Genomic DNA, 61193 nt, shown 5'->3' on the forward strand with positions numbered 1-61193 from the left:
TTTAGAGGACTAAACTCTTTATAAGGAGGGGAGACTGTAACAACTCTCATACTGTTTACTGATTAGGGACTGATTGATTACCGATAATCACCGATTACTGCTAAACGGAACTGATGATGACTGATAACTGACTGATAATTGAACTGATTAAAGTACTGAACTGACTGACTGAAATTGGAAACTGAATTGACTGAGTATATGTTAGTTAATTGCATTCTATCTGTTTGATTGTCTGATTATCTGTTCATGTTTATATGTTTAAACTGCTAATTGAAGGCCTTATCGGCGGCCGAATTAGAAACCGATTGATGTTCCGTGACCCTCATAATTTATGTGATTTTATAGTATATTTATCTGAAAACTGATTAGGTATGATTAAATTAGATTAAAATAAGCTAATTAAAGAGTTTGATTTATTTACCATATTGCCACCCTTAGTGGCACATTACCTAGTGATGCTAGAGTCTTGCATACTTGACTCAAAACATTTCCATCAGCCATTTCTCTTGAGCCTAGCCGACCATGGGAGGGAGAGAGTGAGAGAACTTGTCTTCCATCTTGGGTTTGCTTGCTAATTGAAGAATTGTTGAAGTGTTGATTGCTACTTTGAACTCCTAGACCTTGAACACAAGACTAAGGTAGGACATTCATCTTCTTGTTGTTGTCTTAGAATCCATTCTTGCACAATTCATGCTTTAATTGTAGAGTTAAGCCATGTTTTGGTGCATACATGTTGGATTGAAGCTCATCTCTTGCATGCATGTTAGTATTGTTGCATTTTGAGGTTGATTACATGGACATTAGTACATGCATGCTCATATTGTTGTTATAGACCATGCTTTCATCTGGTTTTGGAAAGAAATGAGCTCATTTGAGCAAGCTTTGGAGCTTCAATTTGGTTTAAAACTCATTCATGCATGTTTGAATGTTGTTCTTGAAAATGGGTTTGAATGTGGTTTTAATTGACTCACCTTTGGGGCTTGAATTCATAAATTGAGCTTTGAAACTTGTTATACATTGAATTTAGTGATGTTTTCCAGAATTTGGGCCCAAGAGGTCGAGTTTGGAGTGGTAGAATGCTTGGTTTGAGCTTGGGAGGCAGATCTGGAAATTCCAGATTTGGCTTCCTCGCTCGAGCGAAGGATTCCCCGCTCGAGCGAGCACCTTTGTCCAGGGCTCCGCTCGAGCGACCATCGAGCGACCATCGCGCGTAAAATCTCAGCATCCAGTACTTTTACTGTTTTGCAGACCGCTCGAGCGAAGGATTCCTCGCTCGAGCGAAGCCTTTGATTTTGGACTTACGCTCGAGCGGAGAAAGTCTCGCTCGAGCGAAGCCCCTATTTTCAGCAAAGTTTGCGAAATGTTTTCTAAGTGTATTTTTGCATCCTCATCCCATCCTAGGCATTCTTAGGCCTAGTTTAAGACATTTAGATGAGGATATCGTTGTAGAACACACCAAGGCAAATTAGGGATTAAGTTATGATATTTCCCCAACTGTGTAGCTTAGTGTGTTCAACCTGTGAACTGTGTAGGGTTGGCAACTGGGGAGACACGCTCTAGCATACTGTAGCCCAGAACTCTGTGAGTAACGATTGTGTAAAGATATGTTCACAAATGATTATTTCCTGAACAACTGAACTGTACTGTTTTCTGAACTGATTACTGTTAACTGAATGAATGTATGTCCTTTATTTCTGAACTGTACTGTGGCATCCTTAGCACCTACTGTTTACTGTTACTGTTACTGTTACAGAGATCTCTGTCGGTTCCCTCGTGGAACCACTACTGTTTACTGACTGATGGCCATCATTACTGTTCGGTCTTTCAAGACCTACTGTTACTGTTATGCTAATGGATGTACCACATATGACTGTTTACTGTACTGAACGACTGAAATACTGATTGAATTGAACTGTTTTCATTACTGTAAGGACATTCATTCTAAACCCCCTTTACGCTTTATGTTATTCACTGGGCTTTAGCTCACTGCTTATATATATATGTAGGTGTACAGGCACCAGACCGCAGCTAGAGGCGTCAGGGTTACTCCAGTTTTGTCAAGCCAGCCTTTGTGCCTCACTGTGAGGTTCCGAGTTGCCATGCTATGGCTTGGGGGTGTTTTGTTTGTTTTTCCCCCTTCTGTACTGTTTTACTGTTCTGTATAGACCGAGTGTTACTGTACTGTTATCTAGGGTCGAGTCCCTAGTCTGAATGATTGTAAATATTGTGTATACTGTTCTGTACTGTTTATGTATAAATGCATGAAAAACCTTTTTGGCATACAGACTGTCACAGCTCATTGGACATTGTTTAATTACTGTATTGGCTTCCGCCAGGCCCTGAACTCTGTTTTACTGTATTACTGTATCTGCAGGCCTTCGGTAATCTCGGATTACTGGCCGGTTACGGTGCTAAACCCATAGGGCCGGGTTTGGGTCGTGACAAATAGCTGTGGACATTAAGGGGCACACCATAATTAATTTATTCTTCCCACAAAAATCAACTATATTCAGTAACAATGACATTCATTCTTCTAAATTTTGCAGCAGAACGTACATAGAATACCGATTTTGTTTACAATGCCATCAACTTTATAGGCACATATCATGCAATGTTTTTTGGGAAAAAATATGTACAGCAAACCAAGGACTTTATTGATGAAACCAAGAAAACAAAAGTTATGTACATGTTTGTATATATGAATGGCTGCAACCCAAAAGACCTTTCCCAAAATCAATACGTTTGGTTTGGCAATGGTCCTATCAAGGTTTCTTGTGTACATTCTTCTTCAGCTCTGCGTACAAATGTGTATAATATTTCCTGTGTCATTCTGTGTCTGATTGATTATTCCAAGCCGATGAAGATCAATCAATTATGTTCCCCTCTTCGCAACATAGGCAAATTGGTTCTTCCATTGAGGTCCGTCATACTTTTTGCCTTATACTCTTTGTTCTCAAATTCATGATGGTACTTACAGAAAATATATTTCTGCAAGTACCATACTTGGTCAGGAAGAGTGTTATTTGTCGTACTCACAAAGCAGGTAACATTGTATGTCCCAATCAAGACCAATTTGTTGAACCATGACAGAACAATGCATGAAACATATGAACGGGGGAATGGAAAAAATAATCGAGTTATTGGTATACCATTAGCAAGAAAACACATCCAGTTGCACTGTGATGACCTTTAGACTTGCGAACACCGTTGTGAAGGAATTGTAGTGTCAACTTTGCCCAATTACAATCTCGCATACCATTCACGTCCTTCACGGCATGAATGAACGATGGATTCAAGGCGGTCATTGTGGTAGGACACAACATGGCCCCCAAGACGTATAGCGCAAATTTCCTCCGAAACTCGTCCTCCGCACCATCAGTCTTGGTTAGATAAAGTCTCAACTTGTTCAAAGGAATGACTCCGTTAACAACTCTAACCTCATCGTGGATATTGGGATATGCTTCTAATGACCCAGCCAATTACACATCATTGCCTTCACACCGTATTCCCAACAAAACATTAACTGCCTTACAGGTGAGCCTGAGTTAACGACCATGAACATTCAATAAACTACTGTCAGGATCGAAGTTCTGTACCAACCATGCGTACAAGTCGTGATCTATACGTGTACACTTCATCCCCAGGAGGCCAGCAAACCCAATGTCAATGACTGCCTGCTTTTGTGCTTCGTTGAACCGGTTAACTAGCTCAACAATTGACTTCAATGATATGCGGAGTTGGCTTTTACCCTGCACATTTTTTACCCTTAAATTAATACAAAAATACAACCAACAATGTCAGCAAAGCAGGACCTAGCCAAATGCATTTACGAAAACATGAAGTATGTAATGACCTTTTCAGACATCGGTGCACATGGCACTACTTTGGCGTGTTCCTCGGCACTCGCCTTAGCCAATTCCGCAAACGTCTTTTTCTCTTCAGAGGGGAGTGTCTTCCACCTTTCCTTAATCTCCTTTCTACTCTTTAACCACGAAAGTGACAGACGTACAAGACAAGTAACAACTATGAGTCCAAAATAACTGTAACTAGAACTTTATACGAAACGCAATCCACGTGCATTGTTGGTAATTAAATAAGATTGCAAATACAAATAACAGTTGCAGGAAAAAGTCAGAGACAAAACGGAGCTCGACTTTTACAACGAATTGAAATTTACAAAAACAATAGGAAGGTGACATTATTACATGCTACAATCCTACAAACGTGAAACAATCACAAGCCCACTACGACCATTGAATACAACGTGTGGATAGCAACCCAGCCATGTGTTTCCATCATAGCATATTATAGAGAATACAGATTTCGACACTCACCATTTTTCGTCGAGTGTTGTCTAGCCCTTGCATTTCCTTGAATTGTTGTCGGCTGCATGCAAGCATCGTAAAGCTTATCATCATTGAATCTTAAATATGAATACATATATATATGCAAGTATTTATGTCAAGCTGGCCCCGAAATCCGTATAAGACACCTTTCATACATCCGGGACTGAATCGACACCAATTTAAACATTTTCAGACATGCGGAACGAAACCAATTTCAAACATCACAAGCTGAACTTCGCCAAGGCACGTAGTTTCACTACAAAAAATGTAATTCCAGATTGTCAAAATGAACAACCAGTACCTGTAACAAATGAATGGTGCAACTGGCCGCTTTCGACAAGACCCAGCGATAATGTCATACATTTGGATATGTTGTTCGGCAATTGTCTTCAATATTTTCCTTCCCCTTTATGAAAGAGCCAATTAGATTGAAGGAAAAATTACAGGGGTGGTGAACACATTTTGTCTGTTGTCTAATTTGAATCGATGTACTTTAAACTCCCTCAATTCTGACACTCTATTTTAAATTTCTTGGACAATTTTTGTCAAATTGCTAATGCCGTTTGTGATTTTTATAACAAATATTGTAATGTCAATTGATTGAGATTATGTAAGTTCAGTAAAGTTATAAGTTGACTACAACAAAAAGTACAGTTGCCACGTATATGCATATTTTCTGATAGAAAACGGGGAAGAGTTGTAATCAAATGGACGTAATTGAAACAAAAGTTCACATGCAGATGATGCAAAGCGAGGCCATTCAAAATTTGTGCAAAACAAATAACACAAACACAAAAGTAGATGGGCTGCTGTTAGAATTGATCTCAAAAAAACATTAAGCGTATTCCTTGGTGATGGATTTTGTTTGTTTACAAACATATGTACGAAACCAACTGGTAGCAAGTCTTGAAGGAGAAAACTAACATTGTTGGTGCGACCAATATCCATCAGATGCAATGATGACAATTCCTACAAAGTATTCCAATCAATATTTACAAGAACACAAACAAACGGCTGCAACATGTGGCTGTTAACCTGAAAATTTTGCGTAAACACAGACAACAAAACGCAGAATTTCCCAACACATATACAGATTTTGAAATGGACAAAAGAAAGGACACACATCAAAATTTTGCATTTAGTTTACACAGCTTACAATTGAAATAATTATGTGTACAAGCAATAAATGCATAATTTCCTAAAAATTGAAAAGGAAGGACTACATTTTGTTTTTCATTTAGGGCTGAAGGACTACATGCACATACTTTTATGAAGGCCCGACTACAAAGGACAAAGAAGCAACTGAATTATTTCATGACGGGATTAAACAATCTGGACAGGATTTTGCTGTCACTGAAATTGGTGCTCATCCCAGGCACAAAAACCAGATGAAACCCCATCAAGTTGGGGGCTTCAATTTCCTACTGAGCAACTTGGTTGCAGAGAATCGAGATGGCTACATCCTAGCCCACGCTCTATTACCTTTGGGTGCTTAGACAGTGGGCAGATCAGAGAAGAATACTTTTCCGGGCATACAAGCAAGTTTCTTCAATTGTATGTGACAATGAAACAAGCAAGATTGCCGCTACCTGCCAACAAATATTACTAACGTACCCATCCATTCTCATTCTGGGCGAAGGTCATACTCCCACAAATGAAAGTACGCATTTCATGAACTCGCTCAATAAAGTCGAGACAGCCCGCAACTCATGAATGACAGCTACCTTTCTCTTGAAATGTAACTGCTATTCAACAGAAAGATGATAATTTCAAGAGAAAGGTAACCATCATTCAAGAGTTGCGTGCAATGACAGGCAAGGCTGTCTATTTCTACGAATAAGATTTTCTTCATGAATTGCCTGGGCTTGTTGACTTTTCTGCATTTCTTCACCTCAGCCCTACAACAGTTCATGAAGTTGAAGAACTGAACAACTTACTTAAGAAGTTGAACATCAGCTGGGATGGGAGCACACTCTATGTGCACGCACAGTTGACATCTCTCCTAAAGAGTTCACCTACAGACACGTCAACCATAGAAACAGAGGGCATTGACGATGCCTGGATGGACCACATCTTAGAAAAGTTGGATATTAGAGAAGGACTGAAGGCAAACTTCTTCCTTAATATGTTAGGCTTGTCCGAATCAGGTGTAGAGAAGGTATTGGTTTTCAGCCATCGTCTCCAACCACTTAAGGTGTTGGTAAGGCTAGCCATGAAAGTGAAGGGTTCGACTCTGGAAAAAGAATTGGGTGTGGGGAACGAATAGCTCTCCACAAAATTTGAAAATCGTCATCCTCATTTCAACTCTTTCAATTGGCTTTCCTATGTTTTAAGTTCAATACCGTCAACTACGCATGAACTTCAGCACTGAATCAAACAGCTGTTTCCTGTGTTACATGGACTCGGGTACAGGTGCCAGGTGCAGGTATGTATGTACAGGTCCAACTCATTAAATCTTACATTCAACGGTACGCGGTCTGGGGAAAAAATATCATATTTTTAATCTAATATGTGACATAAAATGGTACTATATGTAACTTACAGTGTCAAAATGACATTTATAGTAATTTGACAATAATTTGCACATATAATAATTGTGTTATATACAATTATATAAGAAGTGTCCGTTGAAAAGTATCCGACACATATCCTATACCCTTGTCCGACTCTCAGGTGTCCGACACGGGTATTTGATCTATTTTGAAGACTCCGTGTAACACAGATTGTTTCTAAACATAAGTTCCGGCAATATAAAATCACTGAGTAGTACAAAATTGAAAGCAAAATTCAACCGAGTGTGCTAGCCGTTGCGGAATCAAGATTAGTCATTGTTTGTTTATCAAGTTTCTTATTTTTGCTTTTTTCGGTACTCCAAAAAAAAATTTGTTTTTTGCGTGCCAACATTACACAAATTTTTTGTTAAGTCTTCTTTGGTTATATATAACCTAACCTAACAAGTTCGCCATGTAAATGCAGAACACCTTTTATGTTTGTTACTAACTACTATGATACCTATGTTCAACTTGCAGCATTGATAGCAGAGGGAAGACTTCCTATTCGAAAGGAAGAAAATACAAAAATGGAGTACAGAACAATTCCTATTGGGTCCATTTCGGGTAGCAGAGGAAAGAGTTCCTATTCGAATAGCACAAAATACGAAAATGAAGTACAGAACAGTTCCTATTGGGTCGATTTCGGGTTGGGTGTGAAGGTATATGTGAATGAAAAAAGACAAACAAGGAGACAGAGAATGTACCAGCACGAAATAAAGGAAATACCAACCGGAGCAGACAAACCGATGGTGGTGCTCGATTAACCCTTGCGGTTGTGCTCCAGCGACAAAAATTAACTTCAAACAAGAATTTATGCATCCACTTCCATGGCTAGCCTTCTCAAGAACTTAAACGATTGATGTTCGCCAAACTCAAGTAAATAAGCTTTGTTCTTACAATATGATTTTTGCCCTAAAATATTTTTCTTTGTAAAACCCTACAGCTACGGGGAAATGGAACAACGGAGAGACAGGGAGAGAGAAAGACAAACAAAGAGAGAGGGTCCGAGATGGAAGAGAGACGGACGGGCCGAGGGAACTTACACCTTTTCTGAACACTTCGCATTTTTTAAAATTTTATACTTTTCTGACTACTTACACCTTTTTATGAAAAGTTACATCATTTATAAATTAATTTTGTTCATAAAAGTTACACCTTGGAACTTAAACTTTTTGTAAAAACCAAACTTCATTTATAAATTAATTTTGTTCATAAAAGTTACACCTTGGAACTTAAACTTTTTGTAAAAACCAAACTTCATTTATAAATTAATTTTGTTCATAAAAGTTACACCTTGGAACTTACACTTTTTTTAAAAACAAAACTTACACATTTTCTGATGTCCCTTAAAGATTTTGTGGAAAAACATACTCCTTCTGTGAAAACTTGAATTACACGTTTTATGAAGTGACTTACACCTTTTGTGAAAAAATATACACCTTTTCAGAAAATTTACACTTTTTGTGAAATAAATTTTTTCATACAATTTACACATTTTTAAAACATTCACCTTTTTTGAAAACTTATATGTTGTAGTAAAATTACTTACACCATTCCTCAAAAGTTATACCTTTTGTAAATATTTTTATTCAAAAAACTTTACACATTTTGTTCGAACTTACACATTTTCTAAAAAGAATCTTACACCTTTTGCCAATTTACTTACATCTTTTGTGGAAAAACATACACCATTTCTCAAAAATTACACCTTCTGTGAAATACTTTCTTTCCAAAAATATACATCTTTTGTTCAAACATACACATTTTCTTAAATCTTATACCTTTTTCTGAAAATGGTTACACCTTCTCTGAAACGTTACTTCTTTTGTAAAATAAACTTTGCATAAAAGTTACACATTTTGTGAATCGAAGACTTAGACTATTTTTGAAATCATTTACACCTTCTGTGAAAAACATAAATCTTTTTTGAAAAGTTACACCTTTTGTGAAATAAATTTTTTCATACAATTATACCTTTTGCTAAAAACATACACCCTTTCGTGCAAATACTTACACATTTTTCTGAAAAGTTGCTTCATTTGTAAGTTAATATTTTCCATAAAATTTACACTTTTTATGAAAAATTTGGTTTCATAAAATTTATACCTTTTGTGAATCCTTACACTAAGTTTAAACCTTTCAGTGGATGTACTTACACCATTTCTGAAAAGTTTTGTAAATCTTTTCCCCAAAAGGTATACACTTTTAGAAAAAATGTCAGTTTTTAACAAAAAGTGTAAACTTTATGAAAACATATTTTCATAAAAAAGTGTAAAGTTTCAAAAACCGTGTAACTATTTTCACAAAAGATTTAAGTTATGTCACAAAATGTGTAACTTTTGATTTTGGAAAAGGTGTAAGTCATATAAAAGGTATTTCACAATAGGAGTAACCTCTCAGAATGGGTGTAAGTTTTTAAGAAACGGTGGAAATTTTAAAAAAAGATGTAACTGTTTTCATAAAGGATGTAAGTTATGTCCCACAAAGTGTAACTTTTGTTTTCAAAAAAGGTGTAAGTTCTAATAAGAGGTGTAAATTTTATTCAAAAAATTATTTCACAAATGGAGTAACTTTTTAGATAACGGGTAAGTATTTCCAACAAAATGTGTAAACTTTAAGAAAAGGTGTAAGTTTTTTTTAACAAAATGTGTATATTTTATGAAATATAGTTTTCCATAAAAGGTGTAAATTTTTTTTCACAAAAGATGTATGCTATTTGACAAAAGGTGTATGTTCTGTTTTCAGAATGGTGCAACTTCAAATAAAATGTGTAAATTTTTGTATTGAAATTATTTTACAAAAGAGGTAACTTTTTCGAAAAGGTGTAAGTATTTGAACGAAAATGTGTAAATTTCCAAAATAAATTATTTCACAAAAAACTGTAACGTTCCAGAATTACTGTAAGTGTTTTCACAAAAGATGAAATTAACTTCAAAAAAGGGGTAAGTTCCGATTTTCGCAGAACGAGTAAGTTGCTACAACGCAATCAAACTGTATTTGTGTTGTTCATGGTTCAATATCGATATAGACAGACAGAGACGAAGGGAGGAAGAGAGACGGACCGATATCGACATACAGAGACCGAGATAGGCATGGTTGGACAGAGAGAGACGAACCCAGATTGACACAGACAAACCAAGATCGATACAGACAGAGATCGGTAGACAAAGAGAGCCCAGATAGATATGCTTCGACAGAGAGAGACGGACCCAGATCGACACAGACAAACGAAGATCGATACAGACAGAGATCGGCAGACAGAGAGAGCCCAGATAGACATGTTTCGACAGAGAGAGACGGACCTAGGTCGACACAGACAAACCAAGATCGATACAGACAGAGATCGGTAGACAGAAAGAGAGAGACCGACATCGACAGAGAAGAGCCAGAGATGCACAAAGAGAGACCAAGATAGATAGAGACAGAAAAATCCTTTGATTTGCAACAGCGGCGGTGGCATTGTCAGTCGGCGGTGGGCAACGGTGGGTCGCGACGGTTGGCTGGTCGGTGGTGATAAAATTTTCAACGTATAAGTCATCGATAAAATTTAGAGCTTCTTTGGGAACTTATATCTTTTGTAAAAACGAAATATTCAGCTTCATTGTATCACAAAGTTTACACCTATTCCTAAATTTTACACATTTTCTAAAAATTTACATCTTGTCGTGGAAATATTTACAACTTTTTTGAAAAATTACACATTTTGTGGAAAAACCTTTTTCATAAAATTTACACTTATTATTTGAAGTTATACCTTTAGTGAAAAACAAAACTTTCATCTTTTCTAAGGTCATTTATACCTTCTTCGGAAAAACATACACCATATTTGAAAAGGTTATACCTTTTGTCAAATAATTTCTTTTAACAAACTTTATGAAAGCATATTTTCCATAAAACGTGTAAATTTTTAAAAAAGGTCTAATTGTCTTCACCAAAGATGTAACTCCTATTTAAAAGGTGTAAATTTTTAAAAAAATTTTGTTTCACAAAAGGAGTACCTTTTCAGAAGAGGTGTAAGTTTTAAAAATAAGGTGTGAACATGATGAAAACATATTTTCCATAGAAAGTGTAAATTTTTGAAAAAGGTTTAAGTGTTGCTGGCAGAAAAGGTGTAATATCCCATAAAAGTGTAAATTTTATGGAAAAAGTTATTCACAAAAGCAGTAAACATTCAGAAAAGGTATAAGTATTCCCAGAAAAAAGGTGTAACCATTCAGAAAAGGTTTTTTTTTTTAACAAAAGGTATAAATTTTATGCAAATATTCTTTCCATGAAAGGTGTATATTTTCAAAAACTTGTATGTGTTTTTCACAAAAGATCGAAGTTATGTCACAAATGGTGTAACTTCCCATTAAAGGTGTAAATTTTATGGAAAATATAATTCGGATTTCCATAAGAAAAGATGTAAGTTGTGTCACAAAAGGTGCAAGCTCTAATGAAAGGTGTATATTTTCTCAAAAAAATTGTCTCACAAACATAGTAACTTCTCATAAAAGGTGTAAACTTTCAGAAAACATTTAAGTTTTTAACAAAAGGTGTAAACTTTCAGAAAATATTTAAGTTTTTAACAAAAGGTGTAAACTTTATGAAAACATATTTTCCATAGGTATAAATTTTTTCACACAAGATGTAAATTATTCGACAAAAAGTGTAAGTTCGGTTCTCAGAAAAGGTGTAAATTCTTTTAATAACATTCTTTACAAAAGTAGTAACTTCTCAAAAAAGGTGTAAGTATTTCAACGAAAACGTGTCAATTTTACAAAATAAATTATTACACAAATGTGTAACCTTCCACAAATAGTGTAGGTGTTTTCACAAGAGATGTAAGTAACTTCGCATAACGTGTAAGTTCTGTTTTTTCACAAAACATGTAAGTTCCTAAAATCCAATCAAACTGTATTTGTCTTGTTCAAATAATGGCAATGTGAGAGAGAAGGGCGTTTCGGTGGACTTGGTCTTTCTCTCAGTAGAAGTCCGTTTCAGAGAAGACGAGTTTGGAAAGGCTTGGAATAACGACTCCAAGACCAAATCCAACTAAGTATGTCAATGTGAAATAGAACCGTTTTTAATATAGAGCAAGGGACAGAGAGAGAGAGAGAGAGAGAGAGAGATGGACTGAGATCGACAGACATAGAGACCTAGATGGACAGTGATCGACAGAGACAGCCAGACCGAGATCGACAAACAGGGACCGAAATCGACAGAGAAGAGACCCACATGGACACAGACAGACCAAGATCGCTGGAGACAGACTGAGATAGACAGGGATCGACAGAGAGAGACCAACATCGACGGAGAATAAGCCGACATCGACAGAGAGAGACCGAGATCGATAGCAAGAGAGAAAAAAACCTTTCATTTGCGGCAGCGGTGGCTGTGGAGGTGGCGATGTCAGACGGCAGTGAGCATCGGAGGCCACCGACGCTTGGGTGGTCAGCGGGGGTTAGGATTGGTGGTGACTATTCTGTGTGCGTGTCAGAGAGAACAGAGAAGGTGTTGGTGGGAAACAGAGAAGAGGAGAGAAGAGGAGGGCCGATGGTAATAAAATTTCAAACCTTTAGCGACTAAACTCTTATTTGTCGATAAAATTTACACTAAATTAAATGTTACACTTTTTCTGAAACATTATACCTTTTCTGAAATTTTTTTTAAACCCTTGCACCATTTTCTGAAGGTTTACTCCTTTTACTGAAAGTTTATATTTTCACATTATTTAATTAATTTACCTGTAAGGGACCCGTTTAGAAGGTCACCAATGTGTAAACTTTTAAGAAAATGTCGTATAACTCAATACATAAAAGGTGTAAATGCAAAATAGAAAGATCGTAAATACCTTGCATACTATATGCAAGGCACACTTAAAAAAAAGTCATTTTCTTATTATATAGTGCAAATTCAACACCAACCTCAACCAGATAAGTTTGTACATTCTTAATGATGGGCCAATAAAAAATCACAAATAAATTAAGTGGACAAGTCTTGTCTTTTATTAACCCAACATTGCTGTGCTCGCAATTGCAAATCAATATTGTTTATTGGAGGGTGATACTACCGGGAAGTATTTGTGGTGCATTTATAGATTTCTAGCAATTTTTTAAAATATTATTTCTAATTAGTTTCTTAACTATGAACAAAAATAAGAGAAATTTAAATTATTTGTAATATTTATTTGGGTTAATTTTATTTGGGTGTTAATTGTTAGACTTGATAATTATTAACTTCCTAAATATTGTTAAACTAATAAAGTGATATCAACTTTTTATATTTATATAAGCACCACGTAACAACGTCTCCAAGACAAAAAAAAAAAATCAAAAATAAAAAACAAATTAATATATTGGGGTTGTCTAGCATCCTCTATATTAATATTTTTTTTTCATCATTTTTAAGTGACATCATTTTTATATTTTTTATATATTTTCAAAAAAATAAAAAATACACTTATTTAAATTATTCCAAACAATTCCTTACATTATTATATTTTTTATAAAAAATAAAAAATACATTTATTTAAATTATTCCAAACAATCCCCTACATTATTATATATTTTTTTGGTTCACTATAATTTTTCTTTGATAGATAAATTTATGTTAAATATTGATTTTATTATGTTAAATATTGATTTTATTTTAGGCAAGGAATAAATTTGCATATTTTAAAAGCAAACAGCTTGCCTCCAATCTAAGATCGGATTGGACGGTATTGTTTGTTTTATAGAGGCTTATTACGAGTCTCGTTTTGATAATTTAAGTTATTTAATACGTAGAAATTGTCGAGTACTATATTCTTGTAAAAAATAATGTTAATTGGATATCGATAGCTATCTCATCGGATCAATTTTTTATCAACCGTTAATTTGTTTACCGTCATTTTTTTTAATACAAAACTGATTTGATCACATAACTATCGATATCCGATCAATATAATTTTTTACAGACATATAATGCTCAGTGAGATATACATATTGAATGATTTAAATTATTAAAAAAAAAAAAAAAAATTGTGAGGAACCTCCACATATTAAACAATGCCGTTCAATCCAACCTCAGACCGGAGTGAAACAGCTCCCATTTTAAAAAGAGTAGTTTGTAAATTGTAATAAACAAATAGTGTGATGTGAGCTTATTAGCGTCGTTAACGAAGCAAACCTTTATAACCTGTCGTTGTCACAGCAATAATAGAATAGAATAGAATAGAATAGCCACTCTACTCTACCCCTTGTTGTTTTTGTGATCTTCTCCTTCACTCATTTCCTTTTACTGTTAGGTTTAGGTGTCTCCAATGGAAGTAGATGGTGATCGGGTTCTGGTGCGACGACCCTCAGAGAATTACTCGTGGGAACCAAGAAGCTCATCAATTGAATTTGAAACAGAAGAGACTTCGAATTCGAAGGCTCTAAAGGTTGAGTTCAGTGGTCCAGCTAAGTACTGGACCGATGCAATTCCAATCGGCAATGGCCGACTCGGTGCTATGGTTTGGGGCGGTGTTGCTTCTGAGACCCTCAATCTCAACGGTAACAACCCACCTCCTCCTCTGATTTTCCTCTCCTATTTGTTTGGTTGCCAAGAAAATAAAATGACGTAATAAAATAATTTTTTAATTTTATCAATTTAAATTTACTGATAAGAAAAAATGTTAATTATTAAACTCAGTGTAAGATACATTACTGTAGTCGAGTTTAATGGCTATGCTGGTTTGGTTTCATAAAGTTGAAATTTTTTTATTTTTCGTATTTTTTTTTATATTTTCAATAATTTTTTTTAATATTTTAAATAATTTTTAAAATTTTAAATATACCTAATATAAATATACTTAAAAAAATATAATATTTGTGATTTTTTTTTAAATTTACTAAAATACAAAAAATTTAATATATTTTCATAATTTTGTATATTTATTATTTTTTTAAATATATTTTTTATAAATATTTAACTTTTTAAATATATTTAAATTTAAGTAACGTCCATATAAAAAAGTAAAAAAAAAAATTAGTTAAAATTTTAAAAATATTCGCTTAAAAAAACACGGGAAAAAAACTAAGGCTTCGTTTGGTAAGCCTCTCAAATTATAATTCCACCCATTGATTTAAGTGTGGCATTTGTTTTGAGTTTTCAAATCATAATTCTACACACATTTCTCAAAACTCAATTCAAAACATAATGGGTATGTTTGGTTTGAGTTTTAGAGATGAGTTTTAGAAAAAAAATTTCAAAAAATTTGCAAAATCACTTTCTCTCTCTTACCCATCAATCAATCACTTTTTCTCTCTCATCTCTCATTCTCAATCACTTTTTCTCTCACACACATCTACTCAATTACAACAAAATATCAAATCATCCCAAATTCCCAAACTCCAAAACTACTTTCAAAATATATAATCAAACAAACTAAAAAAATTTCTAAAATAACTCTCCCAAATTTTTTTCAAAAACAACTCTCTCAAAAACAAATCAAATAAGCATTCAAAACTCATAACCAAACACATAATTCAAAACTCTTTTAAAACTCAATTTAAATCAATATTTAATTTTTTAAATATTTTAAAAATATTTTAATTTTGTTAAGATTTTAAATATTTTAATATTTAAATATGTTACGATTTTTTTAATTTTTTGAATATTTTTAAATATTTTAATTTTTAAATATTACGATTTTAATTTTTAAAATTTTAAAATATTTTATAAAAATAAATTCAAACTCTATTTTATAAAAATATTTTTGAATATTTTAATTTTTTTGTTATGTATTTGGTTACGATTTGAGTGTAGAGTTGTGAAAGTAGTATGGAGTTTCGAGTTATGTGTTTGGTTATGAGTTTTAAAAATAATTTCTTAATTGAGTTTTGTTTTATGTGTTTGGTTACGATTTGAGTGTAGTTGAGCTGTTTTTAAATTTAAAATATTAAAATTTTAAATTATTTAAATTTTTTGAATATTTAAATTATTTAAATTTTTACGATTTAAATTATTTAAATATTTATTTTAATTTTTTACTTATTAAATTTTTTAGATTATTTAAATTATTTAAATATTTATGATTTAAATTTTTTGAATATTTATTTTGAAAAAAAATTATCTCCTTTATAGTATTTTCAATTAAAAAATTGATTAATATTATTTTCTGTTAGTAATAGATTTTTTTAATTGAATTTTAAAAAGAGTTTGGTTATGAGTGTTGATCAGAATTTTCAATAGTGTGAAAGTAGTGTGTTTTGTTATGAGTTATAACAATTTGAATTAAGTTTTGAAAACTCTTTTCAAAACTCATAACGAAACAATTTTTCTTACTTCACATGTCAAATCAAACTTTCAAAACTCAATTCCACACTCAGTTCAAAACTCAATTCAACACTCTATTTAAAAATCATAACCAAACAAATTTTCTACACTCAAATCATAATTTCAATACACATAAATTCAAAATACAACTCATATTCTTAAATCATAGTTAAAAAGTCTTACCAAACGAAACCTAAATTTTTTAAAAATTGAAACAAAACACAGGTATTTTTTAGGATTTTACTTAACAAAAATAAACTGATTTTAGATGAAAAATAAATCAAAATTAGGATTTAAATTAGCAAAATGAAAATTTTAATTTGTTATAAATTCAAATACTGAGAGTTTTTTTTTTTTTTGAAAAAATATTTTTAAATTGAAGTTGTTTATTTTCTGCGTTTTCTTGGAATTGAAGTGATGTATCGTTTCTAGACAAAAAGGTTTGGTTCTTTTTCTTTACTGCATTTTCTTGGAAACAAATGGATGGTTAAAGCACAGTTGAGTTGTCACTAAAATTGTTTAAAATGGTTATTTGACTTGAGTTGTCTGTTTTATGGTCTCTTATTGGTCTCAGTTGAGTATTTTATACATGCATTTTATTAGTTCATATAGTTTAATTTGGATACAACTCTGTTTGATGACTAAAAGAGAAACAGAGGAACTGAAAAGAGAATGTATTTTTGAATCTTCTCCGTGTTTGCTATTATGAATTCTGAAAAACATATAACCAATTTTTTGGGGCGGAATGAAATTGAAAAAAATAAGAAAATACTTGCCTCTACATTTCTCGTTATTTCTCATCATTTATCACCTAATTTATTTTTGAGCAAGTTTCTCAACAACCAAATAGAGATTTAATCATATACATTATTATAAATTGAAGCAATTGAAATTTCTCTCTCTCTGATTATGAGAGTAATGCTTAAGCTAGATAATTTGAATTGTTTTGGTAGAGGACACTCTTTGGACTGGGATTCCTGGGAACTACACAGACCCAGATGTTCCTGAGGCACTATCTAAGGTCAGAAAGCTTGTTGACAATGGCCAATATGCTGAAGCTACTATTGAAGGGGAAAATTTGTTAGGCAGTCTTTGTGAAGTATGTTGCTTCATTACCTTTATTGCAGCTGTTTTCTTAGTTTCATTACTAATTGCTTGATAAATGTTCCCTACTAAATATGTAACATTATAAATTTGTAGAATTTTAACACTGATTCCAACCCTGTTGACTATTAGATGATTAGCTTATTTGGTAAAGTCTCTTGGTGGTGGTATCAAAAACTGGGGTTGAGCCCCACCTTCGTCCCGAATAAGAAGGGTTATGGGCATGGGGAGGGCTCCCCCCTTCATGTAGCCATCACCATTGGATCAAAACAAAATGTCAAGAAGCTTTTATATTTCTAAAAGATGTCCGTGCGGACCAGTTTCCGCAATAGAATAAGATGGAATTTCGTGGACGAACCCTGGTGCACCGATGGGTGAAGGCCTGCACAAGGAACAAATAGTTAGGCTGCCCGACCGGGGGTTGGTCGGAAACCCCTCCGATGGTCGAGTCAGTACTGGAGTTCGGTAGAGACAAGATAGAGAAGACCAGTGTGTTTCTAGTGTTAAGAGATCGCTCATTTCAAGGAGAGTAAGGTTACCTTTTATAAGGATCGTATGATTTATTCATCAAGCTCCATCGTTCTCTGCCTGGTCCTTAGCCGTGATGGTAGCACATCCCTTAATAGAGGGGAGCAAGTTCTGTCATTCGCGGGCACCACGTGCTTTTTACTTTACATGGTATTGATTGATCTGTTAGCACTCGTGTGTCGTAGAGTGGAAGCCTTGGAGCCCAAGTTATGGACTTACCCACTTCGGAGTGGGGAGTGGTGCTAGGGCCAGGCCCATGGTCTTCCCCTCTTCGGAGTGGGGAGTCGGCTAAGACTGATTCCTTAGCTCGGCCCATCATAGGGTGGAGAGAGAGAGCCCACTTCGCAGTTGGGACTTTCGTCCAGTCCAACGAGGCTTCATAAAAATAGGCATGAGTACGGAGTGGGGACCTTCGTCCAGTCTAACGAGGTTCCATACAAATAGGCTTGAGTACGGAGTGTGGACCTTCGTCCAACCCAATGAGGTTCCATACAAATAGGCTTGAGTATGGAGTGGGGACCTTCGTCTATTCCAACGAGGTTTCATATAAATAGGTTTGAGTAATTGTGCCCCTTCATTTGCCCTCTGGCTAGCACTAAAAATTATTGAGTGGAAGCCATTATTTGTATCTCGGTCCAATTTGCTCAAACTTTACATTGGCCTTCAAATTTATTTATTTTATTTATATATATATATATATATATTTTTGCTTTTAAAATAGTCATCTCGGCCCAGTCATAGATTTTGATTAGGCATGTTGTCCTGGCGACCACCTTTTGACTTGGAATTGCCAAGTTTGCTAATTTAAATACTTGGATTTGCATAGATTAGCTGGGTGGGCCCCGAAATCCACCAAGTTTATTATGGCTTTATTTGTATGGCCCGTGTTCATGGCCTTTAACTTATAAACAATTTGAATGAGTGCTTGCTAGGCCATGATTCTTGACTTTTGAACATTATTATTATTATTTATATATATATATTTTAAAAAAATTGATCATTACTTCGGTCCCTGAGTAGCCTGGTTGTGATAAAGTTATACCGTAAATAATAATGTAGAAAATTTAATGTATAAAGAGAAATAGAGAATTGTATTATTGATTGATATATATTGATATTTTCTGTCTATTACAAATGGTTCCTTATATAGATGTAGGTGTAGTGGATGGTGTGTAGTGGATGGTGATAGTGGTGTAGTGGGTTAGGTTTAGTGGAGTAGGTGAGGTGGTAGTGGTGTAGTGGGTTAGGTTTAGTGGAGTAGGTGAGGTGGTAGTGGTGGTAGGTGATGGTAAATTCTAACAGCCCCCCGCAAACTCAAGGAGGATAGAAACTAACCAACTTGAGTTTGAAGAGAGGAACAAAACAAGAAAATACATAAAAATAAAAGAGGATAAGAGACACTATATGGTCGTGTCAGACCATTGGTGAAGACACTGGATGGTGGTGTCATAACGTTGTAGAGGACACTGTATGGGGGTGTCATAACGGTGTAGAGGACACTGGATGGCGGTGTAGAAGACAGTTTATGGGGTCATGTCGGACCGTTGTAGCAGACAATGTTGTGACAGTTGTTGTGACAGTTTACGGAGTCTTGCTGGACCCTTGTAGAAACTAACCGGAATCAATGTCGGGACAGTTTACAGAGTCTTGTCGGACCCATAAAGGAGCTAACCGGAATCAATGTCGGGACAGTTTACAGAGTCTTGTCGGACCCTTATAAAGTCGCACCCTCAAAAGGTGTGCCCAATCTTTCAAAAGGCGTGCCATCAAAAGGCGTGCCCAATCCATAAAAAGGCGTGCCATCAAAAGGCGTGCCCATGTTTTCAAAAGGCGTGCCATCAAAAGGCGTGCCCAATCCATAAAAAGGCGTGCCATCAAAAGGTGCGCCAGACACGCGGCGATGCACGTGATCGACAGAACGCGTGTCGGCCTCTTTGTCATGGCCTTTATAAACCGAAGCGGAGGCTGAGGCTTGGAAGCAGAGACAAAAACCTGCTAGAAAAACTCTGAAAAACTCTTCGTTTTCTGAGAGAGATTTCTGAGAGAGATACTCTGTAACACTCTGTTTTCTGAGAGAGATTTCTGAGAGAGATACTCTGTAACACTCTGTTGTCTGAGAGAGATTTCTGAGAGAGATACTCTGTAACACTCTGTTTTCTGAGAGAGATTTCTGAGAGAGACACTCTGTAACACTCTGTTGTCCAGAAAATGGCTTCGTCTTCCCGTGGTCTGCTCACTCTCTTTCCAGACCTTAACGAGTCAACAAGAGAGATAACTGGTGCGGGGGCCAGTGAACCTCAACCAAGCGCCCCAGGGTTTGCTCCGTTGAACTTTCCTATGCGGTCTGTGGAGCAAAAAATGGCAGTGCAAACTGACATTGAAGCCAATCAGTATACTTTGAAGTCATGTGTGGAAACCATGACTGCGGTGACAAACTTGTCGAACCGGCTGCAGAGTAGGGCAAATGAGGTGCAACAGTTAAACTCCCAGCTGGCTCTGCTCCAACGCATGTATAAGGATGCGCGAGCAGAGATAAGCGTGCTAAGGGCAGAAAACAAGGAGCTGAAGCGGAAGGCTACCGTGATGTTCCGATTTGGAGGTCCACCATATGCTGTAGTGGAGGAGCAGGGTGGAGTGAACGTGCTTGGTGGAGTGGGTAGTATGGAGGCAGCGCCGGTAAGGGACACCCAAGAGAAAAGCAAGAAGAAGAGACCTGCAGCAGAGTAGAGAAGAAAAATCCCACTGTGGGTGCGGGTGTGTTGTGGTGGTTTGTTTGTTTGTTTGTTTGTTTGTTTTTTTTTTTTTTTTTGTGTGTGTAAAATTGTGATCGGGGTTGATCCCTGAGATGAATAAAATATGATTTGGTGTGCAAAGCTATATGGTATGAAGGGAATTGGAAAAAGATTAAAAAGAATGTGAAAGAAAAATAAAGAAAAAATAATAAAAATATATTTGAAATCAAAAAATGAAAGATGGAGGAAATAAGGAAAGTGGTTTGGAGAAAATAAATAAAAATAAAAATAATGGAGTTGGAAATCAAACGGAGGAGAGATGAAGTTTTTTTTTTTTTTTTAAATATAATATAATAAAAAGAGATATATATATATATATATATATAATAAAGAAAGTGGGGAACAAGAGTGTAAAGAAAAGAAAAAATATAGGTTGCATCGTGGGTCACATGGGTGAGTAAAAGAAAACAATAAAGAAATGAGTGGGTGCCCCCCATGTGCAAGGATAGTGCTGGCACTTCAATAGGTGGTACAGCCTGCTGAGCATCAGCTTTGACAGGAGCTGCCTTTGGACCTTTTCTCTAATAAATGCGTCAAACTGTTGCTGTTGGTGTTATCAAGAATGTGGAGAAGAGGAGGCTTGTCTGATGGCCTCTTGGGCTGTGTAATCATATCGAGGTTGGTGGACCTCTCAATCATGTTGTCACCCTCAAAACCAGAGATGGGGACAAAAGGAATTTTGTCAGGGTTGTAACCAACCTTCTTCAGATAGGAAGAGACTTCCTGCACAATTTCATCATACCTTGCTTTTGAGTACTTAGGAGTGGTAGCATCCATTTTGTTACAGCAGCAAATCATCTGCCTCACTCCAAGAGTAAAAGGAAGGAGAGCATGTTCACGGAAGAACTTGGGCTCCTTCTCAATCTCCTTGCCAGATCGACGATCAATCTCAGCAAACTTGACAGCAATGTGGGAGGTGTGGCAATCAAGAACTGGAGCATACCCATTACCAATCTGACCCGGGTGATTCATAATAATAACCTGGGAGGTGAAATTTGCAGCTTCCTTAGCTGGATCATCCTTTGAGTTGGATGCAACAAAACCACGCTTGAGATCCTTCACTGCAACATTGTAGATGAAGACGATCGAGACGGTGGTGTATGGGAGGACAATAGTGAGAGGAGAGGCAGTGGTGGTGGACTCGAAGAAATTTCAAGGTATGTGTAGAAAATTCTAGCAGATTAGGTTGAGGTCCGGCGGGCGGCCAAGGCGAGGTTGCCGCCCGCCGGTGAAGCGAAAAATACTAAGTGCTTAACCTTGCTCTGATACCATGTAGAAAATTTAATGTATAAAGAGAAATAGAGAATTGTATTATTGATTGATATATATTGATATTTTCTGTCTATTACAAATGGTTCCTTATATAGATGTAGGTGTAGTGGATGGTGTGTAGTGGATGGTGATAGTGGTGTAGTGGGTTAGGTTTAGTGGAGTAGGTGAGGTGGTAGTGGTGTAGTGGGTTAGGTTTAGTGGAGTAGGTGAGGTGGTAGTGGTGGTAGGTGATGGTAAATTCTAACAAATAATAAACAATTCTTTTTTCTTTTTTTTTGTGAAAGTGTTGGAGTTTGGCTAGCTAGACATCGTCATTTTGTAAAGTCGAGCTCCTCTTTTTGTAATGGATGCTTTATAGTAATGCCATGCTTTGTTGCACTTTTGAATGTCTTGAACTTCAATTTCTAATTTTTGCTTGCATGTGTTATGCTTGCCCCCGACTAAGCAGGGGCTCTCTAGAGAAGGAGGCCGCCTGTTCGGTCTGATTAGGCTCTGTGCCGTAGAAAAATTGGAAGAAATAACTTTTGATGCCCCCAATCCGAGCAGAGACGCCGTAGGGAGGGAGGCCATTTGTTTGGTAAAACTAGGCTTTGTGCCTTAGAAAAATTTGAGGAAAGAATTTTCCATGCCCTCCGGCCAAGCAGAGGCTTCATGGCCGAGCGGACCGTCTATTCAGGCAAAATAGGCATTGTGCCTTAGAAAAATTAGAAGAAAGAACTTTCCATGCCCCTAGCCGAGCAAAGGCTCTGAGACTATATAGGGCGTCTAATCAGGCAGATTAGGCTTTGTGCCTTAGAAATGTCTAGTTGGATTCGGCCGAGTATTTCGTTGCTCGACCTTTACTTGATTCGGTCAAGCTTAACTCATTGTAGAGTGTAACTCGGCTTTGCGTTGAGCATGAGTTGTTATCATGGACCGTGCTTTCAAGTAACGATACTTGGCACAAATTCCACCAAGTTATACCACATGGCGCCCTACTTTGACCGAAGGGCCGAGTTTGCAGGCTAGGGCGTAGGTTAAGACTTGTAACCCGTTCTTGCTCAATTGTCGCGCGAAAATATGTACGACACATAGGAAAGCGTTGAAAATATGTACGACACAGATGTTCTTTAGGGCATCAGTGTGAGGATGCTGGATCCCGTGCTGATCGATGTGGAGATGACGTTGTTCATTAGCCTTGTGGCTTGGTCCTCTGGTGGAAGGGCTGGGGGTTGTCCCTGTTTTGCCCTTGTCTTTTCCACATCGATCCATTGCTGGAGGTGGCCGACAGTGACCAAGTCTTCGAGATGCCTCTTAAGGTCTCTGCAGTTTTGCGTCTTATGCCCTTTCTCACGATGGTAGGTGCACTGCCACTCCTGGTTGCGCCGAGTAGGGTCCCCCATCATCTTAGGAGGCCAAACGAAGTAGGGTTCTCCCTTTATTTTTTCCAAGAGCCTGTAGATCGGCTCCGTGAACACAGTGGTTATGGCTTTGTAGAATCTACTCCTTTCTTCTTCGGTTGCATGGTCGGTTGCTTATTTTGGTTATACCTCCTTCTTTGGTCCTCCCTCCTAGGCTGTTCGGCCTTATGTTGCCAAGAGGCCTTAACTCCCTCATCCGCAACTGACACTTGTATAGAGGCTGTGTCATCTTCCACACGGGCTCGCTCCTCTATTCGAGCCCTCAGCTCTTTCAAGTCAGAGGCGGGTCGTTTCGTCAATGATTGCCTGAGCTTATGTAAAGGGGGAAGGCCTTGTTTGAAGTATAGAGCTGCCAACAGCTCACTACAAACATTTTCTTCCAAATCACCATATGCCTCCCAATATCACCGAGCGTATTCGCGCAAAGACTCCTTTTTATCCTTCCGAGTATTGAACAAGGTATCCAATCCCTTCGAGATTCGGCTATTAGAAACAAACTGTGCGAGGAAGGCTTCGGAGAGCTGAGCCCAATCATAGATTGATTGAAGAGAAAGCTTGTCATACCATCGGAGGCCGTGCTCACTGTAAGAATTTATGTATTATTGATTGATATATAGATGTGTTGTGTTTATTACAATTACAAGGATTCTTATTATATAGGAGTGTGTTTGGGAGTAGGTGAAGTGGAGGTGGTAGTGGTGTAGTGGGTTAGGTTTAGTGGAGGTGGAGGTGGTAGTGGTGTAGTGGGTTAGGTTTAGTGGAGTAGGTGAGGTGGTAGTGGTGGTAGGTTTATGGTAAATGCTAACAGCCCCCCGCAAACTCAAGGATGATAGAAACTAACCAACTTGAGTTTGAAGAGAGGAACAAAACAAGAAAATACATAAAAATAAAAAAGGATAAGAGACACTGTATGGTCGTGTCAGACCATTGGTGAAGACACTGTATGGGGGTGTCATAACCATGTAGAGGACACTGTATGGGGGTGTCATAACCATGTAGAGGACACTGTATGGTGGTGTCATAACGGTGTAGAGGACACTGGATGGCGGTGTCAGACCGATGTAGAAGACAGTTTATGGGGTCATGTCGGACCGTTGTAGAAGACAGTTTATGGGGTCATGTCGGACCGTTGTAGCAGACAATGTTGTGACAGTTGTTGTGACAGTTTACGGAGTCTTGCTGGACCCTTGTAGAAACTAACCAGAATCAATGTCGGGACAGTTTACAGAGTCTTGTCGGACCCTTGTAGAAACTAACCGGAATCTATGTCGGGACAGTTTACAGAGTCTTGTCGGACCCATAAAGGAGCTAACCGGAATCAATGTCGGGACAGTTTACAGAGTCTTGTCGGACCCCTTAAAAAGTCGCACCCTCAAAAAGTGCGTCCAATCTTTCAAAAGGCGTGCCATAAAAAGGCGTGCCCAATCCATAAAAAGGCGTGCCAGATATGATGGCGAGGCACGTGAGTGCCTTGGCTGGCGCGCCCGTTTGTCGTCTGGCGTCAAGTGGCGCGCGATACGCGTGGCTGCCTCGGCTATTTAACCAAGACGGAGGCTGAGGCTTTGGCAGAGACAAAAATCCTGCGAAAATCCTTTGAAAAACTCTTTCGTTTCTGAGAGACTCTGTAACACTCTGTTGTCTCTGTTTTCTGAGAGAGATTTCTGAGAGAGATACTCTGTAACACTCTGTTTTCTGAGAGAGATTTCTAAGATAGACACTCTGTAACACTCTGTTGTCCAGAAAATGGCTTCGTCTTCCCGTGGTCTGCTCACTCTCTTTCCAGACCTTAACGAGTCAACAAGAGAGATAACTGGTGCGGGGGCCAGTGAACCTCAACCAAGCGCCCCAGGGTTTGCTCCGTTGAACTTTCCTATGCGGTCTGTGGAGCAAAAAATGGCAGTACAAACTGACATTGAAGCCAATCAGTATACTTTGAAGTCCTGTGTGGAGACGATGACGGCAGTCACAAACTTGTCGCACCGGCTGCAGAGTAGGACAAATGAGGTGCAGCATTTAAACGGCCAACTGGCTCTGCTCCAGCGCATGTATAAGGATGCGCGAGCAGAGATAAGTGTGCTGAAGGCGGAAAACAAGGAGCTGAAGCGGAAGGCTACCGTGATGTTCCGATTTGGAGGTCCACTATATGCTGTAGTGGAGGAGCAGGGTGGAGTGAACGTGCTCGGTGGAGTGGGAAACACGGAGGCAACACCGTCAAGGACCGCCCAGGACGGAGGCAAAAAGAAGAGACCCGCGGAATAGGCGAAGAAGTGAGGTTGGTGGGTGGCCGCCTGCAGAAAAGAAAACAAATCGTTGGGTGTTTGTTTGTTGTTGTTGTTGTTGTTGTTTTTTTTTTTTTTTTTGTGTAAAATTGTGATCGGGGTTGATCCCTGAGATGAATAAAATATGGTTTGGTGTGCAAAGCTATATGGTATGAATGGAATTGGAAAAAAGATTAAAAATAATGTGAAAAAATAAAGAAAGAAATAATAAAAATATATTGTTTGTTGTTGTTGTTGTTGTTGTTTTTTTTTTTTTTTTTTTTTTTTTTAAATATAATATAATATAATAAAAAGAGATATATATATATATATATATATAAAATAAAGAAAGTGGGGAACAAGTGTGTATCAAGAGCACCAATCGGTGTCCCCCATGTTTTCCTCCTCCAACCGAGACCCAGAGAGAGGGAGATTGAGTGGGTGCATGATGATGATGTTGGGTCCATGGAGAGAGAGAGAGAGATTGCCCTCCTTGAGTTTGATCTGGCCAGATCCAGATCCAGATCCAGAACAGGGGGAACAAGGGGAAAGTGATGAAAGTGGGTGCAAAGCCAACCATGAAGAAGTGGAGCCTTGGGAATGGGATGAGGTTGACTGCAAGTTGTCGGAGATCAGAGTTGAGCTGACCAGGAAACCGAAGGCAACAAGTGACACCACTCATGGTGGTTCTGTTCTTAGATCCCTGAGCAGAAGCTAGAGCCGCAGAGCAAAGAAGTAAGAGGAAGACGAGTGATCTGAATTTGCACATTTCGCCGGCAAATTTCGCCGGAAAATACTCAACAGCTCTGAAACTTGAGGCGATCTCCGGTGAATTTTCAGGTTCAGTGAGATGAGAAGAAGCTTTGAAGAAGCAGTCCTTTCCAGATGGCAGACCCACGAAGCAGCAGCAGCACCTCCAATACCCACAGCCACAGATGCAGATGCAGTGCAAGAATCCGATTTCCTTAAGGTAACCTTGCAAGAAGACAAAAAATGTGCATCATCAAAGAGGTGCAAATCCGATGATTACTCTAGACATGGACATGAAGATGAGAATCTGATTCTTCATTTTCAATGGGCTTTGAAGATGACGATGAAGAAGCTTTGGCACTTTTCCCAGCTGTAGAGAGAGAGAAGATTTGGACAATGATGGGAAGGTATGTGTAGAAAATAAGCGGAATAGATTGAGGTCCGGCGGGCGGCTAAGGTGAGGTTGCCGCCCGCCGGGGAAACGAAAATATTAGGTTCTAAACCTGCTCTGATACCATGTAAGAATTTATGTATTATTGATTGATATATAGATGTGTTGTGTTTATTACAATTACAAGGATTCCTATTATATAGGAGTGTGTTTGGGAGTAGGTGGAGAGTAGGTGAAGTGGAGGTGGTAGTGGTGTAGTGGGTTAGGTTTAGTGGAGGTGGAGGTGGTAGTGGTGTAGTGGGTTAGGTTTAGTGGAGTAGGTGAGGTGGTAGTGGTGGTAGGTTTATGGTAAATGCTAACACTCACCAAGGCTAGAGGCAAAAACCTTGCACATGAACGCATCGTTCTGATTCCAAAGTGACATCATTTGGCGGTAATGGTTGATATGAGTCAGGGGGTCTGACTTCCCATCATAGAGGATGAATTTCGGTGGACTGTACTTATGAGGAGCTTCCACTGCTTCAATCTTAGGACAAAGGGGGGAAGAGACTAGTCGGTCCAGAGCACAATGCTCTATCTGATGAACGGACCGATCTAGATGCTCCTTTTCCCTTTCTAATCGCTGTTCTGCTACTTTGTTCGACCGTCGGTCATCCCCTTGGATGTCGTTCAACCATGTCCTCAAGTCACATGGTCGCTCGTCACGACAGCGCGGAGAAGGAGAGATTGTTGAATAATGACTGATGGTGCGAGAGTCTTCTCGGGGATTCTCTGTCCTACTACTGGCTCCCTCACTGCGTACCGGAATCGGCCGGCTACGCTCACCACGAGCAAGAACGTAGTTAGATCGTTTACGTCGTGGGGGTGGCGGAGGAGTGTGCCTCCGTTGCTGCAACGATCCCCTTCCGGACTTCCTTAGCTCACCCTGAGGTACTATCTGCTTCCTCAGTTGAGCACGTAGCTCCTCAATCTCCAGACTCATCGAGTCGATGACACGATCATGGTGGTCCTTCTCAACAAACAGCCGTTGAGATGACTGATAGGCGGCGACAGGACGTCGCTTCGCCGTATGGAGGGTCGGATTGTCGTGGTCCATCAGGTTGTCGTTCCCGGTAGGGAAGGCCAGACCCTTGTCTTTGGTTCTCTCCGTTCCTGGAGTCTTCTCTCCCATCCCAAGTTGCGAGGTTCCTTCAATATCCATCGTTAGAGTTCGTCACAAAGCAATCAGAGAACGATTCCCACAGACGGCGCCAAATGTGCGGACTAGTTTCCGCAATAGAGTAAGATGGAACTTCGTGGACGAACCCTGGTGCACCGATGGGTGAAGGCCTGCACAAGGAACAAATAGTTAGGCTGCCCGACCGGGGGTTGGTCGGAAACCCCTCCGACGGTCGAGTCAGTATTGGAGTTTGGTAGAGATAAGATAGAGAAGACCAGTGTGTTTCTAGAGTTAAGAGATTGCCCCTTTCACGGAGAGTAAGTTTATCTTTTATAAGGATCATATGACTTATTCATCAAGCTCCCTCGTTCTTCGCCTGGTCCTCAGCCGTGATGGTAGCACATCCGTTAATAGAGGGGAGCAAGTTCCGCCATTCGCGGGCACCACGTGCTTTTTACTTTACATGGTATTGATTGATTTGTTAGCACTCATGTGTCGTGGAGTGGGAGCCTTGGAGCTCAAGTTATCGACTTACCCACTTTGGAGTGGGGAGTGGTGCTAGGGCCAGGCCCATGGTCTCCCCTGTTTAGAGTGGGGAGTGGGCCAAGACTAATCCCTTAGCTCGGCCCATTATAGAGTGGAGAGAAAGAGCCCACTTCGGAGTGGGGACTTCTGTCCAGTCCAACGAGGCTTCATACAAATAGGCTTCAATACGGAGTGGGGACCTTCATCCAGTCCAACGAGGCTCCATGCAAATAGGCTTGAGTGCGGAGTGGGGACCTTCGTCCAGTCCAACGAGGTTCCATACAAATAGGCTTGAGTACGGAGTGGGGACCTTCGTCCACTCCAATGAGGTTCCATATAAATAGGTTTGAGTAATTGTGCCCCCTTCAATGTCCATAATTAAATCCTTGTACCAATTCAAACATGTAGTTTGTGAGATATCCACCACTGAGTGTGTATTTGGTCTTTTTCTTGAGCCAAAACTTGACTTTTCCCCTGGAAGAGTTAAAATCTAGAGAGAGAGAGATCTTTCCATTGAGGCTCCTATGCAAATGTGTTAGAATTTTCCATCTTTACCTTCACCTACTCCACTACACACTCCACTTCACCTACCTCCACTTCACCACACACTCCACTTCACCTAACCCACTATCACCTCCACTACACCTACTACCACATTTTCTTCTATATATAGATTGTATAGGAATTGTAATTAATCAATCTTGTAATCTATCAATCAAATATCAATCAATAATACATCATTTTCTCTACATGGTATCAGAGCGATAAGATTTAGGCATATACTCCTTTCTTTCCGGCGGGCAGCCGGCCGGCAACCTTGCCTTCGCTGCCCGCGGGAGTTTTTCAACAACATCACCAAACCAAACACCAGAAACCCTATTCTTTATCACTTTCTCTCTGCTTCTAATGGACGGAGGAGCTCAGTACAATCCTCGCACTGTCGAAGAGGTTTTTAGGGATTTCAAAGGTCGACGAGCCGGCATGATCAAAGCTCTCACCACAGATGTTGAAGAGTTTTATCAGCAGTGTGATCCTGAGAAGGAAAACCTGTGCTTGTATGGATTTCCAAGTGAGCAATGGGAGGTCAATTTACCTGCTGAAGAAGTGCCTCCAGAACTCCCAGAGCCTGCATTGGGTATTAACTTTGCCCGAGATGGGATGCAGGAAAAGGATTGGTTATCCCTTGTTGCTGTCCACAGTGATGCATGGTTACTTTCTGTCGCCTTCTATTTTGGTGCTAGATTCGGATTTGATAAAGCTGACAGGAAGCGACTTTTCAATATGATAAATGATCTTCCTACAATATTTGAAGTTGTTACTGGTGCTGCAAAGAAACAACAGAAGGAGAAATCTTCAGTCTCAAATCATAGTAGCAACAAATCCAAGTCAAACTCTAAAGTGCGGGGATCCGAATCTCAAACAAAGTTTTCAAAGCCACAGACGAAAGATGAAGAGGAGGGTTTGGATGAGGAAGATGAAGATGAGCATGGAGAGACCTTGTGTGGGGCGTGTGGGGAGAACTATGCATCGGATGAATTCTCTCTCTCTCACAGTATCACTCTCTTTCCTTTCTTTTTATTTTAATCTTCCCATTCCCTTTTCTCCTTATTATTCTATCCTCTTTTCCATTCTCCATCCAAAACCATTATCACACATCCACCGCCCATATCCCCCACTTTCTTTATACCCATCTTTTCTTTTATTTTATTATATATATATATATATTAAAATAATCACTCATAACATCAAACCCCTCTGCTGGTTCCACCCATGTGAGCTTGTCCTCTCTTATTATTATTATTATTATTAAAAAAAAAAAAAAAAAAAAAAAAAAAAAAAAAAAAGGCAGACGACGACCTTGCACAATAGACTCATTTTATTCATATCAGGATCAACTCCGATCACCATTTTACACAACAAAAAAAAAAAAAAAAAAAAAAAAAAAAAAAACAAAACAACAACAACCTCATCCACAGGCGGAATTTTTTCTCCTCTACTCTACTGCAGGTCTCTTCTTTTTGCCTCCGTCCTGGGCAGCCCTTGCCGGTGTTGTCTCCATATTTCCCACTCCACTGGGCATGATCACTACTCCCTGCTCCTCCACTGCAGCATATGGCGGCCCTCCAAATCGGAACATCACGGTGGCCTTCCGCTTCAGTTCCTTATTTTCTGCCTTTAGCACACTGATCTCTGCTCGCGCATCCTTATACATGCGTTGGAGCAGAGCCAGCTGGGAATTTAAATGCTGCACCTCATTTGTCCTACTCTGCAGCCGGTTCGACAAATTTGTGACCGCCGTCATGGTTTCCACGCATGACTTCAGAGTATACTGATTAGCCTCAATATCAGTTTGCACCGCCATTTTTTGCTCCACCGACCGCATCGGAAAGTTCAATGGAGCAAAACCAGAGGTGTTTGGTTGAGGTTCACTGGCCACCGCACCAGTTATTTCTCTTGTGGGCTCGTTCAGTTCGGGAAAGAGCGTGAGCAGGTTCTGGGTAGCTGGACGGGAAGAAGAGGCCATGTTTTTGGGTTGCTAAGTGTTTCAGCGAAATAGCAATTTCAGACTAGTAATCTTCGGAAGGGTTGGTGACAGAATGGCAACAAAGTGTTCCACAGTTTCTCTCTCCGCAGAAGCAGAGTTTTTTTCAGCGAAGGGTTGGTTTCAGAGGTTTCAGAATGGTATGCCTCAGCCTCAGCCTTCGTCTTGGTTAAATAGCCGAGGCAGCCACGCGTATCGCGCGCCTCTTGTCGCCGACAACTTGGCACGCCTTTTTATGGCACGCCTTTTGATGGCACGCCTTTTGATGGCACGCCTTTTGATGAATTGGGCACGCCTTTTGATGGCACGCCTTTTAAAAAATTGGGCACACCTTTTGAGGGTGCATTTTTTAAGGGTCCGACAAGACTCTGTAAACTGTCCCGACATTAATTTCGGTTAATTCCTTTATGGGTCCGACAAGACTCTGTAAACTGTCCCGACATAGATTCCGGTTAGTTTCTACAAGGGTCCGACAAGACTCTGTAAACTGTCCCGACATTGATTCCGGTTAGTTTCTACAAGGGTCCGACAAGACTCCGTAAACTGTCTTCTACAACGGTCCGACATGACCCCATAAACTGTCTTCTACAACGGTCAGACACCCCCATACAGTGTCCTCTACAACGTTATGACACCACCATCCAGTGTCTTCACCAATGGTCTGACACGACCATACAGTGTCTCCTATCCTTTTTTATTTTTATGTATTTTCTTGTTTTGTTACTCTCTCCAAACTCAAGTTGGTTAGTTTCTCTCCTCCTTGAGTTTGCGGGGGGCTGTTAGAATTTCCTATCTTTACCTTCACCTACTCCACTACACACTCCACTTCACCTACCTCCACTTCACCACACACTCCACTTCACCTAACCCACTATCACCTCCACTACACCTACTACCACATTTTCTTCTATATATAGATTGTATAGGAATTGTAATTAATCAATCTTGTAATCTATCAATCAAATATCAATCAATAATACATCATTTTCTCTACAAAATGTAAAAAAACCAAGGTGATTCATGCAAGATATAAAAATAGATTTATATTCACATGGCTTGATTATGAGTCAAAGTTGATAACCTTCTATCTTGATGACTAAGAATTCATGCTATAAAAAACAGCTTGAATTTGTTATCGAATTATATCCTTGTAATTTCTTGTGATGATGTAGGTTTACCAGCTACTGGGTGATATCAAGCTAGAATTTGATGCTTCTCATGCTGCATATAATGAAGAAACGTATCAGAGAGAGCTGGACTTGGATACTGCAACGGCAAAAGTTAAATATTCCGTAGGTGAAGTTGAATTCACAAGGGAACATTTTGCCTCAAACCCAGATCAAGTGATCGTGACAAAGATTTCTGGAAACAAATCAGGGTCTGTCTCCTTTGTGGTGTCTTTAGACAGCCAGTTCCATCATCATTCATATGTAAATGGAAAAAATCAGATTATCATGGAGGGAAGTTGTCCTGGTAAAAGAATCCCACCAAAAAAAGTGAATGAAAATGACAATCCCAAGGGAATTCAGTTTTCTGCAGTTCTTGAGTTGCAGATCAGTAATGGTGTGGGTACTATACATGTTTTGGATGACAAGAAATTAAAGGTTGAGGGTTCTGATTGGGCTGTTCTGCTTCTAGTGGCATCATCTTCATTTGACGGGCCATTCACTAAGCCTATAGATTCAAAAAAAGATCCTACTTCCGAGTCTCTAGCCACGTTGAAAGCAATAAGAAACTTGTCGTATTCTGATCTTTCTGCACGGCATTTGGATGACTATCAAAACCTTTTCCACCGTGTCTCACTGCAGCTCTCAAAAAGCTCCAAGAATGTTGGAGAAGATGAGTCTATAGAGATGAAGAAACTTTTGTCTTGTGCAACTGATGTATGTTTAGAAGGTAGTGACAATAAGACAGTTTCAACAGCAGAGAGGGTGAAATCCTTTCAAGCTGATGAAGATCCTTCTTTGGTTGAGCTTTTATTCCAGTTTGGTCGATATCTGCTTATTTCTTGTTCACGGCCTGGAACTCAGGTGGCTAACCTGCAGGGAATATGGAACAAGGATATCGAGCCAGCATGGGAGTAAGCTCTCTCTCTCTCTCTCCCTCTGGTTTTGCATATTATCTTAGGCTACTTCTAGTTTTCCTTTTTCAAAATAGTGATGCCGCCATCTATGTTTCGGAAGGTTGTTCGTATGATATTGGGAATGTTCCTAATTCATTTGGATATCTTGGTGATTTTAAAATTTTTAAGTGCACCTAATGAAAGGAATTTCTTTTTTACTTTAAAGTTCGTAGAGTGGCTGGAATTTTTTTCTCCTTTTGAACTTTCACCCAAATGAAAGTGCATACGTACTATTATTTTTCTATTTTGTATTTTTTTCCCTTTTTCCTCTTCAATGACAAGTTTGTTTGCATAAGAGGGTTTTAAAAGGGAGATGGGAGAGACGTTGAAGATAGTAAACCATAAAAGGAGCAATATTGCCTTTTACCTTTTTACTTCATTTTGTATTCATCATTATATGTAATACGACTAAACAGCTTTCTTGTTGATAACAGCGTATTGACAAAATTATTTACGATTTTTCATTTTTCTTATATATTCATATCCTCTTATACGGACAGTTACTTACATGAATGCTGTTTTCTCTCAGGTGTGCTCCTCACTTGAATATTAATCTTGAAATGAACTACTGGCCTTCTCTCCCTTGCAACCTTCATGAGTGCCAGGAGCCTCTGTTTGATCACATTTCATTTCTGTCAATCAATGGGACTAAAACTGCCCAAGTAAGAATTTCTTTTACCGAATGTACCATTTGTAGTCATGAACTACTCATTATAGTCATCTTATCTTAACATATATAGGAATATGTGTATACACATACTCATGCTTCTTCCAAATTTAGAGATGCTGCAAGCCTACAAGTCATCATTTGAAGGTAGTAAGTTTTTTTGAAACAGTAGTCAACAAGGAAGCATAAAAAATGCATTCATATGAAATTCTACATCATATTTGGTAGATGGCCCCATGGAGATGCTAATTTGTCAACAAGTGATCAGTATGATGTGATCCTTGCTATTCTTGTGTTTGACATGCATGCCCTACAAGTAAAAAGAATCACAAGGCTGGAAAACGGTGTGGTATTTTCTAGTGGTCCAAGCCCAGGATGAACTCTATGATCTATTGTTTTCTGTGATAAGTTGTTTTTATACATATTCTCTATGAAAACACTATTTTTAGTTGAATGTTACAGGTGAACTACGAAGCAAGTGGTTGGGTGGTACATCATGTGTCCGATATATGGGCAAAATCATCTCCATTGCAAGGGATGACTGTCTGGGCTTTATGGCCAATGGGTGGAGCATGGCTTTGCACTCATCTGTGGGAACATTATGCTTTTACAATGGACAAAGTGAGCAACTATCCTCTTTACCTTTGTCCTCTCTTGTGTTCTAGTGGTTCTAGTGTTCAGAATGAAGGCCAGATGCATCATAAATAAACTTCTAATTTTCAAAAAAAAAAAAAAAAAACGTGTGTATAAAATGTTGGTTGCTTGGATATATGGTAAGGTCATCTTATCTAGTTATAGTTAAAATCAGGATGGAAATTATATTTAAAATACCATCTACAAGAAGACAAGGGTAACCAAAGTGAAGGATCTACTTGTAAGAAAAAGATTCATATGAGCAAAACCCCAAGTGATTGGAAGTAGCACATTACATGTAGAGGCTGTTAAAATTTGTTGTACTATTGGCTATCTATAACCTTGTGATTCAAACTTAAGTATTTAGCTAAAGCATCCAAGTAGAGATGAAATATACGTTTTGAATAGATTCTTCAATAATGTCCTTTTGTTTATGGGAATTGACTAGTTCATCTTTATTATCCTTGTATGCACATGCATTACGACCTCACAATAGAGTATTGTATTTAGTTTTTCTCGTAATATTTATGTTAGAATTTACCATCACCTACCACCACTACCACCTCACCTACTCCACTAAACCTAACCCACTACACCACTATCACCATCCACTACACCTACATCTATATAAGGAACCATTTGTAATATACAGAAAAGATCAATCAATATATCAATCAATAATACAATTCTCTATTTCTCTTTATACATCAATTTTAACATGGTATCAGAGCAGGTTTAGAACCTCATATTTTCGCTTCACCGGCGGGCGGCAACCTCACCTTAGCCGTCCGCCGGACCTCAACCTATTCCCATATTTTCTTCTCTTTCACTCATTATCACATCAGCACCAAATCCAGATCTGCAAACAGTAGAGGGATCTCAGATCCACCCATCCAAATTTACAACTCAAAGTCTCCTCCTCCGTAGCTTTGGCGACACCACCGCAGCACCGAGAACCTGTGATCGTGCTCCTCCTTGGTGGCATACGACTTTCCGAACTTGCTCTTGAAGAGGCTGAAGTGGTGGTGGTCGTAGTTCAACTGGTGGTCCTCGCCGACGACCTGCCGGATTATGCCGTCAACTGGTGACTTACAGACCCTTTCAGATGTTGATCTGAAGCTCATTGCTTTGACGTATACATTGGAAGCTCAGATCCCTGGTACTACACATCTCAGAGACATCCCTTCCCCTATTCACATGGTTACTGTGACCCGACTTCCTGAGAATGACTTGCCTAGGTGGGGTTCCAATGTTCCACATTTGGAAGAGTGGGAAGCCTTGGAGCATGAATCTGAGGATAAATCAAACCCCAATTCAAGAATCCTCCCACTTAACTTTCTTTTTCTTTTTTTATTATTTTACTTCATCTTTTGAAAACCCACTTAGCTTTCTTTTTCTTTTTTTTTTATTATTTTACTTCATCTTTTGAAACCCACTTAACTTTCTTTTTCTTTTTTTTTATTATTTTACTCCCTCTATTGAAATGAAACCGACTACAGCACCCACCAAAGCCATCATGCTTATTATACTATATTAACTATGCACATGGGCATGTTATCTCTCTCTCTCTGCAGCCACTTTCTTTTATTTTAATATATGCTTATTATACTATATTAACTACAGCACCCACAGACTCCACCCACCAAAGCCATCATGCTGTTCAATGCGCCATATTATTCTTCTTATTATTATTATTATTATTTTTTTTATTAAAAAAAAAAAAAAAAAAAAAAAAAAAAACAAAAAACACACCGACGGGAATTGCCTCTTCCCCATTACTACATTTTTCTTATTATTATTCTTGCCAAAAAAAAAAAAAAAAAAACAAACAAACAATTTACAAATTTGCCCAACACTCATATTTTTTTCATATCAGGGGCTCACCCCGATCACACTTTTACATCAAAAAAAAAAAAAAAAAAACAACAACAACAACAACCTCATCCACAGGCGGGATTTTTCTTCTCTACTCTACTGCAGGTCTCTTCTTTTTGCCTCCGTCCTGAGCGGGCCTTGACGGTGTTGCCTCCGTGCTTCCTAGGCCACCAAGCAAGTTGCCTCCTGCCTGCTCCTCCACTGCCGCATATGGCGGCCCTCCAAATCGGAACATCACGGTGGCCTTCCACTTCAGCTCCTTGTTTTCCGCCTTTAGCACACTTATCTCTGCTCGCGCATCCTTATACATGCGTTGGAGCAGAGCCAGTTGGGCGTTTACATGCTGCACCTCATTTGTCCTACTCTGCAGCCGGTTCGACAAATTTGTGACCGCCGTCATGCTTTCCACACATGCCTTCAAAGTATACTGATTGGCCTCCACATCTGACTGCACTGCCATTCTTTGCTCCACCGACCGCATCGGAAAGTTCAACGGAGCAAACTCCGGGGCGCTTGGTTGAGTTTCCAGTGCCACCGCACCAGTTCTCTCTCTCGTTGACTCGTTGAGGTCGGGAAAGAGGGTGAGCAGCCCGCGGGAAGACGATGAAGCCATTTTCTAGGCACCAGAGTGTTATACAGTATCTCTCTCAGAAATCTCTCTCAGAATATCTCTCGCAGGTTTTTTGCCTCAGCCTCAGCCTCTGTCTTATAGCCGAGGCAGCCACGCGCATCGCGCGCCTCTTACCACCAGCCGACAAACGGGCACGCAAGCCAAGGCGCCCACGTGCCTCGCCATCATGTCCGGCACACCTTTTGATGAATTGGGCACGCCTTTTGATGGCACGCCTTTTGACAAAATTGGGCACACCTTTTGAGGGTGCCACTTTTCCAAGGGTCCGACAAGACTCTATAAACTGTCCCGACATTTGATACCGGTTAGCTTTTTCAAGGGTCCGACAAGACTCTGTAAACTGTCCCGACATAGATTCCGGTTAGTTTCTACAAGGGTCCGACAAGACTCTGTAAACTGTCCCGACATTGATTCCGGTTAGCTCCTTCATGGGTCCGACAAGACTTTGTAAACTGTCCCGACATTGATTCCGGTTAGTTTCTACAAGGGTCCAGCAAGACTCCGTAAACTGTCACAACAACTGTCACAACATTGTCTGCTACAACGGTCCGACATGACCCCGTAAACTGTCTTCTACAACGGTCCGACATGACCCCATAAACTGTCTTCTACATCGGTCTGACACCGCCATCCAGTGTCCTCTACAACGTTATGACACCCCCATACAGTGTCCTCTACAACGTTATGACACCCCCATACAGTGTCCTCTACAACGTTATGACACCACCATTCAGTGTCTTCACCAATGGTCTGACACGACCATACAGTGTCTCCTATCCTTTTTTTATGTATTTTCTTGTTTTGTTCCTCTCTTCAAACTCAAGTTGGTTAGTTTCTATCCTCTTTGAGTTTGCGGGGGGCTGTTAGAATTTACCATCACCTACCACCACTACCACCTCACCTACTCCACTAAACCTAACCCACTACACCACTATCACCATCCACTACACCTACATCTATATAAGGAACCATTTGTAATATACAGAAAAGATCAATCAATATATCAATCAATAATACAATTCTCTATTTCTCTTTATACATCAATTTTAACAATTTAAAACTTTCTGGTAGACGAAATTGCAGCTAATCGTTTGATATAATTAGGTTTTTCTAGAAAATAAGGCATATCCCTTGCTAGAAGGATGTACTTCATTTCTTTTGGATTGGTTGATCGAAGGCCGAGGAAGATACCTTGAAACCAACCCATCAACCTCTCCAGAACACAATTTTATTGCCCCTGATGGCAGGATTGCTAGTGTGAGCTACTCATCAACCATGGATATGTCAATCATTAGAGAAGTTTTCTCTGCAGTTGTTAGTGCTGCTGAGGTAATTCTCCTATTTTCACTCGTCAAAAAAATAAAAATAAATAACCTTTGTTTTCTCTCTTTACAAAAAGATTTGTGAACAGGTCTTGGGTAAAAGTGAGGATGATCTGATAGAAAGAGTTCGTAAAGCTCAACCTCGGCTTTATCCAACAAAAATTGCTATTGATGGATCCATCATGGAATGGGTATGTGAAAAAACTTGAATTCACATTTCCAATATTTTGCACTTCTGGTAAAATAACAAAATTTGTTGGGATTTTATTCTAAGCTGAGAAAAAAGAAACCTATTTGTCTGTGTCATGGTAGGCCGAAGATTTTGAGGACCCAGACGTGCATCATCGGCATCTATCACACCTATTTGGGTTGTTTCCAGGGCACACAATTACTCCTGAGAAAACTCCTGACTTATGTAAAGCTGCGGCATATACTCTCCACAAAAGAGGTTTGTATGTAAAATATGCATAGGAAGAAAAGGGTTAGCAGAAATTATGATTAAAAAGAGTTCAAATGATGTCACTTCCTTAATTGAAAAGATCTTTGCATGGATGCAATTAGTTAAAAAATGAAATAAAATTGTTAAAGCTGTATGTGCTTGCATTGGTTCAGAGATTGCTCGCACTTGGAACCTAGCCAGGGAATTTTGTTGGACTCTAACGCTCTGTTTGTTTCAGCGGCGTTTGTATCAACATAAGACAACCACTAGAGCATTAGTTTCAAGGTTGCAACTAAACATAAGAAAGCATTTTTAATGGAAATATTTTCCGTTTCTGTCGAAACAAACGGAGCGTTGAGGAAGATCACTATTTTCTGGCAATTGGTGACTACTATCTTGCAGTCATGTTTTTCTCTTTCTTCAACTTCATTTTGTCAACTGAATTTCTTTCTTATAATTCCTATTATACCTATATCATGAGCATAGTTATACACTATGCGAACCACGCAAGCCACTCCCTTAGTCGTCTCCCTTTCCACACCATCAAAGCCTCCCCCTGGCGCACTCAGTCATCTATTGTCATCATCATTCAACACCACGTCATAAGTTATGTGTGTGTCATGCTTGCTGGTTCAACTTCCAGTTCTTCTACATCGGTCCTATTTACATCTTTATCAAGAATGATATCCAGCAATTGGTACACACTGTGGTTCAAAATTTTCTTCTCTGGAAACAGGGGAGGATGGTCCGGGATGGTCAACAGCTTGGAAAACTGCTATATGGGCACGCCTTCACAACAATGAGCACGCATATAGGATGGTCAAGCATTTATTCAAATTGGCGGATCCTGATCCTAAAATCGGTTTTGAAGGCGGACTTTACAGTAATCTTTTCACTGCACATCCACCTTTCCAAATCGATGCCAACTTTGGGTAAGCAGTATTCGTTGAATGTGTCAATCTATATGCACCAATTCCAATTCCACCTGCTGACTTGCCATCGTTAAATATTTAAATTCTAGCATACCTGGTTGTGTCTGCATGCCTTTCTCAGACATACATTTCATATTATGTGTTTGAAAGTGTTTTGCATCACATTATTGTCAAATTTATTTTGTTATTTTTTATAGATTGTTGAACACATTTTAGAATATGCAGTTTCTTCCAGAATTCTGTTCTGTTTTAAATCAGTAAATTTCTAGATTAAGTATATTTTGATTTTTTGCAAATTGTCAAATTCTATTGGGCTTTAATCACTGAAAGAATTCATGTTTATTGAACTTGTAAAAGGGGGGAAAAAAAACTATAAAGGAACCTCTCTCTCATTTTCAATTCCCAAGCCTTTTTAAATAAATAAATACAATCGGTAGGAGGGAAATAGGGAAAGGGAATCTGCATTCGTGGCAGTTAGATTCGAACCCAGGTTTCACACTAGGTAAGGGAGCGCCTTATTTATTAGACCAACCCTTAAGTCTTATTTCAAATTCTCAAGTTGAAAGGTTGTTTTTTTAATACATTGGAGCCCATAGCTTGGGGAGGAGGAAGTCGTGCATGTGGCAAGACTCAAACCCTTGATCTCCTTGTATGGTGCAGCTTTATGGCCACCCAGTTGACTATTTGTATATGTGATTTTTATTTTTTATTTTTTATTTTTTCAAATCCATGCATTTTAAAACAAATTTCTCAAACCCAATAATTTTCAAACTTATTTTCGGAACTCAAATTGTTTTGTGCAGTTGTATTTGGAAAATAAGACTTCAACTTCAAGCCTGAAGCAAAGTTTTCAAAACATAACTTCCAAAAGAAAATCTTAATTTGGAAAATAAGTTCAAAACAACTTGCATGAGGAATAGAAGTTTTGTAATAACGGGTTTGGTAAAAAATTTGTATATCCTTTCAAACTTTTTGACATTGCTCCAAAGTGGGCATCTACATAATGTTACTGATTAATCAAGCTGCTAAATTTGTATTTGCTGGTGACAGATTTACTGCAGCGGTAGCAGAAATGCTCGTGCAGAGCACCATGAAGGACCTCTACTTACTACCTGCGCTCCCTCGCGATAAATGGGCATATGGTTGTGTCAAAGGATTGAAGGCACGCGGTGGCGTGACAGTTGACATCTGCTGGAACGAAGGATATCTTCATGAAGTCGGTATTTGGTCTAAAACTCAGAACTCCATTGAAAGATTACATTACAGAGAAATTACAGTTGCGGTGAATATTTCATCTGGCAAAGCTTACACGTTTAATAAACAGTTGAAATGCGTGAAGACGGACTCTCTGTTGAAAGGAGTTTTTTGCTGGAATTCTCAATCAGATTGATTCTAGGATGAGCATTGTTTTCTTAGTCCTGCTAACATTGCCAGTAAACTTGGATTGGATTGTATAACTTTCTTGTAATATAATTGATTAGATTTTCTTTGGAAATTATGAAAATAGGCTCAAAATTCAACGAAAATTATAGAGAAATTATAATTGATAGAGAGAAATTATAGAGAAGCGGAGCAAAATTTAGGTAAAGCTTTGTGAGTGAGTTATTTCAGTTCAACATTTTCTTTCCTATAAATCAAAATTCAATCAAGAAGAGTGATAAGTTCAATTATTTAATTTGTAGTAAACAAGTAATTAGTTTATTGAAATCAAAGTATAAATTTGTATGGGGATTTATTTTGGTGATGTGAGATCTACTTGTAGAAAGATCGATAAAACTAAGAACTGTGAATAAGGGCTAGTTTGGCATGTACTAAATAAGTCAAAAAGTCAAAAAGTCACTATCTTATTTAAATCACATCACCTCTCTAACACATCACATCAAACCCAACCCAAACCCAATCCAAACCCACCAATAAGTCAAAAAGTGCACTTTTTTAGGACATCCCAAACCAACCCTAAATATGAAAATTGAATAATGAAAACTGAGTTATTTCAATATATTTTCGTAATGTTTTTTAGCGAATTTTTTTTCATATTTCTTCACAAATATTTTATCTTTTAGGTGTATTATTAAGTGAATTTAAAAAGTAAAAAAAATGTGACTAAAATATGGGGGAAAAAAATTACTAAAGGAAAAAAAAGAAAAAAAAAGAACTAGAAACAAAAAATTTGAAAATAGTTATAAAAAATTAAACCAAATAGTAAGAATGAAGCTTGAAAATAATAATAAAAAAATTATTAATATCTTTCTCGTTGTATTGTGATGTTGGGTTGGTATATTTTTATTTGTCCAAATTAAAATTAAATTCTCAATATGTACATTATGCGTGATTTTTATTTCTGATAAAAAGTCAATCTCTAGCTCTAAAAAGGCTTATGCACATCACTTTCCATGAAGCAAAAAAGAAAGGACCACGCTAAATTAACGAAAGGAAACAGAAACTACAAAAGAATAACTGGAGATGTATGCTAACTTTATAAAAGATGGGTAATTATTCAGTAATTTTGAAAATGGACATGTGGTATTTCATAATATTATAATTGGTGGAGAAGATGGGGTATACTGTTGGATGATTAAGGAACATGAGAAAACATATTGAATAATAATTGGTTAGGAAGTACAAATACGTGTTACTCCAAGAATATTTATGCCTTCCTTCATTATGAATAATTATTCAATAATTTCAGAATATGAGCATGTAATTTTCCATAACAGAATAGATTGGTACTCTCTCAAAAGATAGGAAAGTGAATGGGCTCAATGAAAGATAGGTTTGCGAAAGCTTGACCATTACAATCTCGCTTCTCCTTTAAATAATCATGAAAAAAAATTGCAATTTTAACAGCCAACTGTCCTATTTGATCCTCTAACTTATCTACTTTGTTCAAATGGTATCCAATGCTGTTTTCAAGGTTTTTTTTTTTTTTTTTTTTTTTTTGGGGGGTGGGGGAATTTAAACAGTCCCGAAGATCATTTGAAAATCAAGTTGACAATTAAACTATTAATTCACAGCTAAAATAAAACAAAATACTTTGGTGCCGTTTGGTAATACTTACGTTTTCAATTTTCTGTTTATATTTACAAAAATTTTAAAAATTCAAATAAAAACTTGTTTGTTAAATTTTTGATTTATAAATTAGTAGTCTTAGTTTATAAATTTGATCAAAAAATGTAAACTAAAAAAATGTGTTTCCATTTTCAATTTTCAATTTTTTTTTTTACCACCCAACACTAGCCACCACCCGCCATCATTTCCGCCACCCACCCGCCACCACCTACCTGCCACCCACTCGCCACCACCACCCATCTCTCACCACCACCACCACCACCACCACCACCACAACCACCCATCACCCACGTACCATCCACTTGCCACCACTCACCACCCGCCACTACCACCTACCGGCCGCCACCACCACCACCCGTCACCTCTCTGCCACCACCACTCACCACCCACCTGCCACCACCACCCACCACCGCAAGCCACCCACCACCACCACCACTCACTAGCTACCACTCGCCACCGTCACCCACCCACCCACCACCCGTCACCTACCCGCCACCACCACCATCACTACCCACTACCCACTCGCTATGACTCACCACCTGCCACCGTCACCCACCCACCCACCACCACCACCACCATCCACCCGCCACCACCCGCTACCCACCACCCACCGTCATCACTTTCTACCACCGTCTTCCGTCGTCACTTGTCACCATTTGCTATTTCTCATTCTTTTTTATATTTTTAATTTTTTTTAAATATTTTGTCAATTACCAAATGCGTTTGTAGTTTATGATTTTTTTAAAATAAACAAAAATCAATTTATAAATTTTTATAAATATAAATTAAAAACGTAAACGTTATCAAAGAGAGTATATTGAATTATGTTTTTATGTCACGTGCCTGAGTGCATGCTTGTACACGTAACAGAGAGATCTTTCAAACAAGTCCTCCTAAAACATTTTGCAATTTCGCAAATAAAAAAATAAAAAATAAAAAAAAAAGAGAAAAAAGGACCCTTTTATGGGGGTGCTGATTCAGATTGTCATCTACGTTTTTTTTTTTGTTTTTTTATTTTTTATTTTTTTAACAAAAAAGACTGAGGGCAAGTACAATACAAGTGGGGCTCTTAATGGACTTGTACTGTACATATGCAAATGCCTCCGTTTGGAAAGTGAGTTGGCTTTTTAGCTATTTTAGCCTGGGCTTAAAAGCTTGGTTTGGGAAGGGCTTTTTGGCTTTTTTAAGTTTTTTTGTGAGAGAAGAATGTAATGATTATGGATTGGATGTGATGTTTTGTTTATTATGGCTAAAATAGCCTATTTTATTTTTTGTGACTAAAATAGTCAAAAAAACCTGCAAACCCACTTACCAAACACAGGCATATATCTCTCAAAGGAATGCTGAGGAAGTCCCAACATGAAGACAAACCCATCTAGATCCTCTTGTTCCTTGACTACTTATCTATAACCACCTCATCTTGTTTCCTACTTTATTCACCCATTATTGACAACCTCACCACTCTCCACAACACACACTCTCTCTCTCTCTCTCTCTCTCTCTCTCTCTCTCTCTCTCTCTCTCTCTCTCTCTCTCTCTCTCTCTCTCTCTCTCTCTCTATATATATATATATATATATCAAAGACACAATATAAAAATATTTCTATTTTTTAAAAATAATGTAATAGGTCTCACTACTATGTATACCTCTAATGCAACGCCGACAACTAAACTCACACATTAAATAGTAAAATAAGATCGTTGAAATAGATGCTCATTGTAAAATTAGTTATATTTCATGCCTACTTAACACACTACAACCAAATACATCTTTTGGCAACTAAAATTTGCGACTAAAACAAATTTAGGTGAAGTTTAGAAAGAAGGTTTGTAGGTTTTTTTGGTTATTTTAGTCACAAAAGACAAAATAGGCTATTTTAGCCACAACCAACAAAACATCACATCCAACCCATAATCATTATACTTTACTTTCACAAAAAAAGTAAAAAAAGTCAAAAAGTCAAAAAGTCCTTCCCAAACCAAGCTTTTTAGCCCAGGCTAAAATAGCCAAAAAAGCCAAAAAATCAACCCACTTTCCAAACCAACCCTTAGTCGCCAAAAGTTTTGGAATTGGAGACTAAAACTGTTTTTTGGTCTCCAAAAGTATAATATTTAGCTACTAAATTTTTTTAGTCAGAATATATTGATTATTGGTGACTAAAAAATAATTTAGTCGCTAAAAATACTAGACTTCGTGACAAAAAATTTTTTAGTTGCCGTATATTGAGTTTTGGCTATTAAAATATTTAGTTGCCGAATGTAAAATTAAAAATTTATTTTTTATCTTTGACGACCAAAAGTTTAGTTGCCAAAACATATTTTTAGTGACCAAAAATTAGTTTAGTCGCTGTATATTAAGTATTGGCTACTAAAATATTTAGTCACCAAATGTAAAATTAAAAAAAAAAAAAACCATCTTTCGTGACCAAAAGTTTAGTCGCCAAAACATATTTTCAACGACCAAAAATTAGTTTAGTCGCTAAAAAATAAAAAATCAGAGGGAAACATTTCAAATTTAAATTTGAAAAATTTATAAAAGTAATTGGCGACTAAAAAATTTATTCGCTAATGGTGAAATATATATATATATATATTTGGTTTCCAAAATTTTGCCAGTGCCTCTGTCTGTCTCTCTCTTCAGCGTCTCTCTATCTCTCCTGTGCTCCTCTCCCTTCCCTCGTGGTTGCCGGGAACCTGAGCATCGATTCCTACTCCTTTTGGTCACCGTCACCTGAGATCCATGATGAGTTCATGAACACTGATTCAGAGCCAAGATCTAGAACAACTCCGAGCCAAGATCGAAGATCTCAACTCCAAAGTCTCTTTCCTCAGATTCTAGACTCCCTTCGATGATTACCACCATCGCTCTACTCCTTGCTTCTCCGACATCGTTTTAGTCGGTTCTAATGACGATTCCGGTAAACCCGCGTCTAACCCCATTCCCGTCTCTGCCCATAAGGCTGTTCTAGTGAGTACCTATTTCGATTTTTAACTTTCTCTGTGTGTTTTTATTGTGTATTGAATGTGTTTGATATGTGGATTGTGTGGACAAACTCTGAAATGGGTAGTGATGATAAACTCTGAATTTGGATCATTGGTTTAGGTGATTGTTTGTTTGATATGTGGATTGTTAAATTTTTTGCCCACCAAGTATTTGACTTGAGTATGCTCAAGTGACAAGTTTATCAGAAACAATTGGAACATGGTCACCAAGTGTTTGAATTTTTAGAAATGAAAATTGGTTTAGGGTTTAGGATTTGGCTTGTTTCCTGAAATCAACTTTTGATAGGAAAACCCTCCAGATTCATGGCACTTAAAAGTGTCTAACCAGTGTAACATATCAAAGATGCAATCACAAGATGGATTCCATGATATGATATGAAAAGGATGAAAAGCATGATATGACTTGGATTTTGAAATCCTCTGTGTTCTTGTATTCCAAATGGACATTTGTTTATTAGACGGTTTCACTTGCACTGGTGGCAACTGAGACACAACTACTGATATTTGTAAATGAGCACTCCTGTTGTTGTTTTTTTGTCTAATTAATCGTTACACTTCATTGCAAAGTCACCTCGTAACACTTTAACCACTTCAAAATAAATTAAAATAAAAATAAAATAAAAAGGTGAGCAAAAATGCTTAGAGGTAAACTCATTTCATGCATTTTTCTTTTTATTGTTTTGATAACCAAAATCATGTCAGGCTTCTTGATACCTGCTTCCTTCTTTATCTTGCAAAGATCATGATCGCCCTTAGAGTAAGGCGGGACAAGCTGATGCTATTGAAGTTTCACACAAGCTCCAGCAGTTGGGTTGGATTCCTGAGCTTATTTTGTCCAGGTTAGGATTCTCTAGAAATACTTGCACAGTACTGATGACCCCATAAGGTTAGATTGACTTGTGTACAATGAGTGAATAGTTCATCATTGGATCGAAAATTCTCTACTGGTGTCTTGGTGGAGTGATGCAGTGCGAACAAAGGAAACACTTAAAACTATGCAAGAACAAGTGAGAGGATTTTTGGAAGCTGAGGTACATTTCATTTCAAGCTTTTATTCAATTGCAGCAATGAATGGACAGACAGCTGAGCACCTTCAACATGCCATCTGTAAATTTTCAAGGGACGAGATACTTACAGTTATGTGAGTTCTGCTGACTGTAACAGCTTGTTTGGAGTTCCATTTAATAGGTGAGGTATTTGTGTGTATTAAGGGTGCATCTTGATGGCAAATGGAAAAGAAACTCTTGGTGTGTTTTACATAGTATGTCAAATGAATTCACTAAACTTGTATAGTTTTTGTAATTAATCTACTTAGCTGTGATTTTAAATTTTTATTTAAATTGACATTTCCATATATGGTTTCAATTTTTTCAATAGCAACTATCATCTCCATGGGACCTCTGATGAGCCTTGTCATGTCTTGACAATAGATGTCTTTTCAATAACAATCTAATTTATTTAGTTTTAGAATGTGCTTGTGCAGGAAGCAAGTAGGACTATACAGGTGTAGATACTTATTCTCACTTGTTTTTTCCTTTGTTTTTTCTTATCTCTGTCTTGTTAGTTTTTTTTTCTCACATAATTTATATAAGAATATATAAAAAAGTTCATTAAGAATTTTGACAGAAAGTTAAATGTACAGGTGTATGGGACATAACAGAGGATGGGAGGAGGCAACCTCAATGTTCTCAGGCACCTCCATAGAGCTGAAGACTTGCAATGCTGCTTTGCTTGAAGCTACTGGGAAATCGTGGGAAGAGGTTAAGCTCATATTTCATGCAATTTGTTTTGACTAGTGACATTATGCATATGTCATTTATCAAGTGTGATTTGAACATGTGCTTTGGCACTTTTAGAAATCTATTCTATGTTTCATTTATGGAGAAATTTGAGAAAATAAATTTGTATCTAGGGATTCGAGTTACCATGCAGCCAAGAGTTTTACACTGTTTGGACATTTATATTGATTCATAATAACTCTACGTCAGCAAAGAATTTCAGTAGATACAAACCACGTAGAATTTGTGCAATCCACTAAAAGTAGGGGGTGCCTGCCCAAGGAACATGGAATCCGTCTTGCGATTGCATCTTTGATATGTTACACTGGTTAGACACTTTTAAGTGCCATGAATCTGGAGGGTTTTCCTATCAAAAGTTGATTTCAGGAAACAATTGATCATTGGTTTAGGGTTTAGGATTTGGCCACTTGTTAAATTGAATTTTTTGCCCACCGATATTTCTGCTTTATAAATTGTAAACAAAAACTATACAAAACACTCTTGATACAAATTTTTAGAAATGAAAAAAAGAAAATAAAATGATAAATAGCTCTATCATCTACATCAAACAGTACCAATGGTGGGATGGCAAATTCCAACGTGATGCCGCATATTGTCTAAAAGCATGTGGCCATGTCGTCACTTTATCTCGATTTTTCTTGAAATTAGAAACATGTTGCATCTCCTATTATTGGATGGGCATGAAAGTGGCCAAATAGTGAACAGAATTTTATTGAATTTTTATTCTTTCATTACGAATACTTTTGATATACAAGTTAGAATGAAAATTAAATGCCTATTAGACATTTCTGATACCTATGAGTTCATAGTTAATTCATACTCAATATCGTTTATTCAATTGCTAAAAAACTGTTTGGTACGATTAATGATTTAAAAAACCACGACTGAAACCCTTCGTCCAAATTTTTTGTTTCATTTGCTTGGTGCATTTGTTTGTCTTACACTTAACACGTCCTTTCTTTCTTTTTCTCATTTTTCAGGTTTGTTAAGGTCTGGGAAAAGTTGTAGACTTCGATGGGTGAATTATCTAATGACTTAGGCCTCGTTTGGGAACATGCTATTTTAGTAACTTTTTGACTTTTTACAAAAAGATGTGCAGAAAAGTAGAGAGGTGATGTGACTAGTTTTAGTTGACTTTTTGGCTAAAATAGCCACTCCCCAAACAAGGCCTTATTTTCGTATTGTAGGTATGAAACCTTGTTACTGGAAGACTTTTACAAACTCGAACTTTTCCACTACCAATTACTGCAATAGTTGTTGATTCAACAGAGACAAAGTTATTTTCTGGTGGTATAGATTACTAGTGGATATTTCTTTTTTGTATGCGAAGGACATCATTTTTGTATGATTATCTGTTTGTATGGAAATATTATTTTGGGTTGGATTATATCTGGTTTGTATAGAATTTGATGTTACAAAACCAAATTTTTGGATGGTTGAAAGTGAAATAGAAATAGACATATGTATTGTTTTGTTTATATACAGGGTGTAGGTTACACGAAATAAATATAGATTGTGCAGAAATTAATAATAATAAAAATAAAAAAATAACACTAAATAAAGTTTTTGGTGACTAAATGTTTAGTAGCAAAAAAAAAAAAAAAAACTTGTTGGCTACTAAAAATTTAGTAGCCAAAAACAAACCAAAGATTTTTTAGCGACTAAAAATTTAGTAGTAAAAAATATATAAGACTTTAGGCGACTAAATAATTTAGTAGCTAAAAAAAAATATGAAAATTAATTTTTTTTGACGACTAAATATTTAGTAGCTAATAATAAATGATACTTTGGGCGACTAAAAATTTTAGTCGCTGAAAATGAAAATTAATTTTATTTGAAAACTTTTGGCGACTAAATATTTAGTCGCCAATTTATGATTTTTGGCTACTAAAAAATATTTAGTCGCCAATACCTTGTACTTTTCCCTACTAAAACATTAGTAGCCATTTATAGGACTTTTGGCGACTAAATTTTTTTTAGTCGCCAAAACTTTCCCCCACCGTTTTTCTACAACAAATTTAGCGATCAAAATATTTAGTCGGAAAAAGACTTTGGCGACTAAAAACATTACTTTTGACGACTAAAACTTTAGTCGCCAAAAGTATATTTTCTTGTAGTGACATGAAAGGGTTTACTAATTGCAGTGATATCAAGTGAAATATATCAGACCAAACTCGTCTGATCTGAGACTTGACTCGTGATGCTCAAAAGATCATATAATTGATTACCATAGTGAAGCTTCGTTTGGCACTAGTTACGGTAACTCATTTTTTTTGTGTTAAAACTTTTTTAACCCGATTTTTTTAGTTTTGTTTGGTTTTTATTTTTGAATTTTTTTGACTTTTATAAAAGAAAAAGTGTAATGATTATAATTTGAATATGATATTTTATTTTATTGGTTTACATAGGATATTTTGTCTTTTAGTGCTTTTTAGCCTCAAAATATTTACCAAACGAGGATTGAGTTGTAATCAACTTTTGATAACGTAATATATATAACAATCACATATTAAAGACTATTTTGGCAATAGGTTAAAATAGTTAAAAAGTCACTACAAAAAAGTTATTTATGTTCTCTATTTTTTTGAACGTTTTTTTTTGTAAAAAATAAAAAAAATCTACTAAAATAGCTAATTCCCAAAACAACTCTCATTTTGGGATAGCTTTTAACCCACTTCCCAGCTTTTAACTCACTTTTCTCTCTCACAAAAAAATAGAAAAAAATCAAAAAATAATTTTTAATCATCTTTTCAAAATACCCAAGGAGCCTATGATGCAACTTTTGAAGAGTTCATATTACATGCCAACACCAAGATTTTGGATAGGAAGGGTATCAATCCTCTCAATCCAACCTTCTCGATTCACAAAATAAAATATATGGATAAGTTCAAATATGTGGTACACTATATTTTCGGATAACTCCCTAGCCTTTTCCATAGACTATTGTTGGTCTTGTTTGGCATAATCTAAAAAAATCAAAAAATTAAAAATTTATTATCCTATTTAAGTCACATTATCTTATTTAAGTCACATCACCTCTCTAATATATCACTTCAAACTCAACCCACACCCAACTCATATTTTATAAAAGAATAAAAAAAATATACTTATTTAGATCATCTCAAACCACCCGTATTGTTCAATGTCAACCTTTCACTTTTATGCTTTTAGTTACTCGACAGAGAACCATGTAAAGTCAGTTAGAGGAGAGAGAAAAGGAGAGACATGGGAAGTGGGGAATCCTAAGATTGGCATGGGAACAGTAAACAATGACGACATCCTTGTCTCGTGGAAGGCCAAGCATCACTTAGGTGACAAAAACTTGTAAGAAAATCCATCCTCATCTTTGATCTGGACTCCATTTAAGCGTCGGTCACAGCTATTCCACAAGAATCCGGATTCTCATGTTGACTTCTCTACTTTGTTGGGTTATTGGGCTCAATTTTAGATCCAATTTTAATTATCCGAATCGTTTAAATTTGTCAAATATATCATACTTATAAAAAATCAAGTTGATCGAATATCAGAAATTATATTCAGTTCATCAAACAAAAAACTTTTTTTTAAAAAAATTTAATAAACAGTTTGCCGAATACATGCTTTCTGATATATGATCAATTTAATTTTTTACAGGTATAATATACTCAATAAATCTTAAAATGTTAACGGTTCGGATCATCGAAATTGGACATAAAAGTGGACCCAATAGCCAACAAGTAAAAAGTCAAGGAGAGAAGTTAAGGAGAAGATCTTGATTCATTCCACAAAGCCTCTCCTATTTATTCACCTTCCTAAAGGCGGTGAAACCCCAACGTTACAGCAGAATGAAAACAAGTGATAACAGCGACCAAGGAACCCTAGATGGGCTGAATTTGAGCCTGGGAAGGAAACTAAACACACCAGCCGGAGACTCCAACTCACAATCAAGACCTGTTTCTGCCAAGGTCTTTTCGTGTAACTTCTGCATGAGGAAGTTTTTCAGTTCACAAGCATTAGGAGGTCACCAGAATGCCCACAAGAGGGAAAGAGGTGCTGCCAGACGATATCGGAGTCAGACCATGACGACAATGATGGGTTTCCCAGCCAATGCTCATATGGCCCGATCACTTGGTGTCCGGCCTCACTCACTGGTGCACAAACCAAGTAGAGGCACAGGAACAACAATCGTGGGAAGGTTTAATGAGACTCATACCGGGTTTGTGAGTCCATGGGAGCCACGCACAATGGAGGAAGAAATGAACTTGATGTGGCCTGGAAGCTTTCATTTGGATCCACAGCTACTACCAGAGCAGCCATTGGACAACCTCAAGCTTGATTTGAATCTCCGGCTCTAATATGTTCATCCATCTTCAACAGTTTTTGATTTATGCTTCCATCAACAACATCAATTAACTTAGGAAGAGTTAAGAGCACAACTTCGAAGAGTCAAGATCTTAGAAGGTGGTTCTTCCAAATAAGACTAGAAGCGGCAATGAAGAATTTAATGTTCTTCCTGCAAATGCATTCTAACAACCAGTTATTTTCATCTGTAGTTTCATAAAGTAATCCCGGTGCACTATAATATACCTGTCACCAGATTCAAAGGTTCTTGATCCTTACAATGACCTTCAATTTTCATTCCTGTTGTACTTTATCAATAATTTAGCTAGCAATTAGAGTAATAATACCTCGGAGAATGAGGCAAAAGCTTAAGAGATAGCATCATCTACTAATTTGAGGAGACCACATATTGCTAAAGAAGAAAAAAGCATTTATGTGTTAGTTTAGTAGCAGACGGAGGGTTATTGAGAAATGCTGATAAGGATGCATTACAATACCCAAAAACTCCAAATTGTTTCAAACATATATGATAAGTTTCAGACAATAGGCTGCTAATGACTTCTAAAAGGAGCAACTACAACACTTTTTTAAAACACATTTCTTCATGTGAGACAATATTGTAAGGATCATGTAAAGTACTCTAGCTTCCAAAGATCCCAGTTGCAGTTTCTACATTGACTTTTCCAGTTTACTTCAGTGTTTGATGTGCTGTAGCTTTTCTCCTCAATCTTTTCCCACAAAATTCAATCTTTTTAATATATGTTTTCTAAAAAAGGAACAAAATTCAGGAAAGAAATAGAATTTTTTTTTTGGATCGCTGCATAATTTATTGGAAGAAAGCTGTACCATGTTCCAAAACACGTGTTCAAGAATTAAGATCCCTAGGGTATTACTGTTTCTTCAGTAACCCTGGCCCAGCTTCTAAAATGCTTGAATTCATTGCCAAGCTTCATGTACCATAAAGAATTTTAGCCTAATAGTGATACATGTGCCTGTGTTTGGCAAGGACTTTTTCAGGCTTTTTTTGGCTATTTTAGCCACAAAAAACAAAATAGACTATTTTAGTCATAACAAACAAAACATCACATCCAACCTATAATCATTACTTTCTTCTCTCACAAAAAAAGTCAAAAAAGCCAAAAAGCCAAAAAGCCCTTCCCAAACCAAGCTTTTTAGCCCAGGCTAAAATAGTCAAAAAAGCCAAAAAGTCAAAAAGCTAACCCACTTCCCAAACGGAGGCACAATAAAGTTTTCCCCTCATGTAACAAACGTCACACATCGCTCCAAAAAGATTCTCCACTTCATCCATTCCACTACAGTTATATGACTGCAGTTTACTCTCACCATCCATAAGATAAAATTCCCCAAATATGATTAATAATATCACAATTTAACTAGGGGCCGGACCCATTTAACCCTGGTGTAACAAACTTTATTCTCACACCAATTCAAAACTTCTTGTAGCAACTGTTGGTCTTCATGCTCCTCAAAATAACTTTCAAGCTAAGATTGAACGTCAATTGGACATCAAGAGCTTTCTCATCGACATGATCATATCCTTCTCTAGAATGCAATTATAGAAGAGATAGCTCTTAATTTCTGATTGATCTGAAATTCAGCAAGCTCGAAGGTCACTTAAGGAGCATGAAATCCAGCGTTGAGTTTTGCAAGACATAATTCCTACAAAAGTTAAGATTTTAAGAATAAAATGTGAGTTGACCCTGCCATGTTTAATTTTTATATGATGTTACCATACGTAAAGGTAAATATATGCTATGTCTTTATTTGTCCAAATTACAAATTCATAATTCTTTCTAGTTTCTATATTTATTTATTTAGTTTTGATAAGTAAGGTCCCAGATAATTATTACAAACACTGCCAATGTGCCCGCTTTGTTTTTCTCATTTCCTTATCTATTGCACCCTAGCCACAGCCCATTTGTCTGAAACCTTCAAGGCTCCCAGCCCTTGCTTCTGCTTCCACACCTTCATTCTAGCAACAATCACACAAACATGCCCATATGTACTAAAATGTGTTAAAGCAGCATAAAATTGTTCTTCAATTCTCTAAATGTTATTCAATAGAATAGCTCACCAATCAAACACAGATGATGAAAATGAGAGTGTAGACATGGATGTGTTTACCACAAAGGAGATTATAACTGTTAAATGGGACTGATTTGCGTCTTTTGCACGAGATTCAGTACAGTTTTGTGTCACAGTAATCTGAACGATTAATTACAAGCTTATAGGTTACCAGGGATTTTAAGCTTTTGGGACTTATGCATGATGATAGGAAGCCTCTGGCTGATGATGCTTGGATCATTATATGCCGCAGAATCAGATGGGTATCCTTTCTGTATCAATTAATAAAACAAGTCAATGCATTTAAGCTGATAAAAATTAGCATTTAAAAGACAAAGAAAGCAAAGCTGCTCAATTTTCCATCAATAGATGAGTTGGTAATTGAGAAACGAAAAAAAAAAAAAACAAACAAACAAAACATGTGGATGACAATTTAAAGCAATATGGCATAAAAAATCATGAGGCTCAGCACTTTATAGAGGCTAGAAGTTCAAAGGTAAGAAGGCAAGTAGTTGATATGAGTTTATTGCGCTACAAAAACATGAGAAACTCTGTCAAGAATTCATTCAGGCTACCATAATGCCACCTAAGATGGATTTGTTAGAGTAGCTGTGGATGAAATGCCATAATTTCAAAGAAGTGGAGGACGGACAGAATTAAAACCCTTCCATGTCAAGCAGAATAGGCAATGCTGTTCCTCCTCCATAAGATATAAAATAAGAAAGAGGGTTGTCACTATAAACTGTCAGAACCCTCAACTAAACCATAAATATAATTTGGACGGTAACCCCATTAGGTAAGAAAGTCAGGGCTGCAAATGAACAGAGCTCTTTGCAATCTCGGCTCAGTCCATTAAGTAAATAAATGAGCTCAAGCCAGGATTTTAGGCTCGTTTATTGCTCAAGCTTGAATAAGCTCAGCTCAATTATTATTTATATATTAAGTAATATAAAAATGTAAATAATATCCAAACCCAAGAAGCACGGACATGATAATGGCAGCATGGAAATTTTCAAAAAATGTAACACACGATACGCAGAGACACATGCAAAATATATAATTATATATGTATTGTATGTCATATAAAAAATAAATAATTATTATATCATATATATGAATGAATTAAGTAAAGAAAATAATTTTTAAAGTCTAAAGAATGAGAATATGTATAAATTTATATTGTTTTTGTTTTATCATTGAATTCCAAGTTATTTTATTCAAACTTGTAATGTTTTCTATGTGTGTCCTAGTGTTGGAAAGTGTCCAACGAGCATCGTGTGGTGTTGGTGCCAGGCACGACACATTAACTTCTTAGATGTGTGTGTCCATGCTTCTAATAGCCAAACTTTTTTTCATTATCAAGCTTCGAGTCAACCTCCAGCTTGATTAGTATTAAAGAACCAAGCCGAGCTAGATTAATTTTCTAGTCGAGCTTGAGCTGGCTTTTAAAGCTCAATAAACAAACGAGCTGAGCTCAAGCCTTACAAAGATCAGCTTGTTTGCAAGTCTAAAAGTGACACAAACATCAGCTCGAGCCTTACAAAGATCGGCTTGTTTGCAGGTCTAAAAGTGACACAAACATCACTTCAGCTCCCCCAAAACAAAAATTAGACAAGAAAAACTATCTAAGAGGGTGGCAACTGGCAACAAGAAAGCCATAATTATCATAATTGTACAAGGAGAAAATAAGACCTTTGCATATGCAAACACAAGCATAGACTTGCACACATATATGAGAGAGAGATTGTAAACTTACTGCAGACAAAGCTTTAAATGTGGCTTCCCTCCAACAGCTTTCTCGAAGAATAATGGGGGTTGCACTATTTGCAAAAACACAATGCATACGTGTGTCCCTCAATCTCATAAGCACCCCATCAACTCTAAGCTGTAAAAAAAAAACATCATTTCTCTTTCAGTTCCTAAAACATCCATTGGTTTTAGATATGTAGACATTCTCCTTTGTAATACAGCAGGATTCCAAAGTTTAGAAAGAAAAAGAATAAGTACAAAGCTTTATGTTGAAACTTAATAAGGTAAAAAAGATGAACTCACCCAAAAACGCAAGAGAAGAAACCAAGAGTTTGGCATTACCCTCTACAAAATAACAAATATGATGAGTCCTCAGACATCCTAACCTTGTGAAGGAATCTTATTGTATCCATTCTAGCTACATAAAGCTGAGAGAGTCGAGAATTTACCACTTTTACAGTTAAAAGTGAAACACCACTATCCGCCAATTCATCTTCATACAAGATTACCTGTTGAGGTGTATAATGATAACTTCAGTCATGGCAGACAAAACATATAACAGGCAAAGAAAGGGAATATCAGATTTGCATGTCTATCCACTTCTAGTAATCTTCTGTTTTGCCAACCTCATCATAGAAGAGAATGGGCTCTTTCGATGCCAGTGCAGCCAAATCAATTTGCTCTTTGCAGTCCTCCCAATAAAGACCACAGTTGTTATCTTCAGAGGTTGCTCCTCTCGCAAGCTGACCATGTAAATAACAGCAATACTAGTATTATTCGATGCAATTTAAGTACCAGCAATATAAGAGGCCACAGTCAAAAGCATAAATAGCATCCTTTCACTAACTCCATTACTGAAAGGGGCATGATATTGCACATGGCAACTGGACCCCCATGAAACAATGTAGTTATGCAATGACTCATAGTCATCACACATAAAAGTGAAATATAAGCCAATCACCCAAATGGCACAACAAATTTGAGAAAGAGAGAGCACACACCTCTTCATTTATCTCAATCGTTTGACTTCCACAATATGGTGTTGTAAAGGTATAGTCATAATCCAATTGCTGGAAGGGTTGGCTACATACGTTTAAAAAGAAAAAGAGTCAGGATAACATTCTTTCTGCAGATTGTTATGAAGGGGACAGGGGAAAAAGAAGAGAGAGAAAATTTTCTCAGTTACTACTCATTAGAACACTAATTTAAACAGTACAACAAAGGCAGATCAACATTAATAAATACATTGTAAGGATGAAACGTTCAAATTGACACTCATTTTAGAGATCTAGATTAGTACAACTAATGGGAACCATTACAAAGCATCCAGGATAAAAGGGGACTTGGTGTCACCCTGAGGTGACATACTAACTAAGGTCTTGATGCCTGCAGGCTACAAGAAAGATCAAATGGGAAAAAAAATAAAAAAAATAAAAAAATAAAATAAAAATTTAAGGGAGTGAAAGAAAAAGAAGGGCGCAGAGAGATAATTTCCATGATTGAGTAATTGCTTCCATGTAAGGTTTGAAGCGAAGACATGAAGGTGACAATCCCCTATTGAGCAAAGCAATCATTGGTTCGTAAAGCTTACTATGGATACGTGTGTCCAAATCTAGCATGCCACGTTACTACCTTGTCATCGCCAAGTATAATCTCCATAAACCTGAGACCCATGAATCAAAACCTTTTTACATCTCTCCTTGAAGAATATCTACAGGATGACCATAAAGCAGCTACCTAAAATTACATGTTCCTCCTTTCAACGGAGTCTGTGTCCTAATTGCTTAGAAATTACTCAATGTTCATATGGTATATAATAAAACAACCACCAATTGTGAAGCTGGTATGCATTGTGGATGGATCCTTCATATGAAAGTGACTTTCACATAAGCAACCTTATTCAGGGACAAGTATACGATCAAATCAATATTAACTAGCCTTCTTTTTTGGCTTGTAGCATGTTAAGATGGATGCCTATATCACTGAGGCAGTCTACCAAGGCTAGGTACCAACATCAATGGGATTAATGCCACAAGTAGATTCTTCTCTACCATTTAAATGTTTCCCTCTTACACTTGAAGCTTCATGAATCATTATTCTTAAAAAGGAACAAACAGGGTACACCATTGACGTAACTTTCCAATGCTTTTTCATCTTCCTGACATAATTCTCTTCTAACTCAGTAATTAAATTGCATCCCGCATGAAAGTTCTGAATGAATGAATTTGTTTCCAAAGGAAATAAAGTTTCTGGACCTAATTCTCTTCCTCAAGAGTTGGATTCAGTATTATTCAACAGAACTTCAAAATTCACGTTGTACATATGACTAACTTGCTTAAATGAATGATATGGTGCCAACAAGAAAGAATAAACAGTTCCCAGCTTACCTTCTGAATTTCCATTTTGCAGCTGCAGGAACTTCAACTGGTGGCAATGCTTCCTGCTTCCAGGCAGTTAGAGCATCAAATGTATTAAAATGAATCTTAATGCCACTACTGGCATGTTTAAGAACCAAAGAACTGTCCCCAAAAACCATCTCTGGAAAGTGGGATGTTTGAAGCTTATGCTCCCACCTGCAATTACAGAATTCAAATGGTAAACAAACTAAGGCCTTAGTGCACTCTAACAATTCCAGTGTATAGGACAGCACATGAGTTTGATAAAAGAGATGAAAATTAAAAAGACAAATAAACAAAGAAAAAAGGAGTTATGTATCAAATGGCATATTGCATAGTAAGTATTAGTCGGGAAAATTTAAATGACATAAAAAAAAGGAGTCATGTATGCTTAAATTCGTCAAACTAATGGAACACAAATCTAGTTATTAAACCATTCATGAGGGAACTGACTGTCATCATACAATGAGCGGGTTCCAAATGATAAGCACAATTGTAGAATCATTAAAAATAGTTCACTAACGACTAGCTAACCATATCTATTTTTTATTTGTTTATTGCGAATTTCATTATAGCCCAAATTACACCCAAAACAATCCAAAGCACCCAAATCAATTTAGATAGAACCAAATAAATGCCAAAATATTATGCAGCATCCATCAGTTAGAAAATTTCATTTGACAAGAACCAGAACCTATTCCTTGATCTAGGACCTTAGATTATTTACAAAAAGAGTCAACAACACGATTAACAAAAGACTACTACAGCACCTCAACAATTATTACCTCCGCATGAAATAATGCCCCACAGACCAACTTAACAAATAGAAAGAGGGGCAAATTTCACTTTACCCCAATAGTATAGGTCATATGCACATAACACCCTGTTATTACAAAATAACCAGTTAACCCTTGTAATTTGTGGATGAGTAATGCTACAATGACCGCATTTATACACCACATTTGGTTTACCATCTCAATTGTCGTATTTGTATTGGTTGGATTGGATACAAATACGACAATTGAGATGGTAAACCAAATGTGATATATAAATGGGGTCATTGTAGCATTAATGTTTGTGGATTTTTTACACTTCTAACTTCTGTTAACGGCCTTTGTAAATTGACATAAATACCCTCGTCTTCTTCCTCTCTAAACTAAACCCTTTCACTTTATGCACATAACTCTCATCATTTGAAAGTATTCGTTTTAATTCACAAACCACGAGTAAAATTTGCTCTATCTAGAGAGAAAAATCGGAGTACTGTTGGCTACTTCTATTAGCTATTCTGAATCGAAGTAATCCTCTGCGTTTAACAGAAGCTACGAAAGCAACATTTCCACTTAAAATCAACAAAATTGTACTCTATAAATTTCTGATCAATTGATTCCAGATTCATGGACATGTAATTGTATTTCGCCCAAAACAAAAGAGAAGGTGATTTACGTGTAGGCCTATTATGGACTAATTGTTCAATAGGTCCTATGATAATTAATGATGTTTTTAATCAAACACTATTAACAAACGTTACTAATTGTTAATTTTCAGCAACAGTTGAAAATTGTCACAAAAAATGTCCTTAATTATAAGTTTTAGAGACAGTTTAAAAAAATCATCACAAAAAAATCGCTAATTTTCAACTTTTAGCAACAGTTTGAAAAATTCATCAAAGAAAAACGTCACGAATTGTAAATTTTAGCGACAATTTATAAAAATCATGATAAAAAAGTCACTAATTGTCAAGTTTTAGTGACATGTGCAAAAATTATCACAAAAAATTATTTTTAACCATGATTTTACTATCACTTGTTGAAAATAAGAGTTGATGGGAATTAAATCCAAGTCTCCTATATAAGGTCTCCCTCTTTAGAATAATAGAGGGTGGGTGTCCCTCTTTCTCTGAATTGGTGCTTGACAAAGAATTAGCCCGGTCCCAGAAAGCAAAAAGGCTATTTGTTCGCCAACAAGAGGAGTCGATTTAGTAGTTCACGATGAAAGGATTTGTAGTCTGCCTTGAACGGACAAGTCTGAACCCGATCATAGAAAGGATAAAGGCTAAATAAGAGTTGATGGGAATTAAACCCATATTGGTAGTTTACCAAAAACAAAAATCGAAATACAAAAAAAAAGCAACAATCTTTGCTTGCATATATACATGTACATATATATATGTATAGAGAGAGAGAGAGAGAGAGAGAGAGAGAGGAGATTGTACTGTTGGAGGTGGAGAGAGTTGAGAATGGGACGCTTGCGAGACTCGATCTCCCAACCATGTATGAAGAGTCCAACGCGTCCTTCCGGAAGAAGCTGAGCTCCGGCGGCTTTGAGCTCGGTCTCGTCCACTTCCAACTCCATTCCCGATCGCACCGCCGGCCACCACCGTCTTCTACCACTGTAACCTTCTCAAAATATGTTACGGCACTTTCTCTCTCTCTCTCTCTCTCTCTCTTTCTCTCTCTCGTTTTCTCTCTTCTCTCCTTCAGTGTGCCCCTTTCTTTGGGCTTGGTCTGATGAACTGGGTTGAGCCCTTCTTCACACATGGGCCTTTCTAATTGGGCTTCCATTGCCAACTCCAACTCCAACTTAAACTAATCAAAATAAAAAAAAATAAAAAAAAATTATGGTCCCATGTGATGGATTTAATGTAGGGGAAATAGCACATCAGTGGACAGATGGAAAAAAATTACAGATTAATGATAAATTTTACTTATTAAATTTATAATTTTTTTCATGTAATTATTTTTGAAAGTTTCACCTGATTTTTAATTTCTGCTTTAATGGGTACTTTTTAATATATTAATACGTCTTCAAATGTTTATTTTGTCTCAACATTTTTAAGGGGTATTGATAATGATAAAGGGAGCAATACTCATAGCTAAATAAGTCTCTTCAATAAGATCGGTCTATAAATTTTCTTGAAATTAATGTTTTGTTTATTTATGAGATTAAAAGAAATTGAGTTGATTATGTTGAGTTGAGTTAGAGTTGAATGTAAACCTATTTAAGGAATGATAAAGTGTTTGAGTTCAACTCATTTAGGCTTCGTTTGGGAAGTCAAAAGTCAAGCTTTTTTGACTAAAATAGTTACAAAAAATAAAATAAGCTTTTTAACTTAATAAAACAAAATATCACATCTAATTTGTAATCATTACATTATTTCTTTCACAGAAAAATCAAAAGAGCCAAAAGTCCTTCATAAACGAAGCTTTTGAGCCCCAACCTAAGATAGTCAAAAAAGTTAAAAAGCTAATCC

The 61193-nt window shown here is 37.2% G+C and overlaps 3 protein-coding genes, 1 long non-coding RNA gene and 1 pseudogene across 8 annotated transcripts; 4 read left to right on the plus strand and 1 right to left on the minus strand.

The window, feature by feature from the left end:
• Positions 1-13951: 13951 nt before the first annotated feature.
• On the plus strand, positions 13952-41045 carry LOC114295851 (alpha-L-fucosidase 2). 2 transcript variants are annotated; one of them, XM_082899898.1, is made up of 10 exons: positions 14027-14412; positions 17131-17276; positions 32071-32978; positions 33550-33682; positions 34150-34308; positions 37931-38155; positions 38238-38339; positions 38461-38596; positions 39324-39519; positions 40570-41045. In XM_082899898.1, exons 1-10 carry the CDS (start codon positions 14181-14183, stop codon positions 40907-40909), a joined length of 2577 nt encoding a protein of 858 aa, XP_082756024.1. In that variant the 5' UTR covers positions 14027-14180; the 3' UTR covers positions 40910-41045. The 2 variants fall into 2 exon arrangements, with proteins under 2 accessions (XP_082756025.1, XP_082756024.1); XM_082899899.1 differs by lacking the exon at positions 38461-38596 and having other exon boundaries at positions 13952-14412.
• On the plus strand, positions 28896-30297 carry LOC145804783 (PHD finger protein ALFIN-LIKE 4 pseudogene; annotated as a pseudogene). Its single transcript, XR_014347197.1, has one exon. The product of XR_014347197.1 is annotated as a PHD finger protein ALFIN-LIKE 4 pseudogene (transcript).
• A 4152-nt stretch (positions 41046-45197) lies between the features above and the next one.
• On the plus strand, positions 45198-48777 carry LOC114295859 (uncharacterized). 3 transcript variants are annotated; one of them, XR_014347198.1, is made up of 5 exons: positions 45198-45556; positions 46331-46430; positions 46553-47095; positions 47234-47351; positions 48371-48777. It is a non-coding gene; the product is annotated as an uncharacterized LOC114295859 (long non-coding RNA). The 3 variants fall into 3 exon arrangements; XR_014347199.1 differs by having other exon boundaries at positions 46553-46779; XR_014347200.1 differs by having other exon boundaries at positions 45201-45556; positions 46553-46732.
• A 2437-nt stretch (positions 48778-51214) lies between these two features.
• On the plus strand, positions 51215-51724 carry LOC145803879 (zinc finger protein 7-like). Its single transcript, XM_082897262.1, has one exon. It carries the CDS (start codon positions 51215-51217, stop codon positions 51722-51724), a length of 510 nt encoding a protein of 169 aa, XP_082753388.1.
• A 2038-nt stretch (positions 51725-53762) lies between these two features.
• LOC114295846 (TIP41-like protein) lies at positions 53763-60528 on the minus strand. The gene is made up of 8 exons (XM_028240136.2): positions 60156-60528; positions 57932-58117; positions 56546-56627; positions 56171-56287; positions 55994-56053; positions 55848-55889; positions 55552-55680; positions 53763-54067 (listed from the first exon to the last, which is right to left on the minus strand). The coding sequence occupies exons 1-8, from the start codon at positions 60293-60295 to the stop codon at positions 53957-53959; spliced, it is 867 nt and encodes a 288-aa protein (XP_028095937.2). The 5' UTR covers positions 60296-60528; the 3' UTR covers positions 53763-53956.
• Positions 60529-61193: the final 665 nt, after the last annotated feature.

Source organism: Camellia sinensis, chromosome 12, assembly GCF_055761805.1.
Source record: "Camellia sinensis isolate YWXY chromosome 12, ASM5576180v1, whole genome shotgun sequence".
Classification (NCBI taxonomy): domain Eukaryota; kingdom Viridiplantae; phylum Streptophyta; class Magnoliopsida; order Ericales; family Theaceae; genus Camellia; species Camellia sinensis.

What these genes read in the sequence shown, in the direction of transcription:
- LOC114295851 (XM_082899898.1), top strand. Translation starts at nt 14,181, where the DNA reads ATGGAAGTAGATGGTGATCGGGTTCTGGTGCGACGACCCTCAGAGAAT. An exon ending in ATGGGACTAAAACTGCCCAA is followed by an intron (nt 33,683 to 34,149) that starts GTAAGAATTTCT and finishes TGAATGTTACAG; the next exon opens with GTGAACTACGAAGCAAGTGG. An exon ending in CAAATCGATGCCAACTTTGG is followed by an intron (nt 39,520 to 40,569) that starts GTAAGCAGTATT and finishes TGCTGGTGACAG; the next exon opens with ATTTACTGCAGCGGTAGCAG.
- LOC145803879 (XM_082897262.1), top strand. Translation starts at nt 51,215, where the DNA reads ATGAAAACAAGTGATAACAGCGACCAAGGAACCCTAGATGGGCTGAAT.
- LOC114295846 (XM_028240136.2), bottom strand. Translation starts at nt 60,295, where the DNA reads ATGGAGTTGGAAGTGGACGAGACCGAGCTCAAAGCCGCCGGAGCTCAG. An exon ending in CGATTGAGATAAATGAAGAG is followed by an intron (nt 56,288 to 56,545) that starts GTGTGTGCTCTC and finishes TTACATGGTCAG; the next exon opens with CTTGCGAGAGGAGCAACCTC. An exon ending in CACTTTTAACTGTAAAAGTG is followed by an intron (nt 55,890 to 55,993) that starts GTAAATTCTCGA and finishes GTTATTTTGTAG; the next exon opens with AGGGTAATGCCAAACTCTTG.